At 48.6% G+C, this 61956-nt stretch overlaps 1 protein-coding gene across 3 annotated transcripts; it reads left to right on the forward strand.

The window, feature by feature from the left end:
- Window positions 1-5213: 5213 nt before the first annotated feature.
- PTPDC1 (protein tyrosine phosphatase domain containing 1) lies at window positions 5214-25542 on the forward strand. Of its 3 annotated transcripts, XM_082288654.1 has the most exons (10): window positions 5214-5244; window positions 7310-7380; window positions 16029-16121; window positions 18804-18975; window positions 19697-19777; window positions 20000-20118; window positions 20891-21028; window positions 21698-22908; window positions 23628-23813; window positions 25344-25542. In XM_082288654.1, exons 3-10 carry the CDS (start codon window positions 16037-16039, stop codon window positions 25470-25472), a joined length of 2121 nt encoding a protein of 706 aa, XP_082144780.1. In that variant the 5' UTR covers window positions 5214-5244; window positions 7310-7380; window positions 16029-16036; the 3' UTR covers window positions 25473-25542. The 3 variants fall into 3 exon arrangements, with proteins under 3 accessions (XP_082144780.1, XP_082144781.1, XP_082144782.1); XM_082288655.1 differs by lacking the exon at window positions 7310-7380 and having other exon boundaries at window positions 5219-5244; XM_082288656.1 differs by lacking the exon at window positions 5214-5244 and having other exon boundaries at window positions 7220-7380.
- Window positions 25543-61956: the final 36414 nt, after the last annotated feature.

Genomic DNA, 61956 nt, shown 5'->3' on the forward strand with positions numbered 1-61956 from the left:
CTGCTCCTGTTCCTGCTCCTGCTGCTGCTCCTGCTCCTGCTGCTGCTGCTGCTGCTGCAGTGCCAGAGGCCTGAATGCTCTGGCTCATCACCTGCTCCACAAACAGTTTTCTCTGCTAGGATGGGTTTATTCAGGGACTTCCATGTGACATTGAAAATCCCAGCTAAATATATCATGCAAATTACCAGGCAGCTGTAGCTGGAACAGCCCTGCTGCTCAGAGAACCTGTGAGGCATCTCTAGCAATATTTCCACACGTACCAAGAGCTGTCCCTTCCCTCTGGACACCCAGCTGCGGGTGTGCCAGCAAATTCCTACCAACACCTGCACTTCTCTTGGTCCAAGTCTAACTCACCCTGAGGTTTCTGTGGGTTTTGCTCAATGCCTAAATGCTCAGAACCCCCAAGACTTCACTTCTGCAGCTCACTTTTCCTGATCTTCTTCCTGCAGCAATCTTGTGGCAGGTGGTTTGTTTTGGCAACCAGAAGATTCACACTGCTTCATTCTGCTCCTGAGTTTTGTTAAAATTTATTTTTATTTCTTTGTCCTTGTTCTTTCTTTCCCAGAAAAAACCCAAAAACCCCCACCTCAAAATAAACCTCACTGCTTCAATCCCTCCTCTTTCAACGTCTCCCTGAGGAAGCAGCCATTCTGTTCTGCTGAACTGATGGACAGAAAACTGTTATTTAGTTAATAACTGTTTCTAATCTGAGATGGGGATAATACTCATTCTGGCAGCAAATCAGCCCCTTTGGTGCACACCAAGGGCCTTAGCAGCTCTTGAGTTTAGGAAACCGAACAAATTTTGTATGATATGATTTTGACCTTTCACTAAGCATCATAGGGAACCTGGCATTTATTACCTCTAGGTCAGCAAAACTAGTCCAATCTAATGCAGAAGTCACCCAAAACCCCATTCAACTGATGAAAAAAAAAGCTGTAGACTGATAAGCTTCAACCATGAGAAAAATTACCACTAGAATCACAACCAGAATGAATTACATCTCACTTAAGATATTTTTACTAATGCTTAAGGCTGAGTGCATATGGTTTAAATTAGCTCCCTGCAAACTTAGAGTTGCTGTATTACCCCAGTAAAATCTGTTTTCCTCCATGGTGGCTCATATTAATTTGCAGCTACAGAGCTGCAAGTAACTTCAGCCATCGTAGGCTTGGTAAGCACAAAATATTTAAGTATTTGTTTTAGAAAGCCAAACAGTTACACCCAGGTGAATGTAAACTACAGAAACATCTACTCTTCTGTGATAACAAACTTGCTTTGAACAGCTTCTCACTTGACTTTGCAAACTGTCAGAGCTGTAAAGGCCAAAGCACAGCTTTAAGGTCTTGAGGTTAACAAATGTGAATCATATGAAGACCAAAAAGGTGAGTAAAAGGAAACTGAATACAAAGGCCCATAAAAAAAGAAAGAAAGAAAAAAAAAAGCAGTAAGAACAAGAAAATTCTACAGAATCGGGAGCAGACTGGTAACTTGGCAGAGTGCACTTGCACATTTTTAGGAGAAATAGGAACCAAATCCACAGAAAGCCAAAAGAAAGGATATGAAATGGTCTCTACAGAAAGCAGAATTGCATTTGCTGAACTTGTCCTGCTCTTGACACCACCGCCAGTGGGCAGTGAGGGTCTCCTCGCACTGCTGTGTGCCAAAGGACAGGAGGCGTCACCAGCGTCCTGCCCAGGCTAAATCCCCCAGAAAACCCAGGAAAAGGTGAGAGTTCCAGCAGATTACTCAGTATCTAGACGATCCACCAGCTCCGGGGACTCTGCACACAAACCTGCCTTCACTTGGGATCCTCTCCACACTCACAACAGCACTGCCACGCTCCACTGAGGACGTGTCCAGCCCCAGGAGCAGCCTCTCCAGCTCTTTTCTCCTGCTGCTGGCATTGTTTCATTACATCTGCTCATTATCCCTCGGAGTCTTTTGCTGCCTTCCCATCAGGCTGATGTTCATGGCAAACAAGAGAGGTATTGTACAATGCACGATGTGCCTGCATAAACAGTGCAAATGAAAGGCTCCCAGAGAAAACCTGAATCATCTCTGTAAAGGCTGTGTTTATGCTGGAAAAGAATGCTGCTATCCCCAGGGAGCAAGTGGGGTGGCAGGAAACAAAAAGTGGAATAAAGTGTTCAAATCACAGAATCATGGAATCACAGAATGCTTTGGGTTGGAAGGGACCTTAAAGCCCATCCAGTTCCACCCCTTCCACTGTCCCAGGCTGCTCCAAGCCCCATCCAACCTGGACTTGGACACTGCCAGAGATCCAGGGGAGTCACAGCTTCTGGGCACCAGGGCCTCCCCACCCTCACATGCAAGAATTTCTTCTTTATATCTGGCCTAAACCTGCCCTCTGACAGTTTAAAGTCATTATCCCCTATTCTGTCACTATCTGCCCATACAAAAAGTCCCTCTCCCCCTTAAGGCACTGGAAGGCTGCAAAATCTGGTGCTTGTGCAAGGGAGGAAAGGACCCCGAGCAATTTGGATGAAAAAATGAAGACAAAAGGTTAAAGGCTTCATACCCCACTTTACGGATTATCTCCATACAGTTATTCTTCAGTCACCTGCTTGGCTGGAATCGGGAAATGCTCAGGAGACGTGACTGCACAGCACACTTTGTGCTGCAATAACATCACAGTGCGCACCCCCAGCACGCCGAACCCGCGGGACTCCCGCGCTGCCCCGGAGCTGCTGAGGCGAAGCGCAGCAACATCGGAGATGAAACCCAGCCTGCCCCCCTGCCCCAGCAGTCCAAGGAACACAGAAAGCGGGCAGAACCTCACGAGAACGAAGCGCTCCCGAGCCGGCAGCTGCACCGTGCTCCTTTGCCACACGGCGGCACGGGCCGATGTGAAATGAGCTCCAGCCAGCAAAGGGCTGCGCAGGGCTGGCGGCCGCAGCCTCAGCATCTCTGGAGCTACTCCTTCTACGTCAGGCTCCAGCTCGGCCCCACAGCATTAGAGAGACTCTTTATGCTCCTAGGATCATCCCCCAGCCCGGACTCAACTTCCTCCTGAGGAAGCAAGAAGTCTCCTTCTCCCCTTTCCACCCCTGGAGCTGCTCTCACCAAGGAAAGCCCCTTTTCCTGGCTGTACCTGGGAGCCTGCACCTCATGGTCAACCTCAGTGAGTTTTCTGCTGGTTCTGCTTCATCCTCTGATGTAAAAATCCCATATAATTCAAAGTACAACATTTCTGAGCGTTCCAGAACACGGATTTCTCTGTGCTATGGTCCTGAGGGGCTGTCCATGCTCAGCTTGTGACAGAAGCAGCCTTGCCCCCTCTGCACCACTGCAAAGCACAAGTGCTTGTGCAGCTGCACCAGGAGCCCAACCAAGGACACAACGTGGTGAAAACCTCAACTTTTTCCTTATTTCAGACCAAAAAGAGCAAAGCCAGCATTAATTTTCATGCCATTGTGGTTGCATCTTTACAACAAAACAAAGAAAGCTTTGTGCTTTCTTCTCTGAATTTTACAGATTCTTTGTGAAGCATGCAAAAGATTGTTTATTCATGTAATTATGTAACGATAAACACAAATTTTGGGAACAGATCACATGGCACGATCACAGCGCTCCAGCCCCAAGCCAAACCCTAAACACATGAGAATGATAATTGATGGCAAAGGCACAAATCTCACTGACTGAACACTTACTGTGTGCCCTGCAGTCATCTAAAAAATGAAACTTGTGAATTTTAATAACATTTTCTCATAGGCAGACACAGGGAAACCCTATTTGAATGTTTTAGAGGGAGACAGAAGGAAGAGTCACACAGCCTTTATCTTTAGTTTATTAATCAGTATTATTGTAGGAATATGTTACGTTGCCAAAAATCAAGATGTATTTAAGACACTTCAGTACTAAGGGGACTGACCATTTTAGGAAGAAAGTCCTGTGTCTCCTATGCTGACACCTCCTTCTGCTTAGCAGAAAGGAGCAACAGAACTCTTTTCAGCATTTCCACAAAGTTCCCAAACCTGTCCTTACCTTTAAAAAAATGTAAATTAAAAGTATGTAAACCCTGATAGTGTTGAAGTAATTGATATGATATACTAGAGACACCGATTCTAGGTGCTAATGTACTAATGTAGCTAATGAGGCAGACAAAGAACACTGCCAAAAATCTGTGAGTACCTTGAAAACCACAACTTAACCTCCCAAGCGTGTTACCAGGCACTCACTCCAAGAACACCCTGCTGACCCTCGGACAGATGTTTCAGCCCAGCACTGTGATGTGTGCAGCAGTTTATGGCTCTCGCTCCTCCTTTAATCAGCGACTGTATATTCAACTCCAGTATCAAAATAAACCATTATGAACCTATTACACTCTGTCCAAGACCTAAATACCTTTCATGCCTATCAAAAAACTTCAGCTAAGCCTCTTAAAGCCCTGACCAATGTCTGTGTGGCAACTCCTCGATAAAATCCCTGCTGAGATGTTAACACATGGATGGTGCAGAGGGATGAAGCTGAAACCTTCAGGGTGTCAATGCGACCACACCTCCACCTGTAGGCACCATTCACCTGAAAAACACAGTCATTTGGACATTTTTAATTAAATTCCCGACCTTAAACCGCCAAAACTCTATGGCCCACGATTAAATATTAAACCGTGTCAGTAAAACGGCGTAAAAATATTCACACAGACACACCCAAACACACAGACATGCAAACACACACATATACACACACCCCCGCTCCCGCCTTCCCCCAACCCGATCCCACCCTCCCCTGCATCCCACTCCCGCTTCCCTGATCCTGCCGTCCCCCGATCCCGCATGCGCGCTCTCCCGCATCCCGCCTTTCGCGATCCCGCTTTTCCTGACCCCGCCTTTCCCGGTCCCGCTCTCTCCCGACCCTGCCTTTCCCGGTCCCGCTTTCCCCTGCTCCCGCTCTCTCCCGGTCCCTCTTTTCCCGGCCTCGCTTTTCCCGGCCCCGCTCTCTCCCTGATCCCGCTTTTCCCAGCCCCGCTCTCTCCCGGTCCCGCTTTTCCCGGTCCCGCTCTCTCCCGGTCCCGCTTTTCCCAGCCCCGCTCTCTCCCGGTCCCTCTTTTCCCGGTCCCGCTCTCTCCCGGTCCCGCTTTTCCCAGCCCCGCTCTCTCCCGGTCCCGCTTTTCCCAGCCCCGCTCTCTCCCGGTCCCGCCTCCCGGTCCCCTGGCCCTGTCCCCGCGCATGCGCTGCGGGGCGGTGCCGGCGGAGCGGCGCGAGCGGCCCTGCAGCTGAGGTGGGTCCGCGCCCCCGCCGCGCCCGCGCCCCGCGCCCCTCGCAGCGCTCACAGCCCCTCAGAGCCCCTCACAGCCTCTCAGAGCCCCTCACAGCGCTCACAGCCCCTCGCAGCCCCTCAGAGCCCCTCACAGCGCTCACAGCCCCTCACAGCGCTCACAGCCCCTCACAGCGCTCACAGCCCCTCGCCTCTCGCAGCGCTCACAGCCCCTCACAGCCCCTCGCAGCCCCTCACAGCCCCTCGCAGCCCCTCGCAGCGCTCGCAGCCCCTCAGAGCCCTTCGCAGCGCTCGCAGCCCCTCAGAGCCCCTCGCATCCCCTCGCAGCGCTCGCAGCGCTCACAGCCCCTCAGAGCGCCCGGAGCCCCTCAGAGCGCCCGGCCCCGGCCGAACCCCCGGCACCCGCGCCCTCCTCCGGGCTGTCGGGCTGCCCCGCGCTCGCTGCCTCGGCCCGGCCCCTCCGCTAAGGATTTACCCTCGCAGAGACTCCGCTGCGGCCCGCACGGCTCTCGGGGCTCCTCCTGCTGCCCCGGGCCGTGCCCGGCACCGCCCGTGGCCCCCGGGGGCTGCGCGGTGACACCAGCCCTTCTGCCACCCGCTGCTAAGTAGTCACAGAACCGAATCACAGCAGCCCAGGCTGGGTGGGGCTAAAGGGACCTTTAAAGTGCGTCCCGTTCCACGCGCTGCCCTGGGCAGGGACACTTTCCACCAGACCGGGTTGCTCCAAGCCCCGTTCAGCCTGGCCTTGAATAACTTCCAGAGATGGGGCTGTCACCTCTTGAATCACAACCTCAAAATGCTTTTAATTTAATAAATGATCTGCGTCATTTTACCTTCGCAAAGGCCCACAGCTGTCAGGGAGAGAGAGGACCGTGAATGACAGCAGGGGAGCGCAATGGAAACTGATTTTCCCTGTCTCAGCGATGTCTTCATGTTTTGTAGCAGTTGTACCCCACCTCTAATCATCACTTAATCATTCTGAAAAACGCAGCTCAGTCAGTCCTGTTTGAGGGACCGCAATGCATAGCTCAATCCACACACTCAATAGTAACTTTTAGATGTAGCTATTACTGCTTTTGGTAATAGACTGTCTCTGTACTCTTCAGTAGGATAACAAAAAGATTAAAGGTTACGTGATATATTAATAATCTAGACTTCAGTGTTTTCTCTTTACACAGATCTCTTGATTTTGCTTTTCTCAGAGATGTGTTTTTGGGAGTCCTTCACCCCACTTAGCAACACTGAGCTCCACATCTGTGGAGGAATTAATCCCAAAATAATGTGTACAAAATAAATGTGTTTGCACTTTTGTATTGCTTGAAAGCATTTTCAGGTTGTGATTCCGGTGGTGGCTGCCCCATCCCTGGAAGTGCCCAAGGCCAGGTTGGAGGGGGTTGGAGCAACCTGGGGTAGTGGAAGGTGTCCCTGGCCATGGCAGGGGGTGGGACTAGATGAGCTCTAAGTTCCCTCCAACCCAAACCATTCTGGGATTCTGTGATTTTTCCATCTCTTGTTTCCATCAGTAGTTTATGTGAAACACAGAGAGTACCTGCATATATAAGGCAAGATGAAGTAAGAGAGGGAGACAGTCTGCAGGGCCAGCTGCTCTGAGAGTGTCACCTCAGAGATAAAATTAGCAATGTAATCCTCTCTCATGATGTACTTGCTTGGCTGGATGCATAAACTGACCTGAAAAGTGTTTCTTCGACATGTTTGAGTAAATATTTCACTTTGTTGTAAATCCAGTGATACCATTATGACTATTTTATCTTGTGTAATAGCAGGAAAATTGTAAGTGAGAGGAGTTATCTAGAAACTGGGAAATCTGACCTGGAGGAAGGTAGTTGTCTCATAAATCAGAGCTTTCCTTTTTATAGCTAGATCTAATTTAAGTGGTTCTACCCTAGGTGTGTAGTCACCTTTTGCACTCTAAGTCCATTGAATGACCTGTGAATAACACCTGATACAATTCTTCAGGTTTAGAACTGTCTTTTGAATTGGAATTTTCATATTACCCTGCTGCTTACCTAACATTTCACTACATTTTGTACTTTACTGGCAATTTTAGGTAACAGTGGAACCAACAGGAAAAGAGAGACTGTCAGAAGTAGAGATGGTGAAAGAGAACAGGGATCACAGGTGGGCTGCTGCTGTGGGATCTCATTAAGCAGCTAAATGTGTACATTTCTCTCACAACTGTAATACTGCTGGTATCATCAAGGTCTACCAGAGGCTTTGACTCTACTTTTGTGATTGATTTGTGGTGGTACAGCATTATGCTTAATGGACAGAAAAGAATCTATATGTATATGTGTGTATATATATATATATATAAATATCTAAAAGCAGAACTTATAGAAAGTCTTTAATAACATTTATACAGTTGTAGAGTTACACAAAGCTGAAGCCTTCCCTGCAGTGTTTCAATACAAGCTGAAAATAAAGCACTATTAATTGATTTTTATGATCCAAACTATGAGAAGAGCAAAAAGCAAAAGGAGCAGCTGGAAATGACCAAAGCCAGCTAGGAATCCAAACCAGTTTGTATTAAATGAAAATGAATCTTAGGTTTTAGTCAGCTTTAAGTTTTAGGATAGTGTGATGTTTTGATTCTGTCTATGTACCCTGAAAACAGTGCAGTGCAAGCAGTGGTCAGAATTCTAATGAGGCAATTCAGACACTTTTCTGCCTGCCTAATCTGACAAACTTGTACCTAAGGTCACGGGACAGGTGGATTTGCTACATCTGCTGTGAAGTAGCCATGAAGCAGCTCCTGCAGTGCAAGAACAATAAGCTGCCAGAAGCCTAGTGATCCTGTTCTACTTACCTGGAAAGCTTGTTAGTTTCTTTAAATGGCAATAATAGTTCAGCAGAATTTTCCAGAGGACCTGAGATTCTTCATTTTGTTGAAACAGGAGAATGCCAAGCCTAGAGACGTGAAGATTGCTAGTTTAGTCATTAGCATCCCACCTACTCTGTATTCTTTCCTTGGAAATGGCAAATTATTTCAGCCTGTTGGTTAATTCTCCCAAAAAGTCACCCTCAGTTATCACAAAGCCTTGTCTTGACTAAAATACAGTGACATGGCCTGTTAGAACAAACACATCTGGCAGGGATGCCTGGAATTAGCTAAACTCTGCAAAGCACTAGAAGAAATCAGTTCCTCAGCTGAATAAAGTGTCATTAATAGTGAGGAGTACAAATGTGGGAACAGATACAAGGGGCAGCCAGCAGAGCTCTGACACCTACAAGTGGATTCAGCAGAGCATTGTAATACCTTACCTGTCCCTCCAGGAATTAGCACCCCTCTGGAATCAGATAGGTGAACAGCATTATATTATCCACATGGAAATAAAACTTAGGTATGTCACTGACAGCTTCTCAAGTGTGAACGTTCAGAACTTCCCCCAAAGAGTATGGTTATATTAAGAATTTAATTAATATTTATTAGTTTTCTGAAGCTGCACTTTGTTCTTTAGTCAACTAAAATCATGCCAGCTTCCTCCAGTTCCTCCTACAAAATGTTTTGCCAGATGCTCCATTTGTTAACACATTTTTGTGTGCTGACACTTGGAAAATACATGTGTCCCTTTACTCATAATTTGCAGATTCAGATTCCTAGAGCCACTTCTGTAGTGACTGAACAATATGAAACCAAGGAGTGCTGCTGTGGGGCTGTTCTTGTGTGAATTGACCCAGGCAGGTAACCAAGGGCAACCATCAGACCACAGCTGAAATGCAAAGAGTGGATTTATTTCATTGTATAATATATATTTCATTATAGCTGACCTCTGATTCTTTCTACCCTGCATTTCCAGTACAGATTCCCGCTGAAGGTCTGTAATTCCCAGGAAGTCAGCACTGTTCTGCTGGGCCTCTGTCGGGGTCTGCTCTCACCAGCACCCGAGTGAGTGAGCCAGTGTGCCTGCCTCCCTGGCCCTGAGCAGGGCTGCTGGAGCAGTGGCACTGGACACCAGCTCTTGGCACCCAGGGAACCCACACGGATCAATTTTTGGAGGTTTTAAACCCCCCAGTTGCAGCTGCAGACTGGGGAAGCTGTGGGTGCTTGGCCCCTTTGGAGTTGACACTTCTACCAACACACCAAAGAAAGGTGTGCAAAGGAGGATTTGAGGCTCCTCAATCTTTTCAGACTTTTTAGTAGCCAAGGTATCTTAGTGGCTTTTCCCAAATTGTGTACAAATCTTTTGAAGTCACAATTTCATCCCCCTCCCCCCCCCCCCCCCCCCAAACTTAGAATCACAGAACAGTTTGGGTTGGAAGGGACCTTAAAGTTCATCCCATTCCACCCCCTGCCATGGAGAGGGCTCTCCATTCCACTCGCCCAGGTTGCTCCAAGCCCCGTCCAACCTGGCCCGGGACACTGCCATGGATGGGGCAGCCACAGCTGCTCTGGGCAAACTCCATACCTGTATGTAAAAGTGATGTTTGTTTACTGAAATCGCTGGATACACTTCAGTTCGTGCATGTGATTTTCTTGTATACTAAGAAGCTGTATGTGTAATTTTAAGGATACTTTGTTTCTAAATAATCGGGAGGTATTTTTAATCAATCCCTAGCTTCATTAATGGTAGGGACTTTTTAACAAAACATGCAGGGAAGTGATGGGAATAAATGAAAGCTCTTTTTTTTGTCAGTGCTTGAACTTGATTTGGAGATAAGATCTATTTTAAAAATAGAATAAGATATTCTATCCTATTTTATTTACATTTTTTACTTATCTAGTATTTACTTAAATCAACAAAATCTTTGGTTTTTTCGTTGATTACAGTTGATTATATTTTACTTATATATATACTTATATTTACCTACTATAATATCTTATATTTACCTACCTATAATATATTTACCTACTTTTTTTTTAGGTTTTGAGATATTACTTTAAATGCAGTTAATTTATACTTGCTGAAAATACTTCAGTGACATTCTGTGCTTTTACCGGCTGAGAAAAAATATTTTGTGCAGATAACAATGATATGTCCAGATAACAATGGAACATTTCTATCTAATTCTCTTTTCATGGCATTTCAAAATCAATGTATCAGTTTAACTGTTATTAATCTCACTTCACAAAATTATCTATAGCTCTGTGTTTATTTGTGTGATGCACGTAGACACACACAAATAAATATATATTTACTCGTTAATAACAGGAAATGAGGTGAACAGGATGAGCAGAGCTGGAAGATTCAGTTATTAAAACATGAGGCTGGTGTGGCCTGTTTGCCTCAATCCCTTCAAAGGCCGGGCAGACGCAGAAAGCAGTTTAGGGATGATTATCTGCACAGTCCCCGAGGCACTCCCCGCACAGCTTTAGGTTAAGAAAAGATCGTTGCTGGCTCCTCCCAGATTACCATCCCCGATCGGATTAGCCACAGGAAACACCATGGGAATTCATTCAGCTTCTCCTCTGTAAAACGTGACTCCCCTACAACGTGTTTCTTGTGGCTGATACTGCAACAATGAAGGGATCAGCTCTCACTCATTCTTTTTGCAGGGTAACAGGTAAGGTGTTGCACTAAAATTATTAAAACTATTAAAACTCATGGAAATTTACTATGATGTTGACTGTATTAGATTTAAAAAGAATTCCTCTAACTTGCAGAGATAATTTTTAAACTTGCACTTCTGAGTGCTGTCAGAATGCTGACAGTTACTGACAATATTTCATTCTTCTGCCTGTAGTCAGTGTTACGAGTCTGAGAGTCTCTTGGTAAGCATGATATTCATGATCAAGGGTCTCGGAGTCACCATTTTTGTTTGTAGAACAGTTAATATATTCACTTTATGCCATCTCCTTGATAAGTCTCTCTAGTAATTACTGCCTGCCAGCCTGTTCAAGGTAGTTTAAAATAACTTCTGTTAACTCCTGGGTTAGCACTACCACACAAAGAGGTGATTTAAATAACGACTCAAGTCAATTGAGAGACATGTCCCTCAGTTTAGCTTGCAGTTTCTTGCTATTTATGTCAAAAAATCTGAATAGCAAACACTGAATCACCAAGCCAACACCTACATAACTTTTTAATGAATTATATTCTCTTGTCTCTTTTGTACATGAAAGCAGTTAGAGTCCTCTGTAAATATCAAACTTGATGATTAAATGACATTCACCTTTTGCTAAGACATGTGGGGAATATTTTTTTCCCAAAGAGGGTAAAACACATGTAGAAATAACAAATCGTTCTGGTTATGGTTCCAGTGAAATCCCTGGAGTTTTACAGCAGCTGTAAAACATACAGTATCATTCTGCTGTGTAAATACTGTAAATGTGTAAATATGAAAATTTGTTAAAATTTTTACCTAGTTTTCTCTCTGTCCTTCATCCGTGTGTTCATTTGCTTTTCCAATATTTTGGCGTTTGCTTACAGGTAGTAAACATTTCATATTTCAAATAATTGAGCTTTTTAACACAGCTCAGGAATTGAGGTGTGTGCCTACTGAAATGTGTGCTCCATGCTAAAACTGCCTTCCAGACTATGGTTAAAGTGTAGCTTAAGCATTCATGAAATATCTGTTACCAGTGAGCTTTTTCACTGATACAGGCATTAGAACAACAACCTTTGCATCTTGTTTCATTAATCATAATAATGAAGTTTAGCAAAAACCCCCAGTTATCATAAGTTTTTACAAACCTTTAGAAATGCTTTGTTATTCCTGGCAATGTTAAAATTAGATAGTCTGGGGTAATTTAAAACACAGTTTCATTTACCAGTGCTTCCTGTACCTGTGACTATGTCTCAGCCAATTTAGAAGATTTTTTGCTAGAAACTCTCATGATCTGCCAATCTTAAAGCATCAGATTCAAAGCCTGAATTGAGAGACAAAGTTATAATTTAGTAGCTCTTAACCACTTCATTAAATATAACCAGTCCTCTCTACACTATCCTATTTTTACTTAGTCTTAATCATCTAAGTTATCTTTAGTTATCTGCCTAAAACATCTCCATTAGTGCAGTTTACTGGATTTTGCATTCTGGCAGTGAAACTTTATCCCGTGTGATCTTATATTTAGACATTCTGTTGATTTCTGTGGGACTGCTCACAAAAGCAAAGCTTTGTAGAATTAGGCCACAGGAAATTTGAGAGGTGTTACCCAGTGCTTAGGTACCAAGCTACCCTGGCCCCTACCTGCAGTGAATTGACTACGTTCCTTTAAAATTTTGGCTGCTTGGTAGTTAGTTACATGTGACTGCAACAGGGAGAGAACAAATTCACTTTAGAAGACAAGAAAACAGTAAAAATAACCTCAAAATTTCATGTGACAGGCCTAAGCATCAGCATTTGCCTCTATTGTATGAATATATTTGAGGTTTAAAATAATTTTTCCCATCTACTGATATTTTAAAATGGAGAACTAAAATTTTTTCATGTTAATACATACATACACGTAATCTTTTTAAGTGTATGGTCTGCTGGGGCATTCTTCTTTAGCAAAGCCACACGAATTAAAGATTTGGGCCCTCGCTGTCAGTGGAGAGGTGCACAGGGGCGCAGCCTTACAATGGGATTACTGTCCGTGCTGGCAGCTACACTGCCCTAACTGGAATCCTTCCAGCTGGGAATGCAAGCCCTTCTCTCTGTCTGAAAACGTGTTCTGAACTAAAAGGTAGTAATTGCATTCATTAAATAACCATCCTAATTGCTGAGATAGAGCAAGACCAGCATCTTCTTGTCTCCTCGCTTTTTGGCTGTATAGTTGTTTTCTGGCTGCTGCAATATTGGACATTGCTCCTTTCATTTCAGTCTGGAGCAAAAATTCAGCCCAGTCACTGGAAGCCACTGGTTTCCAGATCTCAAAACACCAGAAAGGAATCTTTTTTGTGACAAGGCAGAGTTGTTAATTTGCAGGCTCCTGAGAGCCAGTGAGGAATACTGCCTGTGGAAGGCAGCCTTTGGAAGGAGCAAGGAACCTGCTCCTTGGGATCCCTGATGTCCCTGCTGTCCCGCTGCCTGCGTGGCACTCTACTGCTCCACCTGCGACCTTACAAAGAGAAGTGCCTTTATTCCAGAGGGAATGGCCGTGGGCAAGAGGATTCACTGCTTAGGAGAAGGTGGCTGCCCGGAGCGAGCTCACCCCCAGCGGCACGAGGTGCCCACACTGCTTCCTCTGCAGGAAAGCCACCCCTGCATGTGTGAAGCAGCGAGTGGGACTCGGCAGCTGTCGTGTTACCAAATGCAATACGTGAATCGAGTGCAACAGGAAACAAAAATCCCTTCTGGTGGAAATTGTTCAGCTCAAAAGCGGGGGGAAAGAAAAGGCGACTCAAAACTGCCTACAGACATCAAACCACGGATCAAACCCACGCCTGGAGGCACCTCCTGAAATACCCCGAGCGCTTGGCATCAGGATTCCAGGAGGTTCCTTGGGCAGTGTGGTCCTGCTCTTCCCTCCTGCCGGCCGACAGCACAGCCACATTTCCCGGTGTTTGGTGTCAGGAGCCGGGCTGTTCCCGCTCGCTGGATGGCAGCGCTGCCTGTGCTGGAACAGCGATGGAACCTCACCGCAGGGAGACACCGCTCCTCTCCTCTCGCTCGGGGAGCCGGGATTAAAGGGCGGCCTCTCTGCTGTCATGGCAATAGGAATGCACGGCAGAGATAAAGCAGCAGAGCTGATTAAGGCGATATGGTGATTGCCACAAGGTACGTGACTCGGATCCCCCAGGCAGCTCACGGCACCGTGACCTGGAATAACGCTCCGGGCTGTGCCTTCCGCAGCCACCGAGCGTTCACGGGATGAGCAAAATGCTGAAGAATGTCTTTAAAATGTGAATATCTGGTAATATCTGGTACAGAGATGATGCAGGAGAGAGCTGTTGCTTTTACCTAAGCACTATTTTTACTTCTACACCCTTTTTATCGGTGCAGAAACGTAATGCCCCTCTCTAGGAACATCAGCACTGAGCTGTGCCAAATTACCGCATTACATCTGTTTGAGGGAGTGCAATTTAACAGCTGTCAGTCAAGTTTAGCAAACTGAAAGGCACAGACAAAATATTCAAGTCAGTTGGGCAGCGCAGGAATTATGGATTTGGTGTATAAATGAAATAAAATTGGTTAGACAAGAAAGAAACACATAGCTCACCTCTGCCACTTAGAAGAATCTTGCTAGTATTTTGTAATACTCTAGGTATATTGTCTTCTGCACTAACCTCCATCTCATCCCTTTCCAGTTAAGGGTTCTTATCAGCCTGATTCCTGAGTAAAAAAAAGGAAAATAATTTTAGATGATAGAAATATCCCTGATATTTTTTCTCTTTTTTTTTTTTTTAATCTCTTGAGTCCAAGGATATAGGAAAACTAAATAGTCATAGTGGTGGTGATTCTGCTGTCCATGTGATGAGATATCTTTTTCAAATGTTATCTGGACAAGCTATTAAGAATTTTGGAGAAATTTCTGAGAAATAGAAACCAACAATTTTTGTTAATCCAGCACTATTAACTCTAAAAAAGAAATTCTGGGGATAAAATCAAGTTATTTATTTAGGTACAAAGTTTCCTCTGATAATGGAAGCCATCACTTACTGATTTCAAAGCCCATTGAAGAAAAAATAGAGGTTTTGAAGCTTCTCCAAATAGAATGCAATTATATGAAGGTACTTTATTAAAAGATTGACTTTTCAGAATACAGAGTCAGATGGTCAAGTAGCTGAGTAGAAAACGCTCCAGATACTCTTTTAATCTTTATTTAGAGTATTCTTAATTCATATTCTTCTTAATGTACTTACATTAGAAATACATTTCTGAGCATCTCTGAAGTTTCAGAAGGCTCTTTGTCTTTCACTGACAAATGTAATTCTCATCCCTTTGAGAGGACTGGTGCAGCACTATGAAAGGGTTCTTAATGGGGATCTGTGATCTGTTCCCACCATTAGGCATCTTGAAAAGAACAGAGCTGTACTGGGTGACTTTGTGGAATAAAGTCCATTAGCATTGTTGGAAGAATAATTTATTCAAATATGTGGTAGATAATGTAATATCTGAATGAATAAAGTTTGTTTAAATACTTACTACAAAAATAATTATGCAGAATTAGAGATACAAGCTGGACAATGAACAGCAAACAGTTAGCACCACACAGGCCTGTTGTATCACCTAATCCCTACAAGACTCTTCTATTTTTTAATGTATTTTTTTAGCAATCTGTCTTTTAAAACCCTATTTATGCTGCTGAATCCTAATACTGGTTTTGCAGATTTGGGAACCCAAGGTTTGTCTATTTAGCAAAGTTTCTATAGTTAACGATACAGCAGAGATGTACTTAGTTTGGTATAAAACCCCTTTTTTTTGTTATGCTTGCAGCTATTTTCCTATAGAGATAAGCGAAACAGAATGGTGACCTTATACTGAGTAAGAATTTCCACTCAAGAGCCATGTAAAGAGTTTGTTTAACCATCACAGTGACTGATTATTGTGTCCATATTTACAGCTTCCCTTTATCTTTCTGTCAGATAGAAGGTCTTCAGAGCAGGACCTACCTTGTATTAGCAATAACATTAGAGAAATCTGTCTTCTGCTTAGAGACACTCCTGGGTTCAGTTTCCTTGTTAGAGAAGTATCATCACAGATGTGATTTCAAACCCCAGGAGTGGAGGGAAGAGAGCAGACAGGGCACATGGATTGTAGACAATCTGTCTTATCAAGTACCAGCCCATGCCTGACTGCCCAAATCTTGAATGACTCCATCACCAGGTGCCAGATACTTGGCTTTATTTTGCATTTTTTTAGCTTCTGTTGTAGATTCAGTGAATATTTTATTGTTTCAACAGGTACTGCAATGGCTGCAGGAGTTTTGCTGCAAAATGAACTACCATACTCCTCGCTGATAGAGAGCAGTGTGTATCTGGCAAATATGAATTCAGGTAAGAATTTGTCTCTGATGTGCCATTCACAATAAATGCTTAGACCAATTCTGGAAAAAAATCCACAGAAAATTTAAAAAACCCTCAGAAATATTATCCATGTTTATAAACTTAAAATGTCTACAACAAAACCAAACTGCATTATTTCATCAACATGTTGTGGTGATAATAGGTTGATCTTTTCTGTAATTTTCATTTTGTCAGATCTCGTGATGGAAGAAACGATGCCATTTTTGTGTTGAGAAACTACCTAGCTCTCTGAAAATACAAACCTGCCTTCAACAAAACTCCCCTTTCTAATTATTTAAACTTTTACAGGATGCAATTCTTTCTTACCGTTTTGGGTGAGTGCTTGTTTGCAAACCTGCTGGGTTCAGTAGGAAAATAATGATGTGCAGCATTTTATTTTCCTCATTTCTGGCTCCATTATCATTTGATATATACTGAAAAGAAGTTTCTGGGAAGAGAAAGAGAAAAATAATTAAAGAAATAAGAAATAATAAGAAAGGAATATAGTTAATTAGAAAATATTTTTCACATTTCTTGGATACAGGTAGCACTTGAAATAGCCTTTTTCATCTTTTTTCTCTTCCACCCAATGCCCAAAATAAAAGCATATTTATGTTTCCTCACCTGTTGATATTACTTGTTTCATCAATGATTCACTGATGAATGAAGAGTCAAGGTTTTGAACATTTTCCTTTCCTCACACGATACCGCTGCTGATGTTTCAGGCCTGGTACCCAGTGCAAATGTTGCCACGTCTCTGTAAGAGCTGGGGAGCAGCAGTCAAAGTTCAGGCCCTCAAGTGCTGTCACTGTCTAGAAGCAGCAGATTTTTGCCTGGTGAATTTGTCCCAGAAGGGAGCTTCCTCTTATGCAAATTCCTCTGTACAAGTTTTGTAATACAAGAAGAAAATCAGACTGACAATACTTTGTATTTTAGGAAAATGAAATGGGATTAATTTGTTTATTGACAAAGTTAAAGTGGATTTTCTTGATCTCCCCAGCCTTCCTCTTTCCATACAGTCTAATGTAGAGATACTGGGATGACAGAGGCTTTTTACATCAATATAATCCATTCTTCACACAGTTGCTTTTCTGAGTGCTGCAATCTTCCTGGCCACCTCATTCTCCTGCTTAGCACACTGGAAGCAAAGTGGGAGGCAATTTGCCACCTCATACCTACCTTCAGAAGCCTGAAGCACTCAGCTGACACACCTTCTCCTCCACATGAGCTGCCTTCTCTCAGGCTGCAGGGTTAACAGCTTTGCTTCATAAAAAAGCTGTGCCCTGAAAAAGAAATCAGCCTTTTGTTTGGAATAACAAATTGTGTTTTGTTAGAAGATGTGAATGGTCCAGGCAAACAGTCTGCAATTCATCATGTACTGAAGCATTTCAGCAGGAACACACTAATCCCAATCATTACGCAGCTAATGATGCATTTTGGAGCAGCGAAGTGGAGGAGGAGAGGTGGTTGTGGAATGAAGAACCAAGAGGTGGGGGAGTATAATGTACTTCCTTACAGATCTCTCAGGAGGCAGAGCCTCCAGCTACATTTTGATTGTTCTGTTGAATCGAGTATTTTGTGTCTTAGTGAGTTCTGAATGCCTGTTATTGAGCAGGAACTAAATACTCCCATTGTTTATGAAAAATATTTTGGTTGTTCCCAGCGCGTTTTGAAAATTACCTACTTGAAATGCAACTATTTTCATCAAGCGGCGGAACAGTTTGTCCCAAGCAGACGCAATCCCTGTGGAAGGGAGCAGCCCGGGGCTGGCTGAGAGCAGCGCCTGCATCCTCCGTTACCATGGCGACAGCTCAGCCCGGGGGACCAGCTGCCGGAGCGCGCTCGGGGATGCTCCGCTCCCCGCAACTTCAGCGCTGAGCAACTTCCCCTCCGCTCAGAGCGCCCCGGGCAGCGGCGCCGGGCGGAGCTGGGTCCGGGCAGCCATGCAGCCTTCCCCCCGCAGGCGCTCGGCCGTCAGCATCTTTAGCCATTTCTTCCAGGGGCGGAGGCATTCCTCCTCCGATCCCCTTCTCCGCCTGAGCCAGCGGCGCCGCAGCTCCGTGGTGGAGCTGCTCTCCTCGTCCACGCACCGGGTCATGGTGGCTCTGTCGTCGCTCAGCCCCGAGGAGCTGGATGCAACTTTTCCTGAAAAAAAAAGTAAAGTACTTTCATTGAGACTGTTGGCAGTTCTGGGTATTTTCTCGGTATTACTATACTTTTGTTCTGTTAGCTGTATTTTTTATGTGTGGATAAAATAGTGGGGTTTAATTTTCTTCCTGTATTTTGTATTCTACATTTTGTTCATTGTTTTCTTATTCAAGTGTCAATACATGCTTTTTACTCTAACAGCTCAGTTACAAACAACAGGTAGAACAGAGCACACATTCATGCATACACCAAGGATATGGTTAACTGTTTTGGATTTCAGGTTGAAGAGGACTGTGACTTTTTTTCAGCTGCATGGGATGTCACTCACGTCTAACTTCATCATAAAAAATAACTGGCAGTAGTGCAAACAATTTTTCCCCCTCGGAATCCTTACTTGAACAATGAGCCTGAAATGCATATTCCATGTATTTGCGGTGTTCGCAGTTCCCCATGAGGCTGAACCGGCACTGTTCAGGTGGAGGTGCTGTGAGGAGCTCCCTCGCTAACGTGGCTCTTGTGTCGCAGGGAGCTCCAGGCGCCCGACGGCCAAGTACACGAAGGTGGGGGAGCGGCTGCGCCACGTCATCCCCGGGCACATGCAGTGCTCCATGGCCTGCGGCGGCCGCGCCTGCAAGTACGAGAACCCGGCGCGCTGGGCCGAGCACGAGCAGGCTGTCAAGGGGCTCTACTCCTCCTGGTGAGCAGCTCAACACAGCAAAATAGCTGGGCTTTTTTTTTTTTTTTTTTTTTTAATCAGCTGCTAAGTGTAAAGCGTAATGAGAATTTGATTTGGAATTAGAATTTGATGTAGTGGCTGTTGTACATAGCCCAGGAAAGACAATGAAAGGTTTCTGTTGACTTACAGTGAGTTTGGTTCACATCCAAAAGAATAAATACTTATCTGTCATGAATTATAAAAAAGCTGTTCTGGGCTACTAAGGATTAGGATGCAAATTAATTAAACGTGTTAATAATAGAATTGAAAAGTAAAAGCATTTGCTGCAGATGAAATAATGTGGGCATGTGTTCAGAAGGATGTTCATGTGCAGCAAGAGTCACATGAAATGTATTCTTACGTTCTTACTGTTTTTCCTAACAGCAAATGCTTGAACAGCATTTACAAACCTTGGAGGGACAAACAGGGGTCTGGGTCCAGATTTCTATTCAAAGGAATTTTTACTTATGTCCTGGCATTTAAGCAGTTCTAGTAATTGTCTTTTGATAATATTCTACCTGTATCAGTTTTATAAGATTCATCATGAACACTGTGGCATAGTAGAATTTTTAAAAAGTAATTTCTAATTAGTCAGCAAGGTTATTTCTCTCTTTCTTGAATATAATGGTATGCTTATTTTGGAAGACTCATACCCAGGAAATGATTCATGATAACATTATTATCTACTTTTCTAATTTCTCAGGATAACAGATAACATTCTGGCTATGGCTCGACCCTCGACAGAATTAATTGAAAAGTACAACATTATTGAGCAGTTTGAAAGGTAACAAATTTAGTCATTATTTATTGTAAGTATTACTGGTGTAATTCCTGATCCGTTTTCTCTTTCAACATAGATTTGGATTGTTGATAAAGATCCTTTCATTTTAACGCTCTACAGGTAAAGATTTATTCTCCACTAAGAATAAATGTATGTTTCAGAAAATAAGGGATAATGAGATTTTGGCTGCATGTAATGCTTTGACTCATCTATTCCTTCCTTAAGATGTGCCATAAAAACCGTAATTAACCTTCAGCGTCCTGGGGAGCACGCGAGCTGTGGGAACCCCCTGGAGCAGGAGAGCGGCTTCACCTACCTTCCTGAGGCTTTCATGGAGGCTGGCAGTAAGTTCCCTCCTGCTGCTGTTCCTCATTAATTATTGAGTTTGGCATTTAAGGATATTTTTACTTGAATTCCTGTGAGTTAAACGCAGCTGTGTAAGAAATATTGCACAAAATGGGATGTAGATGTGAAACCTGGCAAATAAAATAAAGAGCAAGTAACATATTATTGAAGATTGTGTATTATGCAGAGAGAGATGGAGGGTTTGTGTTCAGGTGTTTAGAAAAAAGGGCAGGCAACAGTTACATTTTTCTTTTTCTTCTGCATTCACAAATATCTGAACCACGAAGGGTGTGTCAAATTCTGGTACACTCATGTTTTTGTATCTACCCTATAAAAGGTTATTTCATGTGAGGACACTGCTACTGACAGTGGTTTTGTATTTTCATATTATGGTGAGAAAAGAAAGTTCCTCTCCATAGGAAGCAGCTGTTGACTGAAGAAGTGCTTTTATTTCTGAAAAGAAAAAATTACCCTCTTCCTATATATAGCTTGGTAATTTTGCATGAGTCACTGTTTTGTTACACCTTTTACATTCTAGCTGAACTTGAGTTTGACAAATCTTTGCTAGCTTCATGTATCTATCAAATTTCAATAGCAAGCATACACTGAAATGGGAAAATAATCTCTTGCAACCAAGGTCTAGTCAGATTTTAAGATCCATTATGTAATTTTAGTACTATAACTTCTTATTAGTAATCTCTACTCGGCATATAGTGCTACACATTTCACATTCGGTGTGGCAGAAAATCACTGTCTCTCTTTTTATTTTAGTTTATTTTTATAATTTTGGATGGAAGGATTATGGAGTGGCATCTCTCACGACTATCCTTGACATGGTGAAAGTGATGGCTTTCGCCCTGCAGGAGGGGAGGGTGGCTGTTCACTGCCACGCAGGACTCGGGAGGACAGGTACGTGCCCCATGCAGGAGCAGCACAAGGGTTCCTCTAGAAATTCCAACCCTCTCTGCTTATAAACTGTTCATAACTGGGCTGCATTCTACATCGTTGCAAGATGTACCTCTATAAAATGGTTTAAAGTGCTGAACTACTTTGTCCAAATGTCCTCAATGGCTAGAGGAGATCAGTTTTAGTATATTAAAACCAAAGACCTGTAGGGTTAGAGAAGTTTTTAATCTGTATAATGGTTCCATTACATTCAAATGTGACAGTTGCTTTTGGTGGGGAAAGATTCTCCTGGTACACTTTCATTGTCTAGTATTTGTTACACATTCACAAACGTGCCACTCACTGTTGGATGAGGTAGATTTGGTGGAGCACCTAAGATTTAATTTGCTCCTTTCAAGTCCGTTTTGGTTGTGCCCTCCCCATAGAAGCCCCATTGCTCCTGTGTTTGCGAATGGTGGAGCTCCTGGAGAGGCTGTGGTGAGCTCCCACTGCAGTGCAGTGAGAAGGGCTTCACTGTCTGGTGGTTCTGCACATGCAATTATATTTAAGTAACAGCATCATGTAATAGAGGACACTGTGTCTTCACCTATATTAATTTCTATCCCATATTTCCACTGAGTATTTGTTTTAGTCTGACAGTTCCTCAACTAATCCTGTCTTTGTATTTTCCAGGTGTTCTAGTAGCTTGCTACTTAGTTTTTGCCACAAGAATGAGTGCTGACCAAGCAATTCTGTTTGTCAGAGCAAAAAGGCCCAACTCCATCCAGACGCGGGGGCAGTTACTGTGTGTCAGGGAGTTCTCTCAGTTCCTGGTCCCCCTGCGCAATGTCTTCGCATGCTGCGAGCCCAAGGCGCACGCGGTGACCCTGTCACAGTACCTGACCCGCCAGAGGCACCTGCTCCACGGCTACGAGAGCAGGCACCTCAAACACGTGCCAAAACTCATCCACCTGGTGTGCAAGCTGCTGCTGGACCTGGCTGAAAACAGACAGGTGATAGAGGCAGAGCTGCTGGACATCCCAGACCTCTCGGCTGAGATTGAGAAGACCGTGTCCCAGCTGGCGTCCACGGAGCTCGAGCGGGAGCTGGCCAGGCAGGACAGCGACACGTCGGACTCGTCCCACACCCACTCCTCCGCTCTCGAAAGCCAGGACTGTCCCTTCTCCCTGGGACATGAATGTGACTCTTTTTGTAGAAGAAGGAATGTCGAATGCCTTCAGCCTCTTACTCATCTGAGAAGGCGTCTGAGCTACAGTGAGTCAGATCTCAGGAGAACTGGGTTTCTCTTGGAACAGGATGACACTGTCTGGACAGTGCCTGCTCAGATCTTAGTGAACAACAAACAGAAGGAGAACAGTGGGGAGGAATGTTCTGCCACAGGTGAAGCAAAGCCACAGCTGGAGTTAAACAAAGAAGCATTAGTGCATAACACGTGCACGTTCTGGAGTCAAGGGAAATTCAGTTTGGATGGACGGAAGGATGGCTCCTCGCTTTATCACAGAAGGAATTCTACCAAAGAAATACAACGCAGCAGGACCTTTTCCTCAGGCCTCACATCCATCCACAATCCCAAGGAAACCGGGGTGTCGAGGCACAACTTTGCCAACGAGACTGGTCATAGGAAGGACCACAAGACCAATATATATGGCAGAAGAGTCTATCTCTCTGAGGACTCTGACTCCTCTTCTTCCTCTTCCAAAGTGAACTTTTCCATTGGATATGAAAGCCAAGGTAGCAGACATGTGTCAGAGACAATTCCACACATTGTTGTGCAGTCGGAGTTAAGTTTGGAAGCCCGAAGGGTTTTGGCAGCCAAAGCACTTGCAGATATAAATGAATTTCTGGGAGAGGATGAAGTGAAGCAGAAGGTAGAAATGTGGCAGGTAATTTTTAACACAATTCCATGCTATGGGCTCTGCATATTTCACCTCAGTGAGTTCCTGGAATGGCAAAAATGCCATGTGGAGCTTTGAAATGGCACATTGGGATAGCAGTTTATACGAGGTCCAGTAAATGATTGTACTTGTCAGTTATGGGTCAGTTCTTGCACAGGCTGGCAAAATGCACCTGCAAATTCTGGTCTCTAGCAGGAGGGTGGAGGTTCTGGTTATGTTAATTTTCCTGACTGGGGGAAATTGATGGCATTATCTCTGGTTGTAGCGTGGCTGCTGGTGGCACAGAAGTAGTACAGGTTTTAAGGGTTTGAGTTGGTTATCATCAGTGCTTTCTCAGAACTGATCAGAGGATTCATGAGTAAAAGAAAAAGAATTTAGTAGAAACTTAATTGCTTATCCTCAAACCCAAATCCTCTTAGCAACATTTGCTTTGAAGCTGGAGTGCAAAGCTGGTTTACATATTCTGGTGGAGTATTAGGAGGTTCTCAGCTGCACTGTTTATATCATCCTTCTGTTTTAAAGAATCACTTGTATTACTGCTGATTAATGTTGATACTCCAGAAAAAAATACAAATTTTTTTGATAACTCCTAAGTGTTTTTTGTTGGAACATAAGCAGCCAAGTACTGCTACAATCAAAGAGAATACTGGCAAAGGTAAATAGATGATGCATTTTCAGATTTGTTTTGGTTTTTTTTTTGTTTTAAGAAAGAACTGAATTCTCGAGATGGAGCTTGGGATAAAATCTGCACCGAGAGAGATCCTTTTATCCTCTGCAGCTTGATGTGGTCGTGGATAGAGCAGCTGAAAGAACCTATTATATCCAAAGATGATATTGACATGCTGGCAAAAAATTGCACAGAATCCCAGGATGCACTCTACTTGCTGAGAAAGGTACATATTGGATCTGACAATTCATTCTTTAACTTTAGGCAAGGGAATTGCACTTGAAAAAAGCCACTTCAATCTCTTGCAAAATCAGAATGAGAATTCATTCTGTATCAAATTGTATAAGTTGTCACTCAATGCTATGTTGTCACAATCAATACCACAGCAATGCATATGACAAGAAAAATACCAGACAGAGCCTTGGAACACCACTCAGCAGCAGCTCAACTGCAGCACGTTTCCCTGCACATCCTGCAGCTGGAGATCTGGAGGCAAAGATGAGAAACCTTTGTGACTCCATGGTGGCTTTTGTTATGTCCCACCTGGCAGCTGCACTTCATGGTTGTCCCATTTGCTGTGCAAACATCTTAACCTGGCAGCTGTGGGAGAGCTGGGGCAAGGAACAGGACAAATTTGCTAATTCAGAGAATCAGAAGCCAGGCCTAATTCTTCTACAGAAGTCAGAACTGTGGCCACCTGTATTCTGAAATCCCTATGCAAACCAGTTACTTTTGATCCAAATTGTTCAACTGTGCTTTCCCCAAAGGTTAGATACACAGTAGATGAAAAAAATAAATAAAATTCTTCATTCTTGGTCTCTTAATTATACAAATTTCCTAACTCTCTGGGAACTCCTTGTTTCCCAGGTATTTATGAAGAAAATAGAGGCCCCAGACACTCAAAAATACAACTTCTGATTAATAGGTGGTCAGAACTTCATGTGCAGTCTCCATCTTCATGACATGATGTTCAGAATTCCCAAGTTCATCTGAAAACATTATGTTTCTTCCTGAAGTGTTCTTCCACTTAATCAGATTTAACTTTCTATTCATATTACATAAAAACTGCTTGACACCTGTTATAAATGAATGGGAAAGGAACATTTTTTAAAAAATATCCTTATCCTATATTAATTCAGAATCCCACAATAGCTGTGTTGGCTGGACCTCTGGATATCTTCTAGTCCAAGTGTCTTGCTCAAAACAGAGTTACCTAGAGCAGGCTGCTTGTGTGACACATGCGCCAGCCCCTTAATTAAGCTGGAAAAGAGATGGGAAGGAGCAGCCACAAAGATCTGTTCCTCCCTTTATTCCTCCTTGCAAGCACTGCTCAGGTGTCTCTCTGCCAGCTTCCAGTGGTGACGGAGACTTGGAAGGACAGAAAGAGGTGCAAGATGGGGAAAAGAGCCCTGAACATGCACAGCATTTGGGGCTGAAAAGATGAAATCTCACCTTCCCTATGCCAGTTCACAGGAAGGGTACTGTTCATGGAGGGGATCTTGAAATTCCCAGAAATTCTGAGGAATTCCCACAGCAGTTTGTGGTACTCGGGAGAAGAGTTTTCCCATTGTGACTGAAATAATTATGCAGAGGCTCTTTAGGCTGGTGGGAATTCTCCACCAACTCCTGCACCTAAAGGTTTCAGTACAGGAAGGCACAACCTGATGTTCAAACAGCAGTTAACAAAACCTGACTGCTGAAATGCTTTTCATGGAAATATTTTTTCTAATGAGCTGCTGTTCCTTTTACCCACCAGGAACAGTGTCAGACTATCCTTTGTATTTTACACTGTGTAGTGAACCTGCAAGTGCTGCCAGCTGATGTGGAGGAGGCCTTACTTGCTCGTGCTATTAAAGCTTTCACCAAGGCAAGTGATCCTAAATAACTGTGATATTGTATTTACCTGGTTTAAATCATGAAAGGTGAATCCGTCAACAGAGGGAGGCCTCTGTGAGAAAGGCCACAGTAATTCCTTCACACTTCAGTGTGAAGCTTATTTATTTCAGAGTTTACATTTTACAGTAATCACATACATAGAGAGTTAGAAATATTCTCAATAAAATTAAATTCTGTTACTACAGCCTTAATCCTGGAGTCTCATTTTTCTGTTTCTGGATCACTGCCAGTTCATGGACATCTTCAAATTAGGGAAAGGGGTGACACTGACTAATCACTGGGAGTAGCTTACCAAAGGCTTTGGTAAATTCTGTACCACATGAAGTCTTTCCATCAAATTAAATCATTTTCTGAAATTATACTGCAAGTCAGTTACGTTCCAGGCCTGTACCACAGGATGTAAATAACTAATTTTTGCTTTGGGCTCATTTAATAACAGTGACAGGTGAAGCTATTGCTCAGCTCAGATTTCTTCCCAGATTCAGCCAATGAAATCTGAACTTGAACAGAATGTTCACCATGCTGCTTCCTCATCTTTTGTAAAGCTGCCTGTTAAAACAATCTCTAAATTTCTTCTTCTTCTGGTTTATTTTAATGTCTAGTCAGTATAAAACTGAAAACACCATTAAGCACTCCATCAAAACCACGTATTTTCTTTGATAAATCTCAGAGCTCTTTTTTTTTTTAATGTTGTGCATCTACTTTGAATTTTGCTGTATGACATCTATTTAACAGCTGAACTGAAACTTCTCTCTTTTATTAGACAAGCTTCGATTCTGAGAATGGACCATATGTTTACAATACCTTGAAAACTGTATTTAAACAAGCACTGGAAGAAAAAAGGAAAAGGAATAAAGAAGGAACAGAGAATCCTTCTTGATTTCTACACAGCTCTGGTGAAGCATTAGATGGGCCTACCAAATTATTTTGCATTTTCCAGCTACTGTATTTTGTGCTACCTGGCATGATATACCTAACTTTAGGTAATAGAAGTTATTAACAAATGATTTTATTTTTTTAGAGGGAGTTTTAGTGGCAATTGTTCAATCTACATAGTTTTAAAGAACAGCTCCATGTGACTATTCTCTGTAGCACTTGGTTTCAGGTACTGTGCTTTTATATTGTGAAGGGTTCTTCTGTTCTCAGATGTGTTTATTGATTTAGAAACCTCTGCTACTGGCAAGAAACCTTTTCAAGTGACACGACTGCCATAAGTTCAGTGCCATTATCCACAAAGGTTTAATGGATTGAGTTAATATTTATGTATTACATATGTTTACATTAATGGTATTTGATTTCACTTTGCAGAAAATAAATATTGACTGAACCTGTGAAGCTGCTTTTCCTTCCAGAAATTTTGAAATAAGACAAAAGTAATAATGGACAGATCTTGAGATCTGTTACTGACAGCAGACTATGTTTTCCTTTAGATCTCTTAAATAATTGTAACCAATGTATTTCTAGAAGGTGTTGCAGTAGAGAAATGCACTGTGTTGAGCAGTAGTCATCAAGCCCTAATTTAGACTTTTTTTGGCTAAGAAAAACTGTTTTTAACAGAAAATTGATTGAGGCATTTTAAGTGCTTTGAATAAGAGTAAACTTTTACCTTATTAGCTAAACTTTTATTGATCTTAAGTGAAAAAACACTTCATTATGAAATCTTCATCAAGATATGATTCTGTCCATACTTACATTCAGCATATACTTGCATAAAGAAGTGTGATATAATAATACTAAAAAAAATTAATCAAAATTTACTATCTGCAACACACTTTGTAGAGGCATTGTTATCTAATAGAAACAACTGGGACATCATCATAACACAGTTTTGGATTACAGCCTTAGGAGCTGGACTGGAATGCCAGTTTGCAGAACAAACAGTTCTTCCAGTTTGATAGATTTAAGTAGTTAAACAAGAATCTATCCTTTTCAGAAATATCTTTCTTCCTTTCTGTAAATGACTAACATTTAGAGGTAAATATAGACCAGTTTGAAATACAGATAATTTATACATGCCTCAACCGTTGGATGATTTTATACCAAATCCAAATTAAAAAAGCTACTTTGGCAGAATCATCCTAAAATAGGCACACTTGAAAGGAAAATATCACATGTGAATCACAAACACAAATGCAGCTTTGCAAAGAGCAAGGCAACATGACAGGCATTAGCAGTCAGGCTTGGCAACACTAAAATGCACTTGCAAGTGTCTCCGTTTCCCAAGAAATTATTTGAGTTGATTACAGTTCCAAAAGAGCCAGCACCAACTCCTGGTGCTGGTTACTTCAGCTGTGTGTTTTAGCTGTTTATTTCTACAGCCTAAGACACTTGGGGTGTAGAACCAGGGCAGTATTGTTGAAAGCAGTGTATGAACAAGGGCTTTCACGTATCGTTAGCTCCAGCTACAATAACCTTTCTGAAGTTAATGTCAGGTGTTGGCATTTGAAAAATCACCTACACAGGATAGTGTAGAACTGGGAGCTTTTTTATTTAATAAATTTTTTGGTGACTGACAAATGTGTTTAGAATTATGGCCAAACTGGCCACCACATCTGCTTGAACCCATCATGGATAAAACCAAAAACTTCCCATCTGAGCTAATAATCAAACCTACAAGCTTCAGCAGCCGCCTGTTAATTAATTTGTGACCCAAGTGATGCAAACTGGGTGACCAAATTCAGTAGCTGCAGGGAGCCTACAAGAAAGATGAGGAGAGACTCTTCACAAGGGATGGAGGGACAGGATACAGGGAATGGCCTCCCAGTGCCAGAGGGCAGGGCTGGATGGGAGATTGGACAGGAATTGTTCCCTGGGAGGGTGGGCAGGCCCTGGCACAGGGTGCCCAGAGCAGCTGGGGCTGCCCCTGGATCCCTGGCAGTGTCCAAGGCCAGGCTGGACATTGGGGCTTGGAGCAGCCTGGGACAGTGGAGGTGTCCTTGCCCTTGGCAGGGGTGGCACTGGATGGGCTTTGAGTTCCCTTCCAGAATTGAATGAGGATTCTATAAAATCCTTGAAGAGCAAATAGTCCTTATGGGGTCCTCGTGCACCAAACCTGACTCAGCTCTGTGTGACAGCCTTGCAGCTGGGGGTGCTGTGTGGGCAGATTTCCCTTTACACTCCTCAGGAACACTGCCCTGCCTTGCTCACTCTCAAATCCTGACCAAACGTTGCTGCAGCAGGATGGGACAGCAAGAGCCAGCTGGCCTCTGCTGATCTGTTCTTCAGAGAATCCCCCTCCCACTGGAGAGTCACCTCCATATCAGCAGCAGCCTCCCCTGCAAGAACTACTGCAGTAGAGCACTGAACACTCATTCTCTCTATTGAGACTTCCCATGCAGTCACGTCAGAGGTGCAGAATCCTTGGATCCCCTCCGTGCCATACAGGACAAACCCCTCCACTGCTGTGGTGCTGTCCAGCTCTGCAACCATTAGGGCTCTTCTTTCTTGCCTCAAGTCCACAGCCAGCTCACTTCTAACGTGTGGTAAGATGTGGTAATCACCAAAATATCACTGTAAGGACTTTGAGTAGAAAAATGGTCAAGTTACACCCTGTGTAGCCAAATGCCCCCTTCTTTAGTGGCTGCTCTGGTGCTCTGCCACCTCACACATCGGAGTGTGGTTCATACACTGCAGCCCAGAGTTAGGTTTTTGCAACATTTAAATGAGTGTAGTCGCCAGGATTGTTAGGGATAAATTCCTACAGAACTAAAAGAAATGTGCACCATCCCAGACTGGAGTTGAATAGGCCCAGAAATTTTGGAAAGAGGAGGACAAGGGTAGCAGAGCGAATAGAACAATGTAAAAATCAGCTGAAAATAAAAGGAGGAAATGATACAGGAGTTATTTGTGCAGTTTTGGGGTGTGTTTATCTTGGGTGCAAAAGGAAATCAAAAGCTCTCAAATGCCCAAGAGTTTGGAAATGTGGAATATCCTCCATAGCAGAGTGTCAGACCTCTGGATCCTTAAAACAATTCATACTGTTCATGGTGGAAGAGTAACAGCTTGAGCTGGTGCCTCTGAGGGACCCTGAACAATGAACCCCTGGGCTTTTATACCCTCACAGCTGAAGGGTGATAATGTGGGGTCTTACAGCTGCGTCTGAGTGCCTGGTCACTGGCTGGCACCACAGGTCCCCAGGCCCTCTGCTGAGCCATCCCTGTCCTGCAGTCAAATTTAGTCTGTCAAATGGGGCTTTTCTCTCCGATCCACCACCAGGCCCACAGCAGCACATTGTCCTGAGGATGTAAAAATGCTTCTTCGTCCTGGAACACTCCTGTTGTGTGACACCCCTGAAAGCAGACTGGGAGTCTGTGCAGATGTTGACTCGTTTCCCTCTTCCCAGACGTGCTGCACACATCAGAACTCCTGGGTGTTTGTGCTCGCTGGGACACGGCGCTGCCCGGCCCAGCACCATGGGCCTGATGCGAGTTACAAAGTGTCTTGAAGGAATCACCGCGCATTAAAATACACGATTTAGCCTGGGATTTTAAGGTGTTGCTCAGTTAATCTTTTAAAAGGGCTAAACAGCTCTCCTAGGAATTGTTTCTCTCTCTGGCAAGTTCAGTGACGCCCCCAAGTCCTCCTCAGCGTTCACAAGGCAGGGGTTGGAGCCGGGTGTTCACTCGCACCCCGCTCCGTGGGGACGGCGCGGCGCAGACCGAACCCGTCCCGGCGGGGACTGCCACAGACCCGGCAGAGCCCGGCGGGCAGCGCCAGGACCCGGCCGGGGGCTGCTCCCGGCTCCTCCTGCAGCGGTTCGGTGCCCCCCGGGCGCTGGGCGGTGCCCGGTCCCGCCACGCTGGCTCCGGGACTGTGCTCCGGACCCGGCTGCCGGCGCTGAGGGAGGCAGAGCGGGGCCCGTGGGGGCCGCGCGGGGTCGGGGTGCTGCCTGCCCGGCGCCCAGCACCGGCCGTGCCGTGCCCGTGCAGCGGGAGCCCGGCCGGCACCGCGGTCTCGGCCCCTCACACCAAGGATCCCTGCACAGCCGCTGCCCCTGGGTGCCCCTGGGTGCCCCTGGGCCGCCGCAGCCCCGAGCCGTACGGGCCCCTGCGTGCCTCACAAGAGACTCCAGCCCCACTGCGTGCAGCAGGAGGGACCCGAAGCACCGGCATGCTTATGCGAGTCCATGGCCCTCTCCACGTCTGAGAGGAGACCCCAGAAACACCTCATGTACCTCACGAGAGACCCTAGCGCCCTGCACGCATTGGGAAAGATCCCAAACCGCCTGCATGCCTCACAAGTGACTCCAAACTACCCACATGACTTATGGGGGTCATCAGGCCCTGCACACCTGAGACGAGATCTGAAAACCTCCTCATGTGCCTCAGGAGAGATCCCCGCCCCTTGCATGCTTGAGGAAGAACCCCAAGCCCCCTGCATACCTTAGTGGCAAATCCAAGCCCTTCACACATGCCTCAGAGGCATCTCTGCCCCCTGCATGCCTTCCAGGGATCTCCAGTCCCCTGCACACTTAATGGAGATCCCAAACCCCCTGCATGCCTCACACAGGATTCCAAATCCCTTGTATTACATACGGGGGACCCCAGTGCCCTCCATAGTTCAGAGGGAACCTAAAATATCCCCGTGTATCTCACGAGGGACCCCAGCTCCCCGTGCACCTTACAGGGGACTCCAAAACTCCCACGTGCCGTTTGGGGAACCCCAGCCTAGCTACACTGAGTGTTTTGAGCTGGAAATCAAGCGTGGTTGCAGCCGGGTTCTTGTGCCTCCTGGCGCTGCTCATCAGCCCCATCCAGCCCATGGCTGCGGCCCTTCCCCGCCAAGGCCTTGCCCAGAGGAGCAGACCCCATGCAGCACCCTGGATTGGTAATGGCCCATCAGTTAGGTCCCATCAAGTCTGTGTTAATTAGGGAGGACCTTTGATTTGCTTGCTGACATTGCTTGTCAGGCTGTGTCCCTGGAGATGCTCCTGATGGCTCCCCTCTTTTCCTGGGCATGCCACTGGAGGAGCTCCAGGCCCCGATGATCCCGCTGAAAGAAACGTGCCCGCAGCCCAGGGACCCTCAGCATGGGCTCCCCCAGCCCCTCAGGGCCTCGCCGCTGGTCACAGCAGTGCCGTGCCTGGCTCCTGCCCGCCCACACCGTGGGCATCCACGGCTGCTCCCGGACATGGAGCTCAGCCAGCGCTGGTGCCGTGTGGGCTTTGCTGGTGGTACCACCTGGACACTGCTGTGCCAGCTCCGTCTCTTTATTGGAACATAAGAGCTGATTTTGGAAGCTCTCAGTCAAGGTTCAGTTGAGCACTTCCAAATCCTTTCCTGAGAGTTTCACCTTCAGCTCTGGATGAAGGGCTGGGCCTGTGGCCTCAGAGCAGTGCAGAGCATGGAGGTGCAAATGAAAACTGGTCAGACGCAGAGCTGCTGCTGTAGCTCTTCTGGCTGTAGAGGTCTGGGGACCAGCCGCCAGCTTTCAGCTTTTCTTCAAGGATGTACCTGTGGAGAGAGGAGGTGTCTGAGGCCCCCAGCTGCACCTGGCACACAGGGACCCTCCTCCCCAGCAGGGCCCAGAGCTGGCAAGGCTCCCCGGCACGGCTGCAGCTGCTGGCACACCTTGGCCCAGGTGGACAGCTGCCCCTCGAGGCCCCAGCCAGCAGGGGATGGCTCTGGGCAGGGTCCCTGGCCAGGAGCGGGCCCCAGAGCGCGTCTGCCTTTCAAGGGCAATCTCGGCCCTGCTCTTTCTCCTCCCCACCTTGCTTTGCCCCTGCCCGGTGCTCCTGGGGCTGCTCTTGGCCAGGCAGCCTCTGTGGGAGCCAGCACTGGCTGCAGCCTGAGCGGGCTCCCCAGGACAAGGCCCAGCAATTAAGAGGCCAATTAAAGCACTGGACAGCAGCAGAACCCTCAGCAGAGCTGTTTGGACAACCACAGACTCCCCACAACTCCACAGCAGCCTCACGGGGAATGTTTCCTGTCTACAAACAGCCTTTAAAGGAAGCTGTTTGAGGGGGAGAGCAACAAAATACTCACCGTTTTCTCTTCCAGCAATACCAAACTCCAACACAGCACAACATCAAGACAAGCACTGCACCACCCACGATGGCCATGAACTCCAGCAAACAACGTGTTCCCTGACAGAACCCATGTCCTTTCCCCTTCTGGTCACTGGGAACACGTGTTGTGGTGCCGGCTGAATCTGTGGGAGCAATGGGGAGCGTGAGCCCGTGCTGTGCAGCACTGCTGAGCTGGCAGCACGTTGCACACGGCCAGGACGTTCTCTGCTTCCCCAGAGCTGGGGCCTGCAGGCACCTTGCCGCCCCTGGGCACAGGCTGTGCCACCAACAAAGCCCAGAGGGCCGGGAGGAGAGCCCGGGGGCAGCGCAGCTGCTGGGGCAGGGGCTCCTTCGAGGGACACGGGCCAAAGCCATCCCTGCAGCAGCAGCTGCCCCGCGACCCTCCCTGCCCCGCGACAGCTCCCGCAGCGCAGGGGACAGAGCCAGGCCCTGTCAGGACACACAGCAGCCCTGCCCAGTGTGGGAGCCAGGGCTGCCTCTGGCCCTGGGCTGGCGGCAGGGCTCCCGCTCGGGGCTGCTCCTGTGCCTGGGGCCTCTGGGCACTCGGGGCCGGCTCCGGGAGGCGGCTGCAGCGGGAGGGACGTTGGTGCACGAGTCCCGTTTGCCAGGGGCTGCGGAACGAGCTCCAGAGGCCTCGAAGCCAAGGCGCCTCCAGCTTTGGCTGCTGCCGGGCCCTGCAAGGGCGGCCCTGGGGGAAGAGCTGCTGCCACACAGCCCCGCCGAGGGCTGAGCCCGGCTGAGCCCGGCACAGCAATTACCTCCTGGGCCTGTGCCCGTGGCTGGCAGCTCCTCCTTTCCTGCAGCAGGGGCTGCCAATGAACCCCTGCTTCCTCTGGGAAGTGCCGTCTTCTCCGTGGTCATTTGGTCCATACCTTGAGAAAGGAAAAGGGACAGCTGGGTCAGATGCAACCGTTCCCCATTTCACTGGTGGCATCGTCAGGAGGTCATGCTTGTAAAAAATTGGGGATAACTATCAGAAAACGTCTCAGCTTTTGGAGCTGGGCCAGGGCCCTCCCTCCTCCAAACAGCCACCTTTCCTGAGAAGGAGCAGGGAGGGGATCCCGCAGGGCAAGGGCACACACGGGCACTTGCAGCGATGCCCCGCTGGCCACCTTTGGGCTCTGAGCTGGCAGCTCTCCCAGGGGAAAGGCCTTGACCTACCCTCATCTTCTCCCTGAGGCTCAGTCGTGGACATGGGCTGGGAAGTCGCTTGACCATCACCAACAGGTTCAGCTGCAAAGAAAGTCAGGACAGAACAGCTCCCCTGGCACTGTTTGACATCCTCAGGCTCCCTGGGGCCGGCAGAGGAGCCGCGCCGGGCACAGCGCCCCGGGCCACAGCCCTGGGCCCGGCCCCTTCCCTCTCTGCTCTTCTCCGGGGCTGCACAGAGCACACGCAAGGAGCAACTGGCATTGCACACGGCAAGAAGACTGACAGCTAAATGCTCCTTCCTCCCCCGACAGCGACCCTGGGGGATCACTCAGGGCTCGAGAAGGGAGCAGGGCAAGGTTTCCAGAACCCTTCGGCCTTGAGGTGACGTTAACGAGAGTGGCACCTGAGTGAGGTCTTGCCACAGTGACACTGATCATTGTGTCACTAAAAAGGGACATTGAGAACTTGCCTCCAGCATGTGCCAAGGTCTTCACACCATCATCCAGCCGGGATTCCAGGTAATCCAAGTCGAGTTGCCAATCTAGAAGGGAGCAGAGATCAGAACCATTCCATGGTGTGCTGGGATCCCCTTCTGCCTTAGGGAACCGGGCACTGCAAGGGGGTTGGGCAAGGCCCTGGGAGCCAAATGCCAATGGACATGGCCAAAGCTGCAGAGGGGCCTGGTGAGCTCTGGGCTGGCTCCTGGTCCCTCTCGTCCCTCTCTGCAGGCCCTGGGCAACATCCCAGGAGGGGCGGCTGGAGCAGCCCAGGGCCCCTCAGGGCTCTCCGGAGCACTGCCACGGTGGAAACCCTCCCTAGAGCCCTGGGAAATGTGCAGCAGGCAGGGCCACAACTGCCCCTCCCTCCCTGTGCTGGGACAGCTCCCACAGCCCAGGGGGACAGAGCCAGGCCCTGTCAGGACACACAGCAGCCCTGCTCTGCCCTTTCCCCACCATGGGCAGCCCTTGCAGCCGCTCCCAGGTTTCGGGACGTGTCTCCCACGGAGGGAGCCCAGCAGGACTGCTCAGTACCCGCTGCCCTGAGCCTGCTCGGGAGAATTCCTCTGTGCTGTGCCGCTCTTGCCCGGGCTGTGCCCGCACTGCCCAGCAGCAGAGATGGCAGCTCAAGCCTCAGCAGGGCTCAGGCGCAGAGGCTCAGCAATTACCTCCTGTGCCTGTGCCTGGCATGGCCTCCCTTCCTGCAGCAGAGGCTGCCAAAGAGCCACTGCTTCCTCTGGGAAACGCCGCCTTCAGCAGAGCCTCTGCTTCCATCTCTGGAGAAAGGAAGAGGGACAGCTGGGTCAGGTGGAACTGTTCCCCATTTGTGTATTGGCTTCTTCAGGAGGTAATTCTTGTCAAAATCGTGGATAAGCTTCCAGATATTGGATGGGCTTTGGGGTCTCCCTCTAGGGCCCTCCCTCCTCCAAAGAGCCTCCACTCCTGATCTACCCGGAGAGTGGGAAATTGCAGGGGATCTCAGGGTGTGCATGGCCTGTGGTGCAGTTTGGGCACCCTGTCAGCTGATGCCAAATGCCTTCCTGCAGAGGCTGGGGAGGAGCTGCAGCCAGGCCAGGCTGGGAAACAGCCCTGCAGGGCGTGAAAGCAGCAGCGGGGCCGCGAGGCTGCCATGGATCCCTTCCCCTGTGCCGGGCACGGCGTGTGCAGATGTGCAGCGACAGCCCCCGGCTGCTGAGGCTCAGGAGAAGGCTGAGGGAAGTGCACCCACCACGCCGTCTCTCCAGATCACTCAGCATCTGGTCCAGAAGTTCGGAAGGCTTCAGATCTTTATATTCTCCTTTAGTTTGGGTCTTTCCTTTTGGAGGACCTTAACAGAAAGTAGTTCCATTTCAGATGAATGAATCCCACAAAACCAGTGCTCAGCCTGTGGGGTCAGCAGGGACTCACTACTCACCCCTGCGATGGGAGCCAGGCTTGGGTGCAGGAACCAGCAAAGGAGCTGGAGAAGTCCTCCCTGCAGACACACCTGTAACTCAACAGCCAGAGAAGCTTCTGTCATCTCTGCTGCTCTGCATGGGCAGCACTGAGCTGCAGGAGCGGGGAGGGGATCCCGCAGGGCAAGGGCACACACGGGCACAGCTGTGTCCTGGCACCTGCAGCGATGCCCCGCTGGCCACCTTTGGGCTCTGAGCTGGCAACTCTCCCAGGGGAAAGGCCTTGACCTACCCTCATCTTCTCCCTGAGGCTCAGTCGTGGACATGGGCTGGGAAGTCGCTTGACCATCACCAACAGGTTCAGCTGCAAAGAAAGTCAGGACAGAACAGCTCCCCTGGCACTGTTTGACATCCTCAGGCTCCCTGGGGCCGGCAGAGGAGCCGCGCCGGGCACAGCGCCCCGGGCCACAGCCCTGGGCCCGGCCCCTTCCCTCTCTGCTCTTCTCCGGGGCTGCACAGAGCACACGCAAGGAGCAACTGGCATTGCACACGGCAAGAAGACTGACAGCTAAATGCTCCTTCCTCCCCCGACAGCAACCCTGGGGGATCACTCAGGGCTCGAGAAGGGAGCAGGGCAAGGTTTCCAGAATCCTTCGGCCTTGAGGTGATGTTAACGAGAGTGGCACATGAATGAGCTCTTGCCACAGTGACACTGATCCTTGTGTCACTAAAAAGGGACATTGAGAACTTGCCTCCAGCACGTGCCAAGGTCTTCAAACCATCATCCAGCCGGGATTCCAGGTAATCCAAGTCGAGTTGCCAATCTAGAAGGGAGCAGAGATCAGAACCATTCCATGGTGTGCTGGGATCCCCTTCTGCCTTAGGGAACCGGGCACTGCAAGGGGGTTGGGCAAGGCCCTGGGAGCCAGATGCCAATGGACATGGCCAAAGCTGCAGAGGGGCCTGGTGAGCTCTGGGCTGGCTCCTGGTCCCTCTCGTCCCTCTCTGCAGGCCCTGGGCAACATCCCAGGAGGGGCGGCTGGAGCAGCCCAGGGCCCCTCAGGGCTCTCCGGAGCACTGCCACGGTGGAAACCCTCCCTAGAGCCCTGGGAAATGTGCAGCAGGCAGGGCCACAACTGCCCCTCCCTCCCTGTGCTGGGACAGCTCCCACAGCCCAGGGGGACAGAGCCAGGCCCTGTCAGGACACACAGCAGCCCTGCTCTGCCCTTTCCCCACCATGGGCAGCCCTTGCAGCTGCTCCCAGGTTTCGGGACGTGTCTCCCACGGAGGGAGCCCAGCAGGACTGCTCAGTACCCGCTGCCCTGAGCCTGCTCGGGAGAATTCCTCTGTGCTGTGCCGCTCTTGCCCGGGCTGTGCCCGCACTGCCCAGCAGCAGAGATGGCAGCTCAAGGCACAGCAGAGCTCAGGCACAGAGGCTCAGCAATTACCTCCTGTGCCTGTGCCTGGCATGGCCTCCCTTCCTGCAGCAGAGGCTGCCAATGAGCCACTGCTTCCTCTGGGAAACGCCGCCTTCAGCAGAGCCTCTGCTTCCATCTCTGGAGAAAGGAAGAGGGACAGCTGGGTCAGGTGGAACTGTTCCCCATTTGTGTATTGGCTTCTTCAGGAAGCAATACTTGCCAAAACCATGGATAAGCTTCCAGATACTGGATGGGCTTTGGGGTCTCCCTCTAGGGCCCTCCCTCCTCCAAAGAGCCTCCACTCCTGATCTACCCGGAGAGTGGGAAATTGCAGGGGATCTCAGGGTGTGCATGGCCCGTGGTGCAGTTTGGGCACCCTGTCAGCTGATGCCAAATGCCTTCCTGCAGAGGCTGGGGAGGAGCTGCAGCCAGGCCAGGCTGGGAAACAGCCCTGCAGGGCGTGAAAGCAGCAGCGGGGCCGCGAGGCTGCCATGGATCCCTTCCCCTGTGCCGGGCACGGCGTGTGCAGATGTGCAGCGACAGCCCCCGGCTGCTGAGGCTCAGGAGAAGGCTGAGGGAAGTGCACCCACCACGCCGTCTCTCCAGATCACTCAGCATCTGGTCCAGAAGTTCGGAAGGCTTCAGATCTTTATATTCTCCTTTAGCTTGGGTCTTTCCTTTTGGAGGACCTTAACAGAAAGTAGTTCCATTTCAGATGAATGAATCCCACAAAACCAGTGCTCAGCCTGTGGGGTCAGCAGGGACTCACTACTCACCCCTGCGATGGGAGCCAGGCTTGGGTGCAGGAACCAGCAAAGGAGCTGGAGAAGTCCTCCCTGCAGACACACCTGTAACTCAACAGCCAGAGGAGCTTCTGTCATCTCTGCTGCTCTGCATGGGCAGCACTGAGCTGCAGGAGCGGGGAGGGGATCCCGCAGGGCGAGGGCACACACGGGCACAGCTGTGTCCTGGCACCTGCAGCGATGCCCCGCTGGCCACCTTTGGGCTCTGAGCTGGCAACTCTCCCAGGGGAAAGGCCTTGACCTACCCTCATCTTCTCCCTGAGGCTCAGTCGTGGACATGGGCTGGGAAGTCACTTGACCATCACCAACAGGTTCAGCTGCAAAGAAAGTCAGGACAGAACAGCTCCCCTGGCACTGTTTGACATCCTCAGGCTCCCTGGGGCCGGCAGAGGAGCCGCGCCGGGCACAGCGCCCCGGGCCACAGCCCTGGGCCCGGCCCCTTCCCTCTCTGCTCTTCTCCGGGGCTGCACAGAGCACACGCAAGGAGCAACTGGCATTGCACACGGCAAGAAGACTGACAGCTAAATGCTCCTTCCTCCCCCGACAGCGACCCTGGGGGATCACTCAGGGCTCGAGAAGGGAGCAGGGCAAGGTTTCCAGAATCCTTCGGCCTTGAGGTGACGTTAACGAGAGTGGCACCTGAGTGAGGTCTTGCCACAGTGACACTGATCATTGTGTCACTAAAAAGGGACATTGAGAACTTGCCTCCAGCATTCTCCAAGATCTTCAAACCGTCATTCGCCAGCACTTCCAGATAATCCATATCCTGATCCCAGTCTAGAAGGGAGCAGAGATCAGAACCATTCCATGGTGTGCTGGGATCCCCTTCTGCCTTAGGGAACCGGGCACTGCAAGGGGGTTGGGCAAGGCCCTGGGAGCCAGATGCCAATGGACATGGCCAAAGCTGCAGAGGGGCCTGGTGAGCTCTGGGCTGGCTCCTGGTCCCTCTCGTCCCTCTCTGCAGGCCCTGGGCAACATCCCAGGAGGGGCGGCTGGAGCAGCCCAGGGCCCCTCAGGGCTCTCCGGAGCACTGCCACGGTGGAAACCCTCCCTAGAGCCCTGGGAAATGTGCAGCAGGCAGGGCCACAACTGCCCCTCCCTCCCTGTGCTGGGACAGCTCCCACAGCCCAGGGGGACAGAGCCAGGCCCTGTCAGACAGGGCCGGCCCTGGGGGGAGAGCTGCTGCCACACAGTCCCCCCCGAGGGCTGAGCCCGCACAGCAATTGCCTCCTGTGCCTGTGGCCTTGCCTGGCATCGCCTCCCGTCCTTCAGGAAATGCCGCCTTCCACAGAGCCTCTGTGTCCACCTCTGGAGAAAGGAAGAGGGACAGCTGGATCAGATGGAGCTGTTCCCCGTCAGGCAGGTGGCTTCTTCAGGAAGCAATACTTGTCAAAGATATGGATCAGGATCAGGAAAATGCCCAGGTCCTTGGGGCTGGGCCAGGGCCCTCCCTCCTCCAAGAAGCCACCCCTCATGATGTCCTGGGAGACCAGGAAATTGCAGGGGATCTCAGGGTGTGCATGGCCCGTGGTGCAGTTTGAGCACCCTGTCAGCTGATGCCAAATGCCTTCCTGCAGAGGCTGGGGAGGAGCTGCAGCCAGGCCAGGCTGGGAAACAGCCCTGCAGGGCGTGAAAGCAGCAGCGGGGCCGCGAGGCTGCCATGGATCCCTTCCCCTGTGCCGGGCACGGCGTGTGCAGATGTGCAGCGACAGCCCCCGGCTGCTGAGGCTCAGGAGAAGGCTGAGGGAAATGCACCCACCATGTCCTCCCTGCAGTTCCTTCACAATTTGTTTCAGGACGTCGTTTGACTCAAGTGATTTCTTGTCTCCTGTACCTTTGTTCTTTCCTTTTGGAGGACCTTAACAGAAAGTAGTTCCATTTCAGATGAATGAATCCCACAATAGCAGTACTCAGCCTGTGGGGTCAGCAGGGACTCACTGCTCACCCCTGCGATGGGAGCCAGGCTTGGGTGCAGGAACCAGCAAAGGAGCTGGAGAAGTCCTCCCTGCAGACACACCTGTAACTCAACAGCCAGAGGAGCTTCTGTCATCTCTGCTGCTCTGCATGGGCAGCACTGAGCTGCAGGAGCGGGGAGGGGATCCCGCAGGGCGAGGGCACACACGGGCACAGCTGTGTCCTGGCACCTGCAGCGATGCCCCGCTGGCCACCTTTGGGCTCTGAGCTGGCAGCTCTCCCAGGGGAAAGGCCTTGACCTACCCTCATCTTCTCCCTGAGGCTCAGTCGTGGACATGGGCTGGGAAGCTGCTTCACCAACAGGTTCAGCTGCAAAGAAAGTCAGGACAGAACAGCTCCCCTGGCACTGTTTGACATCCTCAGGCTCCCTGGGGCCGGCAGAGGAGCCGCGCCGGGCACAGCGCCCCGGGCCACAGCCCTGGGCCCGGCCCCTTCCCTCTCTGCTCTTCTCTGGGGCTGCACAGAGCACACGCAAGGAGCAACTGGCATTGCACACGGCAAGAAGACTGACAGCTAAATGCTCCTTCCTCCCCCGACAGCGACCCTGGGGGATCAATCAGGGCTCGAGAAGGGAGCAGGGCAAGGTTTCCAGAACCCTTCGGCCTTGAGGTGATGTTAACGAGAGTGGCACCTGAGTGAGCTCTTGCCACAGTGACACTGATCATTGTGTCACTAAAAAGGGACATTGAGAACTTGCCTCCAGCATGTGCCAAGGTCTTCACACCATCATCCAGCCGGGATTCCAGGTAATCCAAGTCGAGTTGCCAATCTAGAAGGGAGCAGAGATCAGAACCATTCCATGGTGTGCTGGGATCCCCTTCTGCCTTAGGGAACCGGGCACTGCAAGGGGGTTGGGCAAGGCCCTGGGAGCCAGATGCCAATGGACATGGCCAAAGCTGCAGAGGGGCCTGGTGAGCTCTGGGCTGGCTCCTGGTCCCTCTCGTCCCTCTTTGCAGGCCCTGGGCAACATCCCAGGAGGGGCGGCTGGAGCAGCCCAGGGCCCCTCAGGGCTCTCCGGAGCACTGCCACGGTGGAAACCCTCCCTAGAGCCCTGGGAAATGTGCAGCAGGCAGGGCCACAACTGCCCCTCCCTCCCTGTGCTGGGACAGCTCCCACAGCCCAGGGGGACAGAGCCAGGCCCTGTCAGGACACACAGCAGCCCTGCTCTGCCCTTTCCCCACCATGGGCAGCCCTTGCAGCCGCTCCCAGGTTTCGGGACGTGTCTCCCACGGAGGGAGCCCAGCAGGACTGCTCAGTACCCGCTGCCCTGAGCCTGCTCGGGAGAATTCCTCTGTGCTGTGCCGCTCTTGCCCGGGCTGTGCCCGCACTGCCCAGCAGCAGAGATGGCAGCTCAAGGCACAGCAGAGCTCAGGCACAGAGGCTCAGCAATTACCTCCTGTGCTTGTGCCTGGCATGGCCTCCCTTCCTGCAGCAGAGGCTGCCAATGAGCCACTGCTTCCTCCAGGAAACGCCGCCTTCAGCAGAGCCTCTGCTTCCATCTCTGGAGAAAGGAAGAGGGACAGCTGGGTCAGGTGGAACTGTTCCCCATTTGTGTATTGGCTTCTTCAGGAAGCAATACTTGCCAAAACCATGGATAAGGATCACGTAATCATATAAACTTTTGGGATAGGCCAGGGCCCTCCCTCCTCCAAAGAGCCTCCACTCCTGATCTACCCGGAGAGTGGGAAATTGCAGGGGATCTCAGGGTGTGCATGGCCCGTGGTGCAGTTTGGGCACCCTGTCAGCTGATGCCAAATGCCTTCCTGCAGAGGCTGGGGAGGAGCTGCAGCCAGGCCAGGCTGGGAAACAGCCCTGCAGGGCGTGAAAGCAGCAGCGGGGCCGCGAGGCTGCCATGGATCCCTTCCCCTGTGCCGGGCACGGCGTGTGCAGATGTGCAGCGACAGCCCCCGGCTGCTGAGGCTCGGGAGAAGGCTGAGGGAAGTGCACCCACCACGCCGTCTCTCCAGATCACTCAGCATCTGGTCCAGAAGTTCGGAAGGCTTCAGATCTTTATATTCTCCTTTAGCTTGGGTCTTTCCTTTTGGAGGACCTTAACAGAAAGAAGTTCCATTTCAGATGAATGAATCCCACAATAGCAGTGCTCAGCCTGTGGGGTCAGCAGGGACTCACTACTCACCCCTGTGATGGGAGCCGGGCTTGGGTGCAGGAACCAGCAAAGGAGCTGGAGAAGTCCTCCCTGCAGACACACCTGTAACTCAACAGCCAGAGAAGCTTCTGTCATCTCTGCTGCTCTGCATGGGCAGCACTGAGCTGCAGGAGCGGGGAGGGGATCCCGCAGGGCGAGGGCACACATGGGCACAGCTGTGTCCTGGCACCTGCAGCGATGCCCCGCTGGCCACCTTTGGGCTCTGAGCTGGCAGCTCTCCCAGGGGAAAGGCCTTGACCTACCCTCATCTTCTCCCTGAGGCTCAGTCGTGGACATGGGCTGGGAAGCTGCTTCACCAACAGGTTCAGCTGCAAAGAAAGTCAGGACAGAACAGCTCCCCTGGCACTGTTTGACATCCTCAGGCTCCCTGGGGCCGGCAGAGGAGCCGCGCCGGGCACAGCGCCCCGGGCCACAGCCCTGGGCCCGGCCCCTTCCCTCTCTGCTCTTCTCCGGGGCTGCACAGAGCACACGCAAGGAGCAACTGGCATTGCACACGGCAAGAAGACTGACAGCTAAATGCTCCTTCCTCCCCCGACAGTGACCCTGGGGGATCACTCAGGGCTCGAAAAGGGAGCAGGGCAAGGTTTCCAGAACCCTTCGGCCTTGAGGTGATGTTAACGAGAGTGGCACCTGAGTGAGCTCTTGCCACAGTGACACTGATCCTTGTGTCACTAAAAAGGGACATTGAGAACTTGCCTCCAGCATTCTCCAAGATCTTCAAACCATCATCCAGCCGGGATTCCAGGTAATCCAAGTCGAGTTGCCAATCTAGAAGGGAGCAGAGATCAGAACCATTCCATGGTGTGCTGGGATCCCCTTCTGCCTTAGGGAACCGGGCACTGCAAGGGGGTTGGGCAAGGCCCTGGGAGCCAGATGCCAATGGACATGGCCAAAGCTGCAGAGGGGCCTGGTGAGCTCTGGGCTGGCTCCTGGTCCCTCTCGTCCCTCTTTGCAGGCCCTGGGCAACATCCCAGGAGGGGCGGCTGGAGCAGCCCAGGGCCCCTCAGGGCTCTCCCACTCCCACCACAGAAGCCCTCCCTACAGGCCTGGGGAAAACCCTCCCCCACGCTTCCCGGGGAGAAGGGAGCGCTGTCCCGGGAAGGGGAGCCCGGCCGCCGGCTCACCTGCTCCCCGCGCTCCCATCGGAGCAGCCTGGGCAGCCCTGGCAGGCAGGGCCACTGCCAGCAGGAGCAGGAGCAAGAGGCGCAGAGCAAGGGCCATGGTGCCTTGCCCTCAGCCAGTCCCGCAGCTCGCGCTGCCACCACAGTCCTGACACTGCTGTGCCAAGGTCAGCACCGCTGCTGCCGCCGCCGCTGCTGCCGCAACAGTTGTGGTCAGCGACGGACTGCTCGGTCGCTGTGGTGCTGTGCAAGCGCAGGGCTCTGGGACCTCTGTGACCTCAGAGCCTGCTGTGACCTCAGAGCCTGCTGTGACCTCAGGGATGGGCAGGAGCGTGTAGGAATGGATCTCAAGAGCTGCCCTCCTAGTGAGGAGAGTATGTCCTGCCAGGCATCTCCATCCAATCTAGTTTTTTTCACAAGAGCTAAGTTATATGACATTGGACAAGTGAGACATTTCATGGTTCTACATGCAATGTCAATGTGAAGTCCATAATTCAACTCCCATTTGTGATTCCCAGTATTGCAGGCAGCACCAGCCCTGCCACTCCAACACGAAGTGTGTGCTCTGTGCTCAGTGCTGGGTTTTGGTGCACAACTTGCATGACAACCAGGTCTTGTCATCCCCAAAGGCAATGTCTGATCAGTGTGTGTGTGCACAGGCAGCCTTATCCAGCTGTTCATGATTATACTTGTCCAGTTACCTGGTTTTCTTCCAATCATTAATCTATTAACTCTGATTTCTTAGCTGCTGTACAGCACATATTGTATTTAAAAATAAATGAGGAATGACTTCTATATCTCTGGCTAAAAGCAGCAACCAAATCATACTGTCTTGATAACTACTCAAGCCTTACAGCAAAGTGTTTTTCTACATTACACTGAATTATCAGAGAAATAAAGTGCTCCTGCATCACTCAAACTGTTTCACTTATTTTTTCCTTTGTAAATCATTTATTTGAGGGATGGAAGAACTTGTTGGCCTGCTATGAAATAGTCCAATTGAAAGCATACTGGAGAGATTTAAATATGAGCTTGAAAAAATCTGTACTCAGGAGAAAAGACGGTCATCCCAAATTTTTAAGAAACTGGAGAAAACATAAACTTGCTATGAATTTTTATCTATCCCTTTTGATTTTAGTAATCTGCATACTTTCTATCCTGTAAGTGCTAACTCCCTACTAAGTCCAAAATGTATTTATTGGAAATCCTAACTGTTATCAATACCTCACTAAGTCCTTACCTATCAAAGGTATTACAATTAAAAAAAAAAAAACAAACCAGTATTAAGATACAGAAGTTTATTCCAAGATATAACCAAACGGAGATACATCTGCTCTTTTCCGAGCAGGATTCCTGGCAGATACCCTGCAATAACCACTCCTTCTAGGCGATTCTGCGGTGAGCTAGCCAGAGCTCGAGCGGTGCCCGAGCAGAGCAGGGCCGTGGGCTGGAGCTGCCGCGCTCCGTTCCGGGCGCTCACGCCCCATCTCGTGAGCTGCCGGGGAAGTGCAGCCGCCTCCGGGCGCTGCTCGGTGTCCCCGGGCACCCCGCACAGCTCCTCACCCTGCAGCAGCTGCACTCCCCAGACACGCGGGCAAATTACAGCCCGCGTGGAAGATTAACACACCAAACAGCACCCCGAGGAATTCACTCGATAAAGTTTTACCTTCACAAGATTAAAAACTGCATTTTAGCTGCCAAGGCACCATGGTTTAGTTTGTTCAACATGCAAAACATCTGCCTTATGAAGTCAGCAGCTGGGTCATTGTTTAATCTGTTTGTTGCTCTCATGACCACCACCAAGGCACATGTTCCCTTCCCGAATCTGGGATAAAAATTACTAATTTTGAAGTGAGACAAGACACCAGATGCACAAACCTCCATCATTCCAACTCTATAAACTTTAAAAAAATTTTTAAGAACTGACAATTTCCATAATTTCAAAAATTTCTCAAAAGAAGAAAAAATTCTGGCAAGAATACACTGTGCATTCACAGTTTTATTTATTTACATCAATATTTTATACTGAATATAATGATATACAGTTATATATATAAATATTATATTGAGTATACTACTCAATATTTTTACTTATTAGAATCAAAATCTATCCCAAAAATCTTGTGAAAATTAAGAGACACGGAAAACAAATGCTATGTTTGAAGTTCGATTTTAAACACAGCATTTCTCTCCCTGAGCTTGTATTAGTCCTGGTGGGTGTGATATTGCAGACATGCTAATGAGCTGAAGGACCGCTTCTCCTCGTCTGAAAGGCTCTGATGCTCCCTACAGACCCTGTTCACCCCCAAACCTTAAAAAGTCAGGAATAGAACCAGAAAAGGTTATTTTGACCCCAGTGAGGTGGGGCCGGTCTCTTCTGCTGTGCCTGCAGTGAGAGGATCAGAGCAAGCGGCCTTGGGCTGAGACAGGGGAGATGCAGAGGAGGCACCAGGAACATTTTCCCTGTTCAGGTGCCCAGCCTTTGGAGGGGGCTGCCCAGGGCCGTGCGGGAGTCCCCATCCTCGGAAGTGTGTGAAAGGTGTCTGGATCTGCCGCTGAGTGGTTTAGGGCTCGCAGTGTCAGTGCTGGGTGACATTAAAGGGCTCTTCCACCCTCGGTGATTCTACGGTTCCGTGCGGTGGGCCACGGGGAAGCCGAGGCCCTTAAGCCCGGTAATGGTGCTAATGCCGCGGGGTCACACCGGGCAGGGCAGGGCAGGGCAGGGCCGCGGGGTCACACCCGGCAGAGCTGGGCAGGGCAGGGCACAGCAGAGCCGGGCCGGGCCGGGCCGAGCTGCGAGGGTCACACCCGGCAGAGCTGAGCTGGGCAGAGCCGAGCCGGGCCGGGCCGCGGGGTCACACCCGGCAGAGCCGGGCAGGGCAGAGCCGAGCCGGGTCACACCCGGCAGAGCCGGGCAGGGCAGAGCCGAGCCGGGCCGGGCCGCGGGGTCACACCCGGCAGAGCCGGGCCGGGCTGCGAGGGTCACACCCGGCAGAGCTGAGCTGGGCAGAGCCGAGCCGGGCCGGGCCGCGAGGGTCACACCCGGCAGAGCTGAGCTGGGCAGGGCAGAGCCGGGCCGGGCCGGGCCGCGGGGTCACACCCGGCAGAGCCGGGCAGGGCCGTCCGGAGGTGGAGGCGGGGAAGGGCGGGCGCGGCCCGGAGCAGGCGCGGCGCGGCGGCCGCCGGGGGCGCCATTACGAGAGCGCCGTGGAACGCGCCCGAAATAAATGGCGGAGGGGGCGGAGCCCTGTTCATAGCTGACCAATGAGGAGAGAGATTCCCGCGCGGGGGCGGGACCTCGCGGCCCCACACCCAATGGGCGCGGGAGGCGGCGGGTGATGGACGGGCGGGCGGCGGCTGCGGCGGGCGGGGCGCGGCGCCCTTCCCGTGGTGCCGCGGGAGCGGCGGCCGCAGCGGCCGCGACTCCATCCGGGTCCCGCAAGTACCGGGACGGCGGGGCCGGGCGGCGGCCGCGGGGCCGGGGGGACGCGGGAGCGGCCGCGGGAGCGGGGTGCGGCGGGGGGAGGGCGGGGGTGGAGGGACTGAGCCCGAGGGCCCGTACGGCGGCCGCGGGGCCTCGGCCCGGCCTCTCCGCCGCCTCTGCCGCGGGCCCGGTTCATTGTCCTTATTCCCCTCATCGACGCCTTTTCCCCCCGTTCTCCCCCGCTCTCCTCCAGGCTCACTGGAAGGTCCGGAAGTGCCGCCCCCGGGAGCCGCCAGCGCCAGGTACGTCACTGCCGGGGCCGGGGAGACCTTGGCCGGGGGAGCCCCCCCGGTACCGGGGCTCGGGGGCTCAGCCGTGCCCGGGCACCGGGAGCGCGGCGGCGGGGGCTGAACGCGAGCCGAGGGGGCGAAAGGTGAAGAAAACCCCTTGGGAAGTAGGTGGAAGTGTTTTGGCGGCTCAGCCCCTGTCAGGGGGGCACGGGGGCTGCTCAGGGGTGTCGTTTGTGGTGAGTGGCATTGCCTGGCACGGGGGCTGTGCCCTCCCCGGGCCCGTCGCCCCCAGGCAGCTCCCGCCCCGTTCCTCACGAGCGGCTGGTCCTGGAAATGGGTCGGAAGCTGTGGGACCGGTGACAGTGCGGGCCTGCAGGCAGCGTGCGGCGGCAGTGTCACGGGCACATTGCAGCCGGGCAGGTCACGGCGTGCTCGGGGCTGGCCGCGTACCTGAGCAGCGGCTCCTCAGTGGAACAGATGTGCCCTGATATAATACGCACATGCAGTTTCTGTCCAAAGCTCTGGCTGGCCTCTGGGCGCTGCAGGAGTGGCTTTTGCCCTTGGCATGGGCAGCTCAGCCCCCGGGCCGCGTCAGGGCTCAGCACATGTGGGTTCCCGTGCGAGGCTGGTGGCACAGAGCGAGGTCTGGCCCTGGCACACCTCAGCTGCTGCTGGTGACTTTGTTCTGGCGCAGCTCAGTCAGTTTTAGATGAAGGTGTTACCCCATCAAATTGTGTTTTTATGATCTTACGTTACAACCTTCCATGAGGGTGGCAGAACACTGAAAGAGGCTGCCCAGGGAGGGCGTGGAGACATCTCCAGAGTCCTTTCTGGAGACATTCCAAACCTACCTGGATGTGTTCCTGTGTCACCTGCTCTGGTGACTCTGCCTTGGCAGGGGGTTGGACTGGATGATTTCCAGAGGTCCCTTCCAACCTTAACAATTCTGTGATTTATTTCTGGCAGGAGTTAAAACTCAGCTTGATGGGCAAGGTCGGGATAATCCTTGTTTACCTTCCCACCTTGCTGGTGCTTCTCTTCATCTGTACTGCTCTGCGCAGGCAGTTTTGGGACTGAATGCAAGCCTTAACTGGCAGGGAAAAATTGCTCCCATTAAAAATGTACACAGGAACAACGCTCAACAGCAGCAGTGGGGCGAACTGAATCCGTCACAGAGTTTTTGAGAAAATCAATCTGTCCTTTCAAAAGCAATAAAATAATCTTTAAGAAACAGAGCATCTTCAAACATCCCCAGCTGCCAGGGGCCTTACCACACAGTTACTTGCTGATGTGGCTTCTGTTGTCAAATTTCACCAGTTCTGTTCACAGCAACACTCAGGTGTTAAATAGTCTGAACTTCCAAAAGGTTTTTTGCAGTGGTGGTTCAAACTTGCTGCAGTCAACATGCAATAATGGGCTAATTAGGGGGGTTTTTTTGCCCCATGATAGTTAGCCTCGCGAAGAGGGACTTAGTAAATAGCTGTATTGGGATATTTTGAATAGAAAATTGCTGGCTGTAATCTTTTTTCACTGAGTTTTTCCCAAGTTGAACTCTGTGTATCTTATATGCAACCTCACCTCACATAGGTCATGCTAGGAAATTATTTTGCATACTAATACTGGAGATTTAGTACTTCCTTAGTTGAAAGGAAGTTTAGATAAAACATGAGTTCACTTGCTTTGTTTTTCTACTGCAATGAGCTGTATCCTTACTTCACTTTCCTTTTGATAAATGCCTTCTGTATTTTCCTCTGGTTTTAGTAGTGGAAAACGTCAGTTCATTTGCAAATAGTGAAAGGCTCCCAGGGCTTATAGAGGGCAACAGATGTTTGATTGTGTTGCCAGTTAATAACATAACACAGCACTCTTGAAATATTTTTGTGCACTGATTTTCGTGCTGAATTTGTGTAGTTGTTATAATGTGTAAACTTTCTGCAGACAAAGTGAGCCTGCTTGCTCCTAGCATGTCCTAAGAGACACAAATCTAGTGAATAAATCCACAGTCGTGTATTTTATGTATATCTATGTACACACACGTTTTTGTTTGATGCAGGACCAGATAACCAAATGGATGCTTTCCTTTGAGAATGGCACTGAGGCCTTTGTAATATTTGAAGCTGAAGTGTACTTTTATGTACTTATTTATAAATATCTGCCTTTATTCTGTGTACTGAGAGAGGTGTACTCCAAGAGGAGTAAAAAATGTGACCATTTTGGTGTAGTCATTCTCAATCCACCCTGAGGTTTCACAGCACTGTGCAGTGCTGTGGCACATGCACCCCTTAGATGCAGAGAGTTTAATAGTAATGCTGTAAAATCGAGTGTGTGTAGGGAAGGATGCCAGGATTTGTGTTCCTTTGGTTCTCTGCTCTTAGCAGAAATCATTAATTGTGCTCACATACTTTACTTTTCCACAGGAGATGGGCTTCACTTAGTGCTTGAGTGGCCAGTGGGGACTTCTCATTTCTCTCAGGCCATGGTTTCTAGATATTTATATTCCATCTATAACTACATGGTTAGAAAAATAAATTAAAACCAAACACACTAATTGAAAATGTAGTGAAACAGTAATATCTTGTGGTAATTAGTTAAAGCCAGAATGCTCTCTGTTAATTAAATGCAAGTGGGGTATAGATTCTGGGAAAAAAACCCTGTATTTCCAATTGAAGCACTAGATAAAGGCATTATTGGTAGCAGTCAGTGCTATTAATCTTAATGTTGTGTAAAAAATTCCACGAAATACCATTGTGGGCACATATCCCTGTCTTGGTGTGCAGACTGTGGTGCTGCCCAAGAGCACATCTGTGCATTTGTATGTGCTGGGACTGCTTGTTCTCCTTTTCTCCTCTGTACAGTTTCCCAGCTGAAAGCACCTTTCTGGTGTGATTTACACTTGCTCCAGCATACTGCTGCTCAGTGGGCTGGCAGGTCCAGAAAAAGGTGTTAAATCTTTCAATTTTGGGTCTAAGCAGGGGACTCTTAAAAAGGTGCCTGGGCTTGAGCTGGGAGGTGTTACCTTCAGATTAGCACATTATTAAGACAAAGGAAAGCACAATCCAAAACTGAATATGGAAGAGGAAAAATTCTTAGTTTATGCTAAAGCTTTTGTGTCAGTCACTATGTGGTTCTGAGCCTGTTTTGGGATGAGGGGCTGAGATGTGCCTGTAGCACGTGATGACAGGCAGTGCAGGGGTGGTTGAGTGGAATGAGGGGAAGCTGTATCAGGAATAATTACGTTTGTATCAATTGTGCTGCTCCCTTTCTTCCTGTCGTCCACTCCAGTCAAACAAAAACCCCATGGAACGAGCACATTTGAGGTAGGAGTGTGCGTGCAGTCATTTGGGATGCTTGGCACGGCTGGAGAAGGCGGCAGACATTCACTCAGCGGAAGCTCGTGGGATTCAGGAAGTGCGGCTTCAGTGCGGGGAGCGCTGCTGGAATCCAGGGGTAAAAGTGTGAGGAGTTGGTGTTGGAGCTGTTCCTGTAAATCCCGGAGCTCCATCGTGTGGTGGGAGCTGTGCAGGCCTGAGCTGCAGCCTCGGGACCACGTTTGGGAGCTGGGGCTGCTGAGATTGTCCAGCTCCACAGTTCGAGTCAGTTTGTCTGCCTTCACTGCTTCGGGGATTTTAAACACGTGCTGACAGGAAAAGCAGCCCTTGGGAACCTGGCTTTTTTGACAGGGAAAGCAAATGACCCAGGTACTGCTTAAAGCTTGTCTCTCACGGCGTGTGTTGTGCTGAAGGGGTGAACGTGCGGGTGCATAACCCTGAGCTCCTGGGTGCTGTGCTGGGTGTGACATCAGCAGCAGGGAGCCTTTGCAGCTCTGCATTCACTGGGGATGAGAACATACCAGATCAGTAGAGGCTGTGCCAGGAGGATAGTTTGTCAGGCTTCCCTGTCTCTGCGAGTGCCAGAACCCCCTGATGCATGGTATGAGAGAAGCAGCACACAGCAGGCCCCCAAGGGGACCTGGCAGATCTCATCTGTCAACATGGCATGCAGGTGATCCAGCTTGGAACGACTGTTAGAAATAATCCACGAGTTAAAAATGCCCCAAAGTGTGCAGGATTAATGTAAAGCAGAATGCTAATTACCTGGACTTTGCAGGAATACACAGGAAACAGAAGTAAAAGCAGAAAGTAACCTGAACTTCTTCCAAATACAGGATTTTGACTAGAATTTTATTTCTTTTAATTACACACCCCTCTAGTATTAAAAACAAAAAGTAGTACCTGAGTGATGTAAGATAAAATGTAATTGCCTTTCTGCAATAGGTAGAGGACAGGTTACCTGATCATCTTTCATAAAGTGCATTTGTTACAGAAGGAGGCTTTCCTCATGGCCTGTGTGCACTTCACAGTCGCAAGCCAGACTGACAGCATAGCAATTGAAGTTAACTAATATTTCTTCAAGGACATTTTTAACCTTAAGTAATAGCATTTTCAGACCTGCAGTAGATGAAGGGCTCCTGTTTCAGAAAGGTGGAAGGAGGCAGATTCCTGTGGATTGAGGTGCTACAGGTGCTGAACAGGAGAATCTAGTGGTGGCAGTACAAAATGGTTTAGAATCGTAATGCTTGATTGGGCAGTCCTGCTGTCAATGGAAATAAAAATAAAAGTTGTTTGATATATCTCAGGTTGGGTAGGTTTGCAACTTTGTCTAAAGGTGGAGAAATGAACAGATGAATTTCTAGGTTTATTGTAATCCTTGTGTCTCTCAGGCTTAATTTTAAAAAGAAATTCAAAAGCACTGCCTTACATGTTTTGTAAAATTTAAACAGGTCTGTAACACCTATTCAGGTTTTCAAAGTGCTTTGAACATTTTCAGTACATCACAGAACCATCAGCTTCATCCTAAAGCTCCTTCAGAAGCTAAACGTGGGACTTCATTAACTTCATGGGGTCAGTGTGAAACTGAGGGTGCAGAGTTGGTGCTGTGCAGCTCAGCTCCCTGGCCAGGCTGCCTCTCCCACTGAGGAGTGGGAATTCACAGGGGTTCTGCTCAGCTGGTGAAGGCTTGGATGCAGGAACAGGGAGCTGAAAGGAATGTCAGCTTCCCTGCCGAATGTCAGCTCTGCCTGAGCTGATTTAAAAGGATGTGCTGGGGGCCAGTGCTCTGTAAAGGTTTGACTCTGGCCAGGAGCTGCTGTTCTGATTTATTCCTGCTTTGGCCATCAGGAAGTTCCTGCTTGTGTCCATGCTGAAGTTCATTTTCTCGTAGATGTGTAAGTTAACAAAAGCAAATAACGGGATTTACACCAGTTAAAAGCAAGATTTTAAGGTTGATTCACCCAAATTTGTCATCACTATTTGTATAAAGGATTCTGTAGTAAGGCACTGAGGGGGCTGGTAAGTAATTTGATTTTCTGTCTGTCCAAGGAATAACGTCATCCTTTGTGTGTGAATGCACGGGATCACGCGCTGTGTGCTTGGCAAGGACACGAACGTGCATGAGGGTGCTCTTGTTCTGTCAAGGCTTTGTTTGGAGAGTGGGCTGACAACAGCAGTGTACAACTGGGATCAAGTACTAGTAAAATGTATTTAATGTTTTAAAAACTGCTTTGCTCTAAACATTCTCAACTATTGTATAAACTACCTGCACAAACAATAATTTTGCTTTCCAGCCCTGTTCTCGAGCTGTCCTTGTTAAGAAGGGGATTCTGAGTCACACATCTGTCTGGCGTTTTCATTTCAGTATTCTAAGAGTTTTTTACTTCAAGATGATGTTGAGCTGCGTTAATGTAGAAATTGGCTTTAAAGTTACGTCAGCAGCAGTTAGAGAAACTCAGACTTCTTTCTGATGGGAAAGCACGTATTTTCAGTGGCCTTTTGGTAAGGCAGTTTAACAATTAAATGTCAGGGTAGAGGCCATAATCTTATTGAGTTTTGTTTCTAATAAAAGAATTCCTGTGCACAAGACTTAATGTAATTTAAGACTGGCAGAAAAAGCTTGAAGAGTGCTTTTGACAGTACATGATTTTTTTTTTTGAGCTGTTGTTACAATGGGTGAAAAGGTCACTCTATGTAGTAATACTTACTTAATCAGAATTACAGATATTGGGGTCTCATCCTGATCCATGTAAATCAGTCACATAGCTGTGGTCCTAGATTTCATCATTTTTGAGTTCTAAAGAGGAAGAAATGTATGTCTGCCTACAATGTTTCTGATAGACTTTTCTTTTGATTTCAGGTGAGAAGTTACATCTGTGGAACACCACTAGTGATGAAACAGAAGTTTAATGGCTGTAGTTGCTATGACTGCTACAACTTGCTTACTTAAGAAGCAAGCAATTGGTAAAATTTTGAAATTAAGGAGCCTTATTACTAAAATAACTTCCTTACATGACTAGGGCAGTGAGGGGAAGGCTTTCTCTATGGTGAGTATTACAGATGCTGTCTGCAACTAGCCTGACTTGTCTTGACTGAAGCAGCAATCTTCCCCCAGCTCTGAAGATGCCTGCACTGTGGGATGAGGTAGTAGGTTGTATAGTTTTAGGGTCATACCCACCACTGGGAGATAACTATACAATCTACTGTCTTTCCTAAAGCAGCAGATAATCAACAATGGAAGCTTCTCAGTTTTAAGCTCAATGTCAGATTTTGCTGAACTTCTGTACCTGTAGTGCTTATGATAGGACAAAAGACTTGTGTAATAGCTGTGGGAATTGTGTTTAGATTTTTCTAGTTCTTGGAAAAGCTAGGTATCATTCTGCATTAATTTTTCTGCTCTAATGAATAAAAAAAAGAGAATAGATTATTCCTGTATGTGTATGGAGGGGTAATCAAATACAAATTACAGGTGTTCCTCTTGTTGGGGTGTTTAACTTTGCTCAGTGACGTATCAAACATCCTTCAGAATGAAACGGGGGTTGGCTGTGTGAGCTCTTTGCTGAAGTGTGTGCTTCTCTGTCAGAGTGAGGTAGTAGATTGTATAGTTGTAGGGTAGTTATTTTACCCTGTTCAGGAGATAACTATACAATCTATTGCCTTCCCTGAGGAGTAAAACAAACTGCGCTCCCTGCAGTCAGTCGTGGGCTAAAAATACTCATGGAGTGAAAACAGATAAATCAGGGTTGTAAAGCATCAGTGCCAGAATGTACAGGACTGGCAGTCAGTGTGAATGCTGCAACCCCCACAGGGTATATTTGACTTAACATGACTTGTCTCCCAAGGTGAGTGGCACAGTGCTGGCTGGAGATGGAAAATGCCCGTGTTCTAGGTAGGGAGTGGAACACTGCAGAGGGGGAAGTTATTCCAAGCCAGGAGAGTGTAAAATACAGGTAGCTCAAGCTTGTACATTGTGACTTGAACTGTTTTGACACTCCAATTTCCATAATGTATTAAAATTCCATGACTCCCAACTGCTTGGTGAAAGTTGGAGGGAAAACTTAAAATTATCCTTTGTTAATAAGTCTGCACATTTTTTCTCCAGCTTTTCCAGATTCAATGCAAAATTTAAGTGTTGGCCAATTTTGGCCAAAACTGACCTCTCACCTTTCTGGAGGGGTGTGAAGCTATGGAGTTTGAGCATCCAAGAGCCAGCACTTTCCTCTGAGGTAGTATTGTTTCTGTAAAAAGACTTTTTAAGCTTATTGCATTCTCTTTTCTCCTGCTGTCCTTGGTGTACCCAGTCTGTAACCGGTTCTGTGCTAGCATGCCCAGCAAGCAGCTTGCTGTAGTAACAAAAATCCCATGGGAATAAATGCTTTTTGGGCTGGCAAGTTTAGCTTAGCCAGAGTGAAAATGGAGCCATTCACAAGTGTTACAAGGAGTGAGCCACTGTTAGTAAGTGCTGACAGTGTCCCCTTGGAGTGTGTGCCCAGCCAGGGCAGAAGACCCAGAGCAGCTGGTGAGCTAAAGTCCTCCAGAGAGTGAAGAACTGCACAGAGGAAGCATTGGGCTCCTAGGAAGAGGTAGTAGGTTGCATAGTTTTAGGGCAGGGATTTTGCTCACAAGGAGGTAACTATACAACCTGCTGCCTTTCTTAGGGCTTTATTATAACACCAGGACCATTTTGGCTTCAGCCTACAAACCTCTGCAGCTTTGGTACATGGAGAGAAAGGACTTTCTAAGCATGTTGAGGCTTAATGAAAGCTGTGTCTTGGCAGATTTGGTCCCAAATGGAAGTGTAGGAATGCTAGCTGGAATCCAGCATGGTGACATTGGGGGCTGCCACTTTGGGGACACACTGGGCTGTGGTCTCCTTGGTCTGTGTAAGTCAGAGGCTGTGTTGGGAGGGCAGCTCCTCCCAGAGTAAGCTGGAGGCCCCTGAGGTTAGGATGGAGGTGGTGTGAACTTGTTAACATCAAGGTACTGGTACTGTGTGCTCACAGGGAGCTAAAATACATCTGCCTTTCAGGGGGAAAACCACCAGTTTTCCTTCCCCAAGAGAATCGGATTCCAGCTCCCCTAAAATCTGGTGCTTTTTCACCAGGCATGGGCACTCCAAGTGAAACAAGCTCTCAGTGGTGCCTTAGAGTCTTGCAGGTGGAAAGTTCCCAGTTAAAGATGGTGGTGTGGTTTCTCCTGGAATTGTTGGAATGAGTCCATGTTTTCTGATGTAATTGCACTGCACCACAGCAGTAGTTGTGGTAGGGCTCCAGCTGGACACTGTTCTGTGGGGTACAGAGACTTCTTTGCTGAGCACCTTGTAGCATTAATATGCTGTGCTTACGCCAGCCACTGTTTAAACTGCAAATCAGACACAATCCTCGATCATAAACATGTTAAGTATTCCTTATGTTGAACATTTTTGTATGAATTTTACTGTACTTTGTTTTAGTTAATAAAATACAGCATTTTGTGCAACTGATGGTGAATTGCCTTTACTTTCTCCAAAATGAGGACATGAGTTTTAAAGGAAAACAGTGCCCACATTGAAACAAACTCAAGGCCATGTTTGGTCTTCACTATAATTCTATCACTAATTATAGTGTTAACTAGAATCAGTGTTAATTATTCTAGTGTTAACTAGAAATTACTCTGGCGTTAACTTCTGTTTAAGATCTTTGGTACGAGACTTCCCTGTGGGTGGGGAATAAGTATTTACTGCTGAGTGTGCAGGAACTCTGCTTACTCCAGGCCTGGTTTCTGACCATGAGTTCAAATTGCTGCACAAAAATCTAGACTTCAGTTTTAACATAGATGCAGCTGGTAAGGTATCTACAGGTGAGGCTCGGGCAGAGAAACACCAGTGAGTTTGATTTTGGCAGTACCAAATGCCTTAAAAGCTCCAATATACCTACCATTTTATAACTATAAGGGGTATGCTTCCAGAAGGTTTGAATGATCTGTGCCACCCGCTGCAGCTGCTCGTTTAGCAGTCTTGTCTCACCAGGTAGTTTCTCACCTTGACTTCTCTCTGGATTCCACCCAGTAAATAGGATCTGCTCAGTGAGGCACAGGGTTGCTTTGCCTTTTCCAGGTGTGTATTCCGAGGGGTCCAAGGATGAGGTGGCAGCATGGCAAGAATGCTTGTAATAAAGAGTGGTTAAAGAATGCACAGCCAGCAGTGCAGGAAGGTTTGCAGTAGCAGTAGAGACTTGTTTACCACCCATAGTGCAGTGATCGTGTCATGGTGGTCTTGGAAACATTCCAGTGTTGCTCCAAAAATAGAATACACGGCTCCAGCACAGCTCCACATCCCAGGAGGATTATTTGTGTGCTGTGCCCTTCCATGCAGAAAGGTGTGCTCTGCAATCTCCCTGTGGTGTGAAAGCTGAGACCTGTTGGGCTTTTCCATGAGAGACACCACTGCTAATAAACATCCCTGTGCTTCCAGAGGGGGCTCAGGGTGCTTGTGCCATGGTCATGGTAGGTGAACTTGGTGCATTAAAAATTCTCTCCCTTGTGTTGAGAACTTGGGTCATGTCAGCTGAGACCTCCCCTCTACTGTGTCCAGCTCTGGGATCTCCAATATAGGAAAGATGTGGAGCTGCTGGAGCCAGTCCAGAGGAGGCCATGGAGCTGCTCCAAGGGCTGGAGCCCCTCTGCTCTGGAGCCAGGCTGGGAGAGCTGGGAATGTTCCCCTGGAGAAGGGAAGGCTCCAGGCAAACCCCAGAGCCACTTGCAGGGCCTAAAGGGGCTCCAGGAGAGCTGCAGAGGGACTGGGGACAGGGGCTGGAGGGACAGGACCCAGGGAATGGCTTCCACTGCCAGAGGGCAGGGCTGGATGGGATATTAGTGGCAGTGCTGGGTTAATGGTTGGGTTCTATCTAAAGGGCCTTTGCCAACCTGAAAGATTCTGTGATGTCTTTATGCCCAAAAGCCCTTCTTGCTCTGTCCCCTGGTAAGCAGCAGGCTGGACTCAGTAATAGCTGCAGACAGGCTTTTGCTTTACAAGACAAATGATAAAGTACCTGATACATGCAAAGGGAAAAAACCCCCTTGAGAGAGAGGAAGACAAGTTTCAGATACACTGGTCAAGAGACCTGTGAGACAAGTCCAGCTGAGATTATTGCCTTCAGCTGAGCCTCCCAAAAGACCCGACATCCCTCAGTTCTAGAGACATTAGAGCATGGTGTGGCCTTCAGCCCTCGAGCTGAAGCTGTGTCTTTAATGTCATAGTTCTGTAAAGATGAGCCCTGGCAGGAGCTACTGGAGGCATCAGATGTCAGTGTGTGTGTTGTTGCAACACGAGAAATCAGATTTGTTCTTATTTGTTCTGTTGGTTGCAGTGGAATTGGATTTTTAGGCTGGTTTGTTTCAGACACTTAAAACCACTCCAAGTGAAGAGGCATTGGAAAATCAGACACTGTTCTCTTCCAGCCTGTTGTATTAAAGCAATCTTCAAAATAAAGCTATTACAAGCCACATAATGCTACTAAGGACTGTATTTTTGGAGATTGAAATAGTCCTTTCTGAAGTAGGAGAATGTTTCTGAAAAAATACTCCTTTGACATTAAAACTCTCCTATACAGATGATGTCAAGCTGATTAGTTAAACCCAGCACAGGATAAAAGCAGGGAGAAGGGTCAAGTCATGGAAGTCCCAGTTCTGTGAGGGAGTTTTCTACTCCCTGTGTACCTCATCTTATATATTATACACCCTTTAGTACACTCCCAGGAACTCTGTGTAAATTAGGGGAAAGGAGCAAGCAGTGGTCAATCAATGCCAGTGTCCCAAAATGCTGCCACACATCAAACCCGATTCTCAGCTGGAAGTGGCTTCTCCTGCAGTAGCTTCCTAAAATTAGGAGGGATAAGGAAGAAAAGGAGAGGTGTAGTTTGAACTTCCCAACTCCTGCAACAGTAAATTTGTCCCTGGCTCACACTGTGCCTGGGGAAGCTGTGGCTGGTGCTGTTGGGTCCTGGTACAGAGCAACACTGAAGGGTCTGACTGCAAAAGAGCAGCCAGAGCCTTTCCTCGATGTTTATTTTACAGAGAGTAAGGCTGGGGCTGTTTTTAGAGCCTGATGTAATTCCTGATGGCTTCTTCATCAGCTGCCCAACACTGCCCCGATTGCCTTATCCTACGTGCTGCAAGGAAGGGGGATGCACAGAAACCAGGGGATGCACACACAACACAGCAGATCTTCCTCAGCTTAGGGCACACCTCATCAGCCCAATGGAAAAAACCTACAGGTAAGTGAAATAGGTGGAACATGAGGCCTGAGAATAACTAAGGAGTGTGAAATAAGTAGAGTACATGAGTATCTGAAGGATGCAAAGGCAGGAAATAGGATTCTTGTTAAAGGCTGTTAAAAAATTTCAGCTGACTGTCACAAAAATGTGCAGTGAAATATGTAAAACTACTGTGCAGAGAGTTGAAATGGGTGCAGTGCCAACGAGCAGCTCTGCAAAGCTGTCCTTTGACAGGAACAGACGTGTTTAAACCCGGGTTCAGCTGAGTCAAGGGAAATCCTTCCCTTAATCTCAGGACAGGATTTCACTTTGAACTCAGAATAATTCACAGAATCTTGAATATCCCGAGTTGGAAAGGACCCACGTGGATTATTGAGTCCTGCTCCTGGCCCTGCACAGGAGACCCCCAAGGATGTCACCCTGTCCCTGAGGGTGTTGTTCAAATGCTTGATTGAAATAAAGTGAACAATTAACGCCTTATTACATTAGCATATTAAGAGAAGTCTTAGCTAAGATACTAATTATTATGCATTCTTAATTATATTAACATAGTATAAATTAAAATATTTTAAAATAAAAGTATTAGAATTGTTAAGTTTCACATTTCAGCCCTAGCAAAACCTGTGTTCCCACTGGATTGCCATGACTCAGTGAACTCCATTGTGTTGCAGAAATTCTGAAACGTGGCCAAGAAATTCCAAGATTACCTTCTTAAAGAAAAAATACCCACTACTGCTTGTCCTTCAAATCCCATTCAGTGACTGCAGTGTTGTATTTCAAGCAGGGCCAACATAGGAGTTTTCCTTTCAACTGCTCTTAAAACATAGGAACTAAAAATCACAGAATATCCTGAGTTGGAAGGGACCCATGAGGATCACTGAGTCAACTCCTAGCCCTGCCTGGGATGCCCCAACAATCCCACCCTCCCTAGTTCCCCTCTATCTGCTTCCCTTTGGTTTTGGGAGCAGCCCTGTGCTCCTGTGAATCTTGGAGCCTGTGTCTGGATCCAGATGCAGCACAGCTGTACACAAAGTTTTCTGCCTTCTCTGCCCATTCATGCCCCTGCTGGCTCACAGAGGGACATCCCAGGTATTTGAAGACTCCACGGAGATGCAGCTCTGACAGTAGCCAAATCTAAGCTGCTCTGGAACTGTGTTAATTGGTTTTAGGGTGACTGGTGGGAGTGCAAGTGCTCAGGAATTAATCTCCAAAAATAAAGGTCTGAAGTGGCGATCAATGAATTCGGTACTGAACAGGGTGTTGCACTCAGTGGACAACAGCACTGAGCTGGTCACTGGGTAATCCCTCTCCAAACACAGCTCCCTCCATCAAAACTGGCAACAGAAAACAGTCCAGTGCTGCTTTTACATTTACAAATTCTGTGACTGGATGACAACAAAACATCTTCTGTGCGCCTCTGCTCTGGAGCCAGGCTGGGAGAGCTGGGGATGCTCACCTGGAGAAGAGAAGGCTCCAGGGAGAGCTCAGAGCCCCTTGCAGGGCCTGAAGGGGCTCCAGGAGAGCTGGAGAGGGATTGGGGACAAGGGCTGGAGGGCCAGGATGCAGGAATAGATGGATATTGGGAAGGAATTGTGCCCTGTGAGGGTGGTGAGGCCCTGGCACAGGTTCAGATGTTCATTTTCCAGCACCAAACGTGTTCACTGTCAGACAGATAAGCCATGGCAAGTGTTTTTCCTACAATAAAATAACAGATCATGAAATAGAGCTGGCAGGTCTGGGTCTCCACGAGCTCTGCTCAGCAGTGTTTGAAGCTGTGGAGCTCAGTGCTCCGGGAGAACGCCCCTGCTGCCCTTTGGCCAGCGCAGTTCTGAGCACTGCTAATGACTGCACGTGGGAGGGTTTCCCTGTCAGTGCTGCCTTGCAGGTGATAAACAACTCAGATTTTACTGCACGTCCCACAGACAGATTTGCACTATTAAGGTAACAGATTGCTGTGCAGATAATGCCCCAAAACATTTCCTCGAGTTGGTTCACGGCCAGGGAAGATGGCAAAGACACTTTGAAAATGAAGCGTTTCTTGCCCACCATCGATGACCTAATGAGACACAGTCATGAGATAAGGGCTTGCGTCACCATCTTTTATGTAAATTCTTTTTTAGGGCTGGTAAGGGAGTGTTACAGTTGGCCACTTCATAAAGGAAAACAAACAGATGGAGCTCTATTTTTACTCTTCTGAGAATATAACTCATAAATGCCATTTTTCCAGAGGTGATTTGTTGACTTTCCACAATTCCGCTTATGGCCAGCAGAGCTTTTAACAAGGATTTGCATGTTAAATTCATGTGACAGTTCCGTCAAACCTTTGGAAGTGTTGCTTCTGATACCTAACAGAAAATACACTGGTATTTTCTTATTATCTTCTAACATGCATCTTTGAGAGCTTCATCAAACTCGGTCAATTCCAACTAAGCATTTTGAAAACTGTTAATTACAAATAGGGTGAGCAACCAAACCAAACTCTATTTTCTCTACTACCTAAACCATGGTGAATATAACCCTCCCTCATATTTTTAGATTCCTTACTGGACATGTTTAGTATATCTGTTATTGCTTGGATAGTTTGGGTGGGTATTTTCCTTGTACAATAAAATCCCAAGCAAATCTTTACCAGGTGTACCTGTACAGCATTAGTATTTTTAGCACTGTTTACCCAAATAAAAGTGATTTTGGTATTTTAGGCATTGGCAGCAGCTTTACTGCCCAGGTAGCTGCTCTCAGCAGTGTTGTTCCAGAACTCTTGTGCCAGGAAAAGAAAATTAAAAAATAGGATTTTAGACATGGTGAAGCCAATTCAAAGCATTTAACGCTCAAGGAAGCAGTAGCAGATTGAATCTCTCTTCTGCCACGACAGCCCCAGGTCTCTGAGGCATTGGTGTTATACATTCAAAGAAACTGTAAATGTAAGTATAGGCTGCTGGGAGAGTTTTCAAAACAAACCAGTGTAGTCATGGTGTATGTTAACTTCTTCGAAGTCACTAGAATATTCCATTTGTGTTTTTTCTCATGAAACAGGTCAGAACTATGTACCACACAGGGAGGGGTTGTGGGACTACCATCATGTATAAAATCAGTTTGGTGTTAAAAACAGTAACATCAGTCAGGAACATCACCAGGAGCTACTCCTGGCCCAAGAGCAGCCCGTGAGCTGCCCTCTGGTCAGCAGTCCAGCACCTCACACGGCAGCCTGGGGCCGTTCCTGCCTCGCACCCTTTGCTGGCAGCAGTGCCTGAGGAGAGCTGCTCGGGCTCCGTGTCCCCAGCCTGGTGCCGGTGCACGTTTCCCTCGGTGTGTGTCAGCACTGGGCGTGCTGGCTGCTGTTCCTCCATAGCCAAAGTGATACCCTGAGTTTGCAGGTGGGCGTCCTGCTCCACCTGTGTGAGACAGGGTCACAGCAGGAGCCTGCTGCCAGTGCTGTGCTGCCGTGGGGACCTTAAAACACTGCCAGCTCTCCCGGTGAAGGTGGTGAATCCAATCCAGTCCAACCTGGGGTGTTCCTGACTCCCTGGGACAGTGCTCCCTCCTGCTGTGTCACACCATCGAGGAGGGCCAGACCAGCTGTGAGCCATGAGCCCACCCCTCTAGCACAAACACCAAAGGGAAAGTG

This window comes from Coloeus monedula, assembly GCF_965178545.1.
Source record: "Coloeus monedula genome assembly, chromosome: 11".
Lineage (NCBI taxonomy): Eukaryota > Metazoa > Chordata > Aves > Passeriformes > Corvidae > Coloeus > Coloeus monedula.

Excerpts from the sequence above, each read along its gene's own strand:
- PTPDC1 (XM_082288654.1), top strand. The coding sequence starts at position 16,037 with ATGGCTGCAGGAGTTTTGCTGCAAAATGAACTACCATACTCCTCGCTG. Across the intron at positions 16,122-18,803 it reads TCTGGCAAATATGAATTCAG|GGAGCTCCAGGCGCCCGACG; the intron begins GTAAGAATTTGT and ends CTTGTGTCGCAG. Across the intron at positions 23,814-25,343 it reads CACTCTACTTGCTGAGAAAG|GAACAGTGTCAGACTATCCT; the intron begins GTACATATTGGA and ends TTTACCCACCAG.